The 72,089-nt window shown below is 36.7% G+C and overlaps 1 protein-coding gene and 1 pseudogene across 1 annotated transcript; one reads left to right on the forward strand and one right to left on the reverse strand.

The window, feature by feature from the left end:
• Positions 1–14,353: 14,353 nt before the first annotated feature.
• On the reverse strand, positions 14,354–17,306 carry LOC122747273 (salivary acidic proline-rich phosphoprotein 1/2-like). Its single transcript, XM_043993394.1, has 3 exons — positions 17,228–17,306; positions 15,906–15,938; positions 14,354–14,766 (listed from the first exon to the last, which is right to left on the reverse strand). The coding sequence occupies exons 1-3, from the start codon at positions 17,304–17,306 to the stop codon at positions 14,354–14,356; spliced, it is 525 nt and encodes a 174-aa protein (XP_043849329.1).
• A 6,526-nt stretch (positions 17,307–23,832) lies between these two features.
• On the forward strand, positions 23,833–39,259 carry LOC122747274 (annotated as a pseudogene).
• The last annotated feature ends 32,830 nt before the right edge of the window (positions 39,260–72,089 follow it).

Here is a 72,089-nt window from a genome sequence, read left to right on the forward strand (position 1 = left end):
TCTGAACAATGCAATGAACAACCGTAGTTCCAAAGAACCTAAGAAGTATGTTACCACTTCTTCACAGAGAGATGAAAGATACAGGGTGTAGAGAGGGACATTTTAAAACAAGGCTCCAATATAAATTCAGTTTGCTTTGCTATGCTTGTTTATTTTTTCTGTTTCTTTTTCTTTGTTTTTCTTTGGGGGTGGGGCAGAATTGGAAGGGAGGGTACAGTGATACCTACTAAAAGATAGCCATTGTAACATTGTTTTAATTGCATAAAAGAGACTATAAGGAAATTCAGAAGGAAGCAAAGACAAGCTGGGCAGTTTTTTTTGTTTGTTTGTTTTGTTTTGTTTTGTTTTTAGGCAATGGGGGTTAAGTGGCTTGCCCAGGGTCACACAGCTAGTAAATGTCAAGTGTCTGAGGCCGGATTTGAACTCAGGTACTCCTGAATCCAGGGCCACTGCTTTAACCACTGCGCCATCTAGCTGCCCCATGGGCAGTTTTGAAAATAAGAATTGTAGCATTTCTTGTACATTATTTGAAAAAAAAGGGGGGGGGCCTGAAATTGAGATTGGTTCATACATAATCCTCTTTTGTGTTCTGCTCTGTGTGTGGAATTTTTTTTTTTTGGTTTAAGTTTAGAATAGAAAAATAAAAGCAATTAAATGGTGAAGGGAAGGACCACCAATTCATATGAGAATTATCTAATGGAACTGGGCATGTTTAACATTGTGATGATAAAAAAAATAAAGGGACATATATTCTGAGTAATTCAATCATTTTCTTAATAAGGCCAGAAGGTTATTTACCCATCCCTCTTAGGCCAAACAAAGTTATGGCATCAGACTTACAGTTTATATACTCTTCAAAACACTAAGTGGTCCATCAAACAGCAAAGAAATAAAATTGGTTAATGTGATAGGAAATGGGCTATATTCAAATGAAGTACTGAGCATCTCTTAGATAAGGAAAGTATCTCTATACCACACTACCCCTAGCTTTAGGCTGTCAATTCAAACAATATGTACCCTTTTCAATGGGGGAGGGTGTTACAGTGATCCAGGACAGAAAAAAATTCTCTCTACTCAGACCATGCCCATCATTCTAGCTACCTAGACAAAAGGATACTCTATACTCAAGCTTGAGTAGAACAATGTGCTTCCCTACCTTGAATTCCTTGAAAGTTTGAGTGGGGTTTAATTATTTTATCTTATTATCAGTAATGTCCAACAAGAAAACTAAACTTCATGCCAGGACTTTAGAAGAAGTAGAATAAGCTCTGAATCTTCCTAAGGTATTGGTTATTAAAATCATTTCTCACAACATGGAAAAGGAAAGGTTCATGGGGAATATGATAACTGTCCTACAAGTGTTTGAAAGATGGTAATGTGTAAGAGGGATTTGTAGATGTCCTATTGGGACTCAGGGGACAAAAATCAGAGAAATGGGTAAGAATTTCAGATGCGAAAAATTAGACAATGTAGACAACACAAAACAAAATGCTTCTTAATAACTAGCTATAAATAGAAGAGGATACCTCAAAATGTGGTGATTGCTACCTTTCTGAAAGCCCAACCAGTTGATGGGTATATTGTAGAAGATATTCTTTATACTAGATGGCTTTTGAGGTTCCTTCTAACTCTGAAGTCCTGGGATTTGGTGATTTAATATTTACCCCTTCCACCAAATTCTGAATATCCTCACAGGAGTATCTTCTTTATAGACAGTGCTTCATTACCCCCCTTTTGATCTATTATGTACTTTTTGAAACAAATATGCAAAGAAAAAATACAGACATAGCTCATGCTGCTAAACCTCAAATTTGACTCTTTTGGTGAGAAGAAGTGGCGTTTGTCATATTTATTAACTGTACTTTTTATACAAAGTAGAAAAGGAATCAAATTCCTTTCCTCAGATCATAAATAAATGGAGTAAATATTTTTTTTTATTTTTTTTTTATTTTTTTTTTTGCGGGGCAATGGGGGTTAAGTGACTTGCCCAGGGTCACACAGCTAGTAAGTGTTAAGTGTCTGAGGCCGGATTTGAACTCAGGTACTCCTGAATCCAAGGCCGGTGCTTTAACCACTGCGCCATCTACCTGCCCCCAAGATTGTAAGCTTCTTTTTTTTTTTTTTTTTGGTGGGGCAATGGGGGTTAAGTGACTTGCCCAGGATCACACAGTCAGTAAGTGTCAAGTGTCTGAGGCTGAATTTGAACTCAGGAACTCCTGAATCCAGGGCTGTTGCTTTATCCACTGTGCCACCTAGCCGGCCCTTTAAATATTTTTTTTTAATTAAGTAATGGAGTGCTGGCAAGTTAAATTCTCTGTCTCTCTGCCTCTTTGTCTCTGTATGTGTGTGTGTGTGTGTGTGTGTGTGTGTCCTCGTCTGTGTGTAATATGTTTTATCTCACTCAGATCTAACTCAAAACTTCAGTGCTGACTCTGCCTGTCCCCAAGCTGGGTCATAGAAGATCTTGCTCTTTCTTTCCTTTCCTTTTCCCTCCTGGCTTGCTTCTCAGCAACAGTGATATAGTGGTATAGATTTTAGCTCTGTTAAGTTCAATTATAGTCTTCCCTGAAAATATGCATACACCATCACTCCACCTTGATAAGAAGCTTTGACAGGCTGAGTCAGATAATGTCACTTTTTCTTAGTTGCACTGAAATTGGTCCTGGTGCTCCAGGCATTGCTCCACGAGAAGTTCAGGTGTTTAGGCTCCTTCCTTCGGATAGGCCTCTACTAAAAGAACTCTATTGACATCATCCTGGCATCTTAGATGAGATAAAGGAATTCAGCAAAGTTTTGCTTCATTTGTGAATTTTTTGGTTTTTGGTTTTTGGTTTTTTTGGTGGGGCAAAGAGGATTAAGTGACTTGCCCAGGGTCACACAGCTAGTGTCAAGTGTATGAGGCTACATTTGAACTCAGGTCCTCCTAAATCCAAGGCTGGTGCTTTATCAACTGTGCCACCTAGCTGCCCCCTTCATGTACAGCTAATCATTTTTCCTTACCCATCTCCATTGTTCCTGTGGTATTTCATGGTTGAGGTGGGTTTCATTGGTACCTTTAATAGTATCATCTTTATTGGTAGCCTGGAATGTAATTCTTTACTTGAATATTAGGTCACAGAGTATCTCAGTCCTGAGACTTTGTTGTAGTTGTTAATGTTATATGTCATTTGTTCTCAAGGAGGACCATGACATCAGGGTGCTGTCATGACTTACACTGAAATGGATTTAGTTGAGGAGGGTTGTACAAGGTCACTGACCTCACTCTCTCCTCTAGAGTCATCTGGGTCCAGTGGCAAGATATATATCAATATGACTAGAGATGACCCTGGATATTTAAGGCAATTGGGGTTAAGTGACTTGTCCAGGGTCACAGAGCTTGTAAGCGCCTAAGGTGAGATTTAAACTCAGATCCTCTTGACTCCCGGGTGAGTGCTCTATCCACTGTACCACCAAGTTGCAGAGCAAGCTTATATTTTACAGAACAGAAACCCAGGGGAGAATTTAGCTGTATGCAATTCAGGTAAGGTGTTAAGGGGCAAAATTTAATTTGATTTTCACTGATCTCTCCATTCTGGTATGTGTTGTATGAAGTGAGTGCTAACAGACAGGCCACAAGCCAAAAACCCATAAAAGTTCATATTCTCAGTCCACTTCCCTCTCAGTCTCTCTTCTCAGCCTATTCCCACAAACTACTGCAGTGGTTCAAATCCTTGTCTCCACACTCACATTCTTAAACTCCATCTGTTTCCATGGTGAATTCACTACTAACTCAAGTTACTGAGACCCACACCTACACAGGAGAAGCAAGGACAAACAACAGAGTTGTTATAATTCAGCAGAAGGCTAGCAGATGGGAGAAGAAAGTAGCAGAGGACCCAAAGAAAGCAATTCAGAAACAATCAGATAACAATGACAAAAGAGAATCAGCCAATGGCATGACAATAACCAACATGAGTATCTTGTGGCAGAGCATCCCAAACCTGAGATAAAGAATGGTTCCAGGTGGATATAGCCCTAGTAGGAATCTGAGTTGCACTGACTACACAAGTAACCTATGTGTATACCTTTGCCTCTGTTTGCCATACCTCCCAGAGTCTCAATGATATATATGAAGCTCAGTTCCAACTCCTTATTTGAAGATCAATTGTTATTCTTACTTGTTAGCTCTGTTTCATGGCTTTCTATGTGGCTGTGAATTTTATTCCTGGCTTTTCTTTTTTCTTTTGTTTTCTATGACTATCTGGGTGCCTCTACTGCTACAGTGTTTCAAATAATCAACCAGCATTTATTAAGTGCCTATTAGGCACTTAATTGCTTTCTTTGGGTCCTCTGCTACTTTCTTCTGCGTTGCTACACTGAAGAAAGGACTTGGTTTTAGATACTGATTCTGCTACTTCATAACCGAGTGACATTGAGCTAGTCATCTTACCTCTCTGAACTTCATTTTCCTTATTGGTAAAATGAGAACGTTGGGCCTAAAGTCTCCTTCCATTCTAAATCTATGATATCTAAGATCCCTGTTATCTTTAGTTTGATTTATGTACAGCCTTTCTCTCTCCACTTTCTTTTTCACTTTAATGTTTTTTTGTTTTTTCTTTTATTTTCAAAACTTCCTGAAAATACATTCTCAGAAGTTCTAGTCCATTTCCTGAGAGGAGACAATCATTATTATATTTTAAGCAATGGTGCAAAAACCAAAGTCCTATTCTCAGACATATTTTTTTTTGGTTACCTATTCTTTATTAGCACAGGGCCTGGCATATAGTGGCATTTAATAAATGCTTTCCTTCCTCTCTCCTTTCTTGTTTTCAGCCTTTCCTCCCTCCTCTACTTCTCTATATCCTTCCTTTGCTCTCTTTTTTTCTTTTTTCCTTCACTCACCCCTTCATCTCTCCCTCCTTCCTTCCTTTTCATTCATCCCTCCATCCTTCTCTACTTCCTTCCTTCATGCTTAAATGAATATATTGTGAGATTTAAAATTGGATACAAGAGCATTAAACTCCCCTTTAACCTTTCCCTTATTTATCTCCCAGACCAGTAAGTGAAAGAAGCCTCTGATCTTTAGTTAGAGCTTTTATTGTTTGGGAATTACAAGGTAATGTTGATTAGAGAGATAGGAAAGTAGAAACACAAACAAATAGTCTTAGATCTAAGCTTAGTCTATATTCCGTATAGAACTCACCAAAAACCCAAAGCCACCTCTGAGGTTGAGAACCGCGTCAAGCACGTGTTGTTACAGAGAACCAGGCCAATCACCAAGGACCATGCTAATGAACTTGAGTCAGTGTGTGTGTGTACCGAGTGAGCCAGTGAGTGAGAGCAAGAGCAAAAGACCAAAAGCGCCAAAGAAGACCTCACTTCCATTCTCTCCTTGCCTTTTAAGCTAGCACCCCAGATGTGGAGTGCTTAGCAGATGGAGGTGGAGTGCTTAGCAGATGCACGGGCGGCTCGTCAGGTCTCCTCCCCAAAATGGTGGTCCTTCAAAAACTGGCGTCCTTACAGACTGTTAAAAGCTCTCACTTTTTACCACAATATGAATATCCTTTTTCTATATGTTACCAAAAAAACCACCCATCAGAATCACATAGAAAGAGAAATTCCATTTGAAATAACTGTAAACAATATAAAATGCTTGGGAGTCTACCTGCCAAGAGAAACTCAGGAATTACATGAACAGAACTACAAAACGCTTCTCACCAATAAATTCAGATCTAAACAATTGGAAAAATATGAATTGGTCATGGGTGGGCTCAGCCAATATAATAAAAATGACAATCCTACCTAAATTAATCTATTTATTTAGTTGTCATACCAATCAAAAACATTTTATAGAGCTAGAAAAAAATACAAAATTCATCTGGAAAACGAAAGCTCAAAGATACCAAGGGAATAAATGGAAAAAAAAATGGGAAAGAAGGTGATCTAGCCATACCAGATTTCAAACTGTATTATAAAGCAATACTGGTACTGGCTAAGAAATGGATCAGTGGAACAGAAGAGGTACAAATTACACTATTGGAAAAGACTATAGTAATGTATTATATATGAAAAGCCCAAAGATCCAAACTTTTGGGGTGATATCTCATTATTTGACAAAAACTGCAAAGAAAACTGGAAAACACTATGGCAGAAACTAGGTATAGACTAACATGTCATATCCTATACTAAAATAAGGTCAAAATGGGTACTTGATTTGCACACAAATTGTGATACCATAAGTAAATTAAAAGTATGTGGAATCATTTATCTGTCAGATTTATGGACAGGGAAAGAATTTAGGACCAGAAAAGATATAGAGACCATAACAAAATGTAAAATAGATAATTTTGATCATATAAAATTTAAAAGCTTTTGCACAAGCAAAATCAATGCAACCACAATTATAAGGAAAGCAAAAATCTGAAAGAGAATTTTTGCAAAAAGTATCTTTGATACAGGCCCCATTTCTTACATATATAGAGAACCAAGTCAAATTTATGAGAATACAAGTCATTTCCCAATTAATAAATGGTCTAAGGATATCAAGAGGAAGTTTTCAGATAAAGAAATCAAAACTATAGTCATGAAAAAGTGCTCTAAATCACTATTGATCAGAGAAATGCAAATTAAAGCAACTCTGAGGTACCACCTTACACTTATCAGAGTGGCAAACATAACAAAAATGGAAAATGTTGGATGCTGGAGGGAATGTGAGAAAACTGGAATGCTAATCCACTGTTGGTGTAATTGTGAAAAGATCCAACCATCCTGGAGAGCAATTTGGAACTATGCCCAAAGGGCTATCAAACTGTACATACCCTTTGATCCAGCAATCTCACTGCTAGGTTTATATCCCAAAGACATCCCAAAAAAAAGAGAAAAAGATCTATTTGTACAAAAATATTTATAGCAGCTCTTTTTGTGGTAGCCAAGAATTAGAAATCAAAGGAATGCCCATCAATTATGGCATGGCTAAACAAGCTGTGGTATATGACTATAATGGAATATTATTGTGCTATAAGAAATGACAAGCAGGATGATTTCAGAAAGCCCAGAAATACTTATATGAATTGATGTAAAGTGAAGTGAGCAGGATGGGGAGATTGATATACACAGTGACAGCAATATTTTTTGATGAACTGTGAATGACGTAACCATTTTCAGTAATACTATGATAAAAGACAACCCTAGAGGACTAATAATGAAGTATCCTGTATACCTCCAAAGAAACAACTGATATTAATTGAACACAGACAGAAGCATGCTATTTTTCAAATTCTTTCATTTTTTCTTTTTATTCTGGTTTTCTTATACAAAATGACTAATAGGGTAATGTTTTACATACTTGCACATATTTAACTTATGTCTGATTGCTTACCACATCAGGGAGGTGGGGAAGGAAATAGAATTTAGAACTTTAAACTTTAAATAAAAATGCTTATTAAAATGAATATGCTTCACTAAATAATGTTTTTAATTCTCGATTCAACCCTCTTCTAAATCTCCTGACATCAACTTCCTCTTTACAACTAAAAATTGCTGATAATTCTAATATGTGTAGCTTAAATAAATAGCTGGCAACCCACTTTTCATTTTCTTAACATCAAAGATTTTTTGTTACATTTCAAGGAAACATAATAAGATGTTGCTAAAAAGTCACTTTAAAGATAGTTATGTTATCTGAACAGGAAGCTCCATTTTTTTATCATGGGAACTATCTAATCAAGAACAACTCCTCTTGTTTTGTCTAAATCAACAGCGAATTGTATTCGATTTGTCAAGAAAATTCGATGTATCTTAAATGCTAGTTCATACAGGTCCAATAGGCATTTTGATTTTCTCTGAATCTTGAAGAATCTTGCAACTCTGAACCAATGAGTGATCTGCATCAGGTGCATGTGTAATAGAGACTGAAAGAAAGACAGAGACAGACTAAGACACTATTACTACTATTACAGTGGTGGTGGTGGTGGTGGTGGTGGTGGGGGTGGTAGTGGTAGTTATAGTAGTAGTAGTAGTAGTAGTAGTAGTAGTAGTAGTAGTAGTAGTAGTAATAGTGCGTTATAGTTTTCAAAGTTCTTTGCAGGTATTATCTCACTTGATCTTCAGAACAACCAAAGGAGGTATTATTATCCCCATTTTACCTAAGAGAAATTGAGTGTGGAAGAGGTTAAATGACTTTCCCTGGGTCATGTAGATACTATCTGAAGCAAGGCTCAAAGTCAGGTTTTCTTGAATCCAACCTCAGCACTCTAACCAACATTCCACCTAGCTGTCTGCTGAGAGCATGACAATAATATTATGCATGTATCCCAATGCACCTTCCCCAGCCTCCTCAAATAAATATCTTGGAAAAGATTATGAACACATGATAGAGAGTGTGCTTCATACTTTGTAGATCACTTCATGGTTTCAAAAGTACTTATGTACATGATTTCACTGGATCCTCACAATAATCATGTGAGGTAGGAAGAAGAATTAATATTCCCATTCTGCAGATGAAGAAATCCATTGTACTAGATGAATTGACTTGCCCAATGTGACATGGTGAGAGTGGCAGGATTTAGAATCAAATCTCCCAGCTTTAAATCCAGTGCTCTTTTTGGTACCATAACTGTCCATAAGATACTCAAAATGGAATTTTTAAAAAAGAAGTCAACCTCAACATGCAATGACAAAGACAAAAACCAAGAGAAATTAATTAAAGAACAGAAAGGACTAGAAAGATGTGTAGAATATTTCCCCCATTCTGATGCAGAATTGTGAGAGGCACTACTTTTCTTCCTCCCATAACCATCTGGAAGCACATTAGAAAAAGATCTCATAAGACTGGGGCTGGAACAGGGGTGAGGGAGGCAGAAAGAGGCTTCAATATCTAAAGAGGAAAATTTAAGGGATTTTTGAACTGAGAAATATTGGACTTTAAAATATCTTTGAAATGGAGGAGGGCTTGGTCTTTGGAAGTTTTCTGGGATAGGGATGAATTGTTTTGGGAATATTCTTTCTTTGTCACAGACGTATAAAAATTATTTTATAGAGCTAGAAGGAATAATAACAAAATTGATCTGGAAAAACAAAAAATCAAGAATATCCAGGGAAATAATGATAAAAAATTCACAGGAAGATGGGTTAGCGGTACCAAACCTGGAGCTCTACTATAAAGCGGCAGTCATCAAAACTATCTGGTACTGGCTAAAAAGTAGAGTGGTAGATCAATGGAATAGGCTAGGCTCAGGAAATACAGTAGTAAATGACACTAGTAATGTAATGTCTGATAAACCCAAAGACTCCAGTTTCTGGGATAGGAACTCAGTATTTGACAAAAACTGCAGGGAAAATTGGAAGATAGTATGGCAGAAATAAGGCACAGACCAACATCTTATACTAAAATAAGGTCAAAATGGATACATGATTTAGACATAAGAGGTGATACCATAGGTAAATTAGGAGAGAAAGGAATAGTCTACCTATCAGATCTTTGGAAAGGAAAACAGTTTTTGACCAAACAAGAGATAGAGTATATTATAAAATGCAAAGTGGATGATTTTGATTACATTAAATTAAAAATTTTTTGTACAAACAGAAGCAATGCATCCAAAATTAGAAGGGAGGCAGAAAGCTGGGAAACAATTTTTGAGGCCAGTACTTCTGATAAAGGCCTCATCTCTAAAATATATAGGGAACTAAATCAAATTTATAAGAACCCAAGTCATTCCCCAATTGAGAAATGGTCAAAGGATATGAACAGGCAGTTTTCTGATGAAGAAACCAAAGCTATCTATTCCCATATGAAAAAATGCTCTAAATCTCTAATGATTAGAGAGATGCAAATAAAAACAACTCTGAGGTACCACCTGACACCTATCAGATTAGCTAAAATGACAAAAAAGGAAAATAATAAATGTTGGAGAAGCTGTGGGAAAATTGGAACACTAATCCATTGTTGGTGGAGCTGTGAGCTGATCCAACCATTCTGGAGAGCAACTTGGAATTATCCCCAAAGGGTGATAAAGCTGTGCATACCCTTTGACCCAGCAATACCACTTTTGGGTCTTTTTCCCAAAGAGATCATGGAAGGGGGAAAGGGACCCACATGTACAAAAATATTTATAGCTGCTCTTTACGTGGTGGCAAAAAATTGGAAGTTGAGGGGATGCCCATCAATTGGGGAATGGCTGGACAAGTTGTGGTATATGAATACAATGGAATACTATTGTGCTATAAGAAACTATGAGCAGGAGGAGTTCAGAGAAACCTGGAGGGTCTTGCGTGGGCTGATGATGAGTGAGATGAGCAGAACCAGAAGAACATTGTACATAGTAACATCAACATTGAGTGTTGATCTACTGTGATGGACTATATTCTTCTCACCAATGCAATGGCACAGAAGAGTTCCAGGGACCTCGTGATGGAAGAGGATCTCCAAATCCAGGGGAAAAAAAAAAAAAAGAACTGCGGAGTATAGATGCTAAATGAACCATACTATTTCTTTTGCTTTTGATGCTGTTGTTTTTTTTTCTATTTTGAGGTTTTCCATCATTGCTCTGATTTTTTTTTCTTTTATAACATGACTAATGCAGAAATAGGATTAATGTTATTATGTATGTGTATGTGAGATTTAAAATTGGATATTAGATCATAAATCTCCCCTACTTAACTTTTCCCTTAATTTATCTCCCAGACTAGTAAATGGAAGAAGCTTCTGGTTTTCTAGATAGAGCCTTTATTGTATATAGTCACAAGGTGATGTTGATTAGAAGGATAGGAAAATAGAAATACAATACAAATCGTCTTAAGTCTAGGCTTAGTCTATATTCCTTATAAAAACTCATCAAACCAAAAAGGCCACCTTTGGAGAGAGGGAGATCGTCTGTGCCGTGCCGCCAGGAGTCCCGCCAAGCAGGCAAAAAAGGCTTACTTCGTTCTCTCCACCCCGGAAGTCAAAAACCCGGCAGGCAGTCTGACATGCGCAGCAGGCGGACTGTACCCGGCAGGCAGACTCACATGCGCAGCAGGCGGACTGTTCATCTCCTCCCCAAAAGGGTGGTCCTTGAAAAACTGGCGTCTTTCAGTTATCCTAACCGACTGTTAAAAACTTTCATATTTTACCACATGTATATATATATATATATATAAAACCTATATCAGATTCCCTGCTGTTACTCAATAAGGTTAAACTGTTTACATCCCTACATGGGAAAATAATACTTAAAACTCTTGAGAACTGTATATGTATTTGGGCAGACAGAAGGATTATACACAGATGGTATAAATATAAATTGTCTTTGATGTGATGATATAAAGAAAACTAAGGGGTTAAAAGGGAGTTTATGGGGATAAAAGGAAAGGGGAGGTGGAATGGGGTGAATTACATCATGTGAAGAGGTACAAAAAAACTCATTACAATAGAGAGAAAGAAGGGAGGGGTGAACGTTGTTTCAACCTAACTCTCACTAGATTTGATTCAAAGAGGGAATAACGTATATGTTCATTTAGATAAAGAAACTTAGCTTATTCTTTAGGGAAGTAAAAGGGTAAGGGGAAATGGGGGAACTGATAGAAGAGAGGGCAGATTTGGGGAGGCAGGGGTAAGAAGCAAAATGTTGGTGCGGAAGAATAGGGTGAAGGAAGGGGGGAAGTACAAAGGGGGTAAATAGAATGGAGGGGAATATAGAGTTAGTAATAATAACTGTGAATGTGAATGGGACGAACTCTGCCATAAAATGGAAGCAAATAGCAGAGTGGATTAAAAACCAGAATTGTACAATATCTAAATAATTGGAAAATATCAATTGCTCAGGGATAGGCCAAGCTAATATAATAAAAATGACAATTCTACCTAAATTAATTTACTTATTCAGTGCCATACTAATCAGACTACCTAAAATTTATTTTATAGAGCTGGAAAAAATAATACCAACTTTCATCTGGAAAAACAAAAGGTCAAGGATATGAAGAGAACTAATGAAAAAAATGCACAGGAAGGTGGGTTAGCTGTACCAAATCTGAAACTCTACTATAAAGCAGCAGTCATCATAACTATTTGGTACTGGCTAAGAAATAGAGTAGTGGGTCAATGGAATAGGTTATGCACAGGAGACACAGTAGGAAATTACTTTAGTAATGTATTGTTTGAGAAACCCAAAGACTCCAGCTTCTGGGATGGGAACTCAATATTTGACAAAAACTGCTGGGAAAACTGGAAGAGAGTATGGCAGAAACTTGGCATAGACCAACATCTTACACCTTATACTAAAATAAGGTCAAAATGGGTACATGATTTAGGCATAAAAGGTGATACCATAGGTAAATTAGGAGAGGAAGGAATGGTTTACCTCTCAAATTTATGGAAGGGAGAAGAGTTTATCACCAAACAAGAGAGGATATTATGAAATGCAAAATGGATGGTTTTGATTACATTAAATTAAAAAGGGTTTTATACAAACAGAAGCAATGCATCCAAAATTAGAAGGGAGACAGAAAGCTGGGAAACAATTTTTATAGTCAGTATTTCTGATAAAGGCCTCATTTCTAAAATGTATCAAGAATTAAATCAAATTTATAAGAATTCAAGTTATTCCCCAATTGAGAAATGGTCAAAGGATATGAACAGGCAGTTTTCTGATGAAGAAACCAATGCTTTCTATTGCCATATGAAAAAAATGCTCTAAATCACTATTGATTAGAGAAATGCAAATTAAAGTAACTCTGAGGTACCACCTGACACCTAATAGATTTGCTAATATGACCAAAAAGGAAAATAATAAATGTTGGAGAAGCTGTGGAAAAATTGGAATACTCATGCATTGTTGGTGAAGCTCTGAAACTGATTCAACCTTTCTGGAGAGCAAGGACTATGAAGCTGTGCATACCCTTTGACCCAGAAATACCACTATTGGGTCTTTTCCCCAAACAGATCATAAAAAAGGGAAAAGGACCCCCATGTACAAAAATATTTATAGCTGCTCTTTTAGTGGTGGCAAGGAATTGGAAATTGAGGGGCTGCCCATCAATTGGGGAATGGCTGAACAAGTTGTGGTTTATTAATGTAATGGAGTTCTACTATGCTATAAGAAATGATGAGCAGGCAGATTTCAGAGAAACCTGGAAGGACTTGCATGAACTGATGATAAGTGAGATGAGCAGAACCAGGAGAACATTGTACACATTATCAACAACATTGTGTGTTCATCAACTGTGATAGACTTGATTCTTCTCAATAAAACAATGGTACAAGATAGTTCCAAATCACTCAAGATGGAAAAGACTCTCCAAATCCAGAAAAAAAAGAACTGTGGAATATGGATGCAGATTGGACCATACCATTTCTTTTGATTTTGGTGCTGTTCTTTTTCTTTTTTGAGGTTTTTCCTTTTTGCTCTGATTCTTCTCTTATAATATGGCTAATGCAGAAATATGTTTAATGTTATTGTACATATATAACCTATATCATATTACTTGCTGTCTTGGGAGGCGGGGAGGGAGGGGATGAAGGGAGAAAATTTTGAAACTAGAAATTTTATAAAAACAAATGTTGAAAACTATCTCTACATGTAACTGGAAAATAACAAAATACTTTTATAATTAAAAAAATAAGTATGGTCCCTATCCAACCTTAAGCAAAGAGACTCAAGCCTATTCTACTAAGTCCAGTTCAGGGCTGTGCATCCACAGAATAATCTGGAATCAGCCAAGCACCAAGTAACTTGGGACCATACTTCTGTCCCTATATCTAGAACCAGTATGGTAAAAGGTGAGTGACATAAAATGCAATAAAGAGAAGCAAGAGTCAATGTTTGATTACTAGTATATTTATTGATATTGTAAAGAAATAGATGGAGAAGATGAAGAGGTATGTACTGGCCCACTATTCTGGTCCACATAAGGACTTCAATGGCACCTCCCTAATGCCCATCTTCCATTTCATGCACTGAAAAAAGAAAAGAAGAGGCTTAGAGGAGATGAACTGTGCTTGATTTGTTTTCTTGGCAAAAAGGCAATGGAAATAAAAGTCATACGCTACTGAAATTTTAAAAAGAAAACAAAACAAAATCTGGAGAGAGACCCTGGGAAGGGATAGAGATGACTAGCATTAAGGAAAAGTGGAAAATCATAGGTGAAGTTTTGATATCTCTGTCTCTCTCTCTGTTTCTCTCTGTGTGTCTCTCTGTCTGTGTGTGTGTCCCTTTCTCTGATTGTCTCTGTCTGCCTGTCACTGTTGCTGGCTCTCTTTCTCTGTCCCCTTCTCTGTTCCTGTGTGTAACAGGGAGAATGGTGCAGGGAGAGAAGCAAAGGTAAGCAAATGCTATGGAGAAGAGTCAAACTAAAGGCAAAATAGAAAGAGCTACAAATAAATTTTTGGACTGATATGATGTTAATTGGTGGCCAATATATATTCAAACATGGACATTGGTTCACTGAGAAGAAAAATGAAGTACCTTGGGGGTGGGGCACGTGAACGACGTCCTTGAGGACCACCTCGCCGACCTCCCTGAGGGCCACCTTGCCGACCTCCCTGAGGGCCACCTCGCCGACCTCCCTGAGGGCCACCTCGCCGACCTCCCCGAGGGCCACCAGGTCTCTGCCTACCTGGTCGACCACCTGGGCCTCGACCTCCTGATACATCATCTTGAGGAGGACCTGGGGGCCCATATTTTCTACCACGTTTTTTGTGACCACCTTGATAATCGAAGGTTTTTCTGTCTTGATCTTCCTCACCTTCCTGTTCTTCCATGTTAAAGTCATATGGTGGTGGTATGTCTGAATCTTCTGAATCTTCTTCATCCTCTGACAGAAAACAGCACAAGTTTAGAAAAGTCAGATGCACGAAGAGTTCTGATACGCAGTGCATGCAGAAAGAATGGTTTGCATCACAAGCTAACTGTCCAAAGGATGGAGCCCTTAATACCTTCCCAATAGTGTTGAATTAGGGTGATTCAGGCTTATCTGTTGAATGTCTGACAAGGATCTAAGGCATCCAGGCTTTCCCAGTCTGAAGGTAAGCCTGACAGCAGTAGAAGAAATCGGCAGCTTGCTGTATCAAAACCATGAGTTTTCCTCTCTATGCTTGTTCTGGTCCCACGGGTTTCTTACATGACCATCCCCTCATTTGGGAATGCCCACACATACTGTATATATGTACCTCCTAGAGATTTCCTATAAAGTTCCACTCTTCAACTTAGTACAGTTGTAAGAAAATACATTCTTGAGTTTTATGGGACTGTTAAAGTATTTCATTTATATCATATGTTTTGCTTGTTGGTTTTGTTTCCTTTTTGCTACATCGTATGTTTTAACCTTTGTTATGAACTGTGTACATCAGCCAATATTTATTAAGTGTTTAAAATGTACCAGTTCCCATTACTGACTGGACCAAAGTAAAACACCTCGGTAGGGCCTCTTGGGCTATGATTAAAAGACCATGAAGTTTCTAGAAGTAGGGACAATTAAATGGTGCTCTAGAGTGAGAGGGGTCTTACTATCTAGGGTAGGAAATAATGAAGTGGGGGAAGAGAGAATGAGAAAAACAGAAGGAAAGACTGGATTTAAATATTGTTATGGTCATGAATTGAATTAATAATGCCATCTTACATTCTAACTATTTAATAAGGTGAAAGTAAACAAAGTAAGTTTCCTAGAATTATTTGAGGACAGGAGAAATGTTGGGGGGGTTTTCTTCTGAAAAGTGGGGCAGTTTTTCATTGCCTCATCCCTTGGCATGAAATAAATCCAAAGCAGCTGCTGGTCTGAGTGACAGAATCATTCAAAGTGAGGAGAGGCTCAAGCCCAACCCTTTACCTGTCCAATTTATGATATGAAAACCCTTGGAAAGTCCTACTGTGTGATGCATAATGAGACCATTTGAATGGAAATAGTAAAGTGAAATCCAGGTGCATGTCAGAATGTTTCCTAAGCTGCAGTCTTACCTATATCCTGTACAGAGTCTTCTTCCTGGTTCTCTATGGAGGAAAACACACACACAAAAACAATGAATGATGAACTTTTCTGCTTCTTCAGTTTAGTCCACAATTTTTTGTTTTGTTTTCCCCAACCTGGGCCAATATAACCTTAAACCTAGAAAGGACATTCTTGGGTCTTACCATTCAAGTTCCAAAGGGAGGGAAATCATCTGCTCTCCATACTCTGTTAGGCTTTTAAGAGAGCTGACTATCGTCATGTAAAGAAGACATTTTGCCTATTATAATAGACAATGAACAAGGCAAATTACTTTATTGCCTCAGAACTCCAAGAAACTCTCGCAGACACTCAGTTGTTAAGCAAATGCAGATGCCTTGAGTGAAGGACTTTCAAATTTATTCCCCACTGAACTGTAGGTCCATCCCTTTATTACAGCTATATCTGAGACAGATACAACAGTAATATAACAGGAGTCCTGGGACCCAATATGTTGGACTTTATTGTGTTTCCATACTTAGGCTAAATCTGCATGATACCAACATATCTGATAAAATAATAATAATAATAATAAAATTTCAATCCAACACCCTATGTTTTCTTCTACAAAATGACTACTATTACTATGTTTCCGGAATGTTTAGATGTTTTGAATTTTAGGATACCTTTTTAATTAAAAAAAATCATTGTTTCATCATCTTGTTTAGAGTGGTAAGAAGTTATTTTGTGCTTATTATGCACCACTCCCTTTGTTAGTTGCTGGATATACCAAGAAAAAAGAAACAGTTCCTGATGTTGAAGATTTTAAATTCTATTTAGGAAAACAACATACATATAGAAAATAAAATGCAAATTAAGTAAAACATCATAATAAATGCTCAGGGGAAGAGAACATCTGAATGGCTTGTAGGGCAGGTAATCAAGATAGATTTCCTATAGGAGATGACATAAATAGTACTTTAACAGAAGCTAAGGATTCTAAGAGGTAGAGATAAGTGGCAAATGTGTTTCATGTAGCAGGAACAGCCAGATAAAAGTATGGAAAAATGGAATACTGGGCACAAGGAACAGCAAGGAGTGTAGATGACTGGAGAAAAGAATAGAGTTTAAATAATAGGTTGGATTTGGGTTCAAACTCAGGGCTGAAAAGAGATTTGCGGAGTCATTAGAATACAGAAAATAAGAATACCACCTCCTATTTATCTAACTCTAGGAGAATAAAACTGAATTATACTGAAGATGGCAAACTCTAAACATCACTTGAATTATACCCTGATATTCTTCTCTACAGCAAACTCCTAACATGATCATACTTTTTCTGTCTCCCACTTACCCTCTTCTATGAATTGAGCTGAGCTCAGGCCCAACAGGGCCACTGAGAATAGGAGCAGTAGCAACTTGGTAGCAGCCATGGTAGCGATGTTACCTGTGCTGAGTGGACTGAGGGCAACGGCCCTTATAAGGACCTCAGAGAACAATGTCCCTTTTGAAACCACACACAGTCCCTTATATGAAGGCATTGTCCATTTCCAGATCACACTTACCCCTAATTTTTGGTTAAATTGAGTTTGAGGGCTGGCAAAATAGCTCCTGCCCAAAAAGCCACAAGCAAATATAAATCAGCCCAAGCCTTTGAAGCTGCCTTGCCAGGAAACTATACAGATAATGCTGTGATTACAATAATGTGTAGACTTCCATCTTGTGATTTCCCTCCCATACAGAAATCTCTACTCTTTAAGTGTATTTTGATATCTTGTGTTACACAAGTCATTTAAATGTCATTGACTCAGGTCCTTTTACCTGCTTTCTTTCAGAGCCTGTTATGAGCCTGCAAGGTCAATGTACAATTGAAGGATAAAATAACAGAAATGAAATCACTAGATACAATAATTGTGTAGGCAAGCTCCTGCCCCATCCCCTCCTGTTAGAAGTTGCATAAACATCAGCAGCTATATTCTTTGGTCATCTGAAGTTACCAGCTTTGATAGGGCCAGGTTACCATACCTGTCTCCATCATTCCTTCTTCACAAGTGTCTTAAATGATATTTCCCAACAATTTGTTTCTCTAAACAAATGTTGCTTCATTTTTACTATTCCTAAAAAGTAACCTTGTGGTAGTTTAGTTTTTATGTCACTAAAATTATAAATTAATATAAATGGTAAAGTCATATTATCATTTTGACATGGCCTGACCTAAAACAATGAATATATTTTTAATTATTTTTCCTCATTTTTGTGTATAAAGAGTATTTCTTTTAGTAGCTATATAAGACCTAAGTGTGTGTTGTTAGAATAACTTCAAAATATGTCATTTGTTTTATAGATTTATTGAATGTACTTTGTTTTCCTATAATTTCCTATTTTGTTATTTCTATGTAAAATTATTACTTTTATGTACTGACATTACATCCATTCTTTGCTAAAACAATAAAAATTCTCAGTGTCTCTGCTGATTGCCTGGAGTTACTTAGGAAACCATCATATCTTATGCAAATAGTGATGTTTTTTGTTCTTCGTAATTAAAAATTATTTTTTACAATAAGACAAAATATTTCTTTGTGTAAGGTAAAGCAGAAAAAGAGGGTTATATGTGAAAGCATTAATATATTAGGTATACCTTGCTTTAAACACATTTGGATATATAATAAATTCATCATATAACTTTCAAAGGGGTCCTCCTGTTTGTTTTCTTCTCTACTATTGTTCAATTTTTAAAATATATTTTACTGAAGTGTTTTGCTTTTTAACTCACCAAAATTGTTTCTCATGGTTATCAACCTTCCATGGGAGCCTTTCCATATAATAAATAATATTTTTAAAGAAGAATAACTGAAAGGAGAGGGGGAAAACATCAATACATTGAAAAAGGCTGCACATATAGAGAATGTACCTCATTCATGGACTTTTCACCTCTGCAAAGGTGCGGGGTTGGGATGTTTTCTCATATCTCTTCTTTGGGCCATACTTGTTCTTTTAAAATTTTAGAATTTTCTTTTTATTGTTTTGTTTGTTGTTTCTATTTATGTTGTGACTTAGTCATTGCTCATATTTTCTTCTTCATTCTATTTCATTCTGTATCTGATCAGGTAAGTCTTTTTATTCTTTTCTTTATGTACCATAATCATTTTCTGCAGCACCATGAAATTATATTACATTGACATGTTATAATTTATGTAGCTATTCCCCAACTTATGGACATCTACTTTGTTTCTAATTCTTTGCTACCATGAACATGTTGCTATGAATATGTTGACATTGATAAGGACTTTCCTCTTTTAAAAAGCCTACCATGAGTTATACAAGCCAATAGTAGACTCTCTGGGTCAAAAGATAGTGCTATTTTAGTCACTTTATGCAATTCCAAATTGGTCTCCAAAATGTTTGTACTTCCTCACAGTTCCACCAGTATTGCCCTACTTTGTCTATCATCCCACAACCCCTCAAATATTAACTATTCACATCTTCTGTCATTGAATTTGTTAGGTATCAAGTGAAACTTCATTCAGGGTGGTTGTGATTTGTATTTCGACTATTATTTGTGTTTTGGAGCATAATGTCATCTTGATATTAGTTTGTATTTTGAGACCATTCATTTACTATAATTTATTCAACCATTCCTCAATTGATGGGTGCTTCTCTTATTTCCAAATGTCAGTCTGAACCTAATTTCTTTTTTTTCCTTTTCTTTTTTTTTCTTTTTTGGGCAGGGCAATGAGGGCTAAGTGACTTGTCCAGGGTTACACAGCTAGTAAGTGTCAAGTGTCTGAGGCCAGATTTGAACTCAGGTCCTCCTGAATCCAGGGCCAGTGCTTTATCCACTGTGCCACCTAGCTGCCCCCAACATGATAGTCTGAACCTAATTTCAATTTTTTTTGTGTGAGGCAATTGGGGTTAAGTGACTTGCCCAGGGTCACACAGCTAATAAGTGTTAAGTGTCTGAGGTCAGATTTGAACTCCGGTCCTCCTAACTCTGGGGCTGTTGCTCTATCCACTGTGCCACCTAGCTGCCCCCCTGAACCTAATTTCAATTAGAATTCTTAAGCCAAAGAGTGAATCTTTAATTTAAAATACTATGCCACCAGTTTGTTGTTTGTTTCCAATTGTCTTCAAGATTCCTTTTATGTCTGTTTTAGGACCAAGACCTCATTTTTAATTAGTATCATTTTTTCTGCCTCTAGACGGGTAAATTTATTACTAATTTACCAACTTATGAATTTATCAACTGCCTTTCTTTTGGAAGAAGAAGAGAATGCCAACAAGTGTCAAAATATTTGAATGTCCCCATCAATACAACATCATGTTTTGATATCGGGTTTCTGATGTTTCTCAAATTCTTTCTGTCTACTATTTCTAAGGTCAAGGTGTTCTTTAGCATCCACTGTCATGCTGTTTCTGTTCTTTCCTCCATTAATTTTCATTAAAATATCATCCATTTGTTACTGACACAAAGCTGAGAATTGTAGCTAACAACCTAGGTGAGAGAGTCAAGGTTTAAAAACATTTCCACTGGATAAAACATTGGGCTATACTTACTAAGACTAAATTTTGTGGAAATGAATATGATATCTTATACTTGGGTTTAAGAAATCAGTTTCCTAGGCATAAGATTGGGAAAGCATTTCTAGATGTTTCATCTGAAAATGATAATATGTTTTAGGGGAAATGTCTAGACAAAGATAATAAAGAGTTACTTCCACTATGTGTGTGTATGATACAAGCTAGTATCAGAATGAAGGCATTAAAATTAGGAAGCATTGGTAAAGACTTTTTTGCAGAATGGAAAGGCCTAGTTAGAGAAATATATCTAGTTGTGACCTTCTTACTCCATCAAAATTCTGAAGTTCACAAAATTAGGCAAGAGATAATAATTAACAATGTCCCTAAATGAAAGAATTAGAGGATAAATAGCTTAGAAAAGAATAGACAAAACAGAAATAATTGACACTCTAAAAGACCTTGAAATCTTAGACAAATTCAAAAGATTAATAAAATAGAAGAAAATATAGAATATCTAATACCAAAACAACTGATCTCATAAAGATGTCAAAAAGAGACAATTTATGAAGCACTGGACTCCCTAAAGACCATGATAGCATAAAGGTCTGGATAATATATCTTAAAAAATAATAAATGAAAACTTGTAGTATGAACCACAGGGCAAACTGTAAAACCAGAGTGCAAAGTACAGTTTGGAAAAAAAAGTGCAATTTGCCAATAATCTCATGAAAGCAATCCCAGAAGGGAAAGTAATGGGAATCCAGTAGACAAAATCCAAATCCCCTTACCAAAGAAAAATTACTTCAAGAATCCAAGAAGGAAGCAGATCAAGTAGTCAGGAACTAAACACAAGATCACATAAGACCTAGAATCTTCTACAGGAAACTAAAAGAGATCTTGAAAAACAACATTCCAAAAAGCAAAAGGAATAGCCTTATAACTAAGAGTAACTTCACCAAGAATGCTGACTATACTCCTACATGAAACAAAAATTGACCTTTCATGGAATAGAGCACTTTCAAATATTTCTGATGAACTATGTGACCCTGGGCAAGTCACTTAACCCTCATTGCCCTGAAAAAAAAAGAAAAAGAAATTATCAAGGAAAACTGCCCTGATATTTTAGAACCAGAGGGTAAAATAGAAATTGAAAGATTCCACTGATCACCTCCTGAAAGATATCCAACAATCAAAATCCCCAGGAATATTTTCAATCTTAACAGTATTTTTTCCAATTACATGTAGAGATAGTTTTCAATATTCATTTCTATAAGATTTTGAATCCAACATTTTTCTTCCTCTCTCCCTTCCCTCCCCCCTCCACAAGACAGACAGCAAGCAATCTGATATAGGTTATATATGTACAATCACATTAAATGTATTTCCACATTAGTCATGTTGTGAAAGAAGAATCAGAACAAAAGGGAAAAACCTCAAGAAAGAAAAAGAAAACAAAAATAAAGTAAAAACAGCATCATTCAATCTGAATTCAGATTCCATAGTTCTTTTCCTAGATATGGAGAGCATTTTCCATCATGGGAAGAGCTAAATCTACTACAGCTGAACATCACACAATATTATTTGTACTATTTACAATGTTCTACTTCTGCTTACTTCACTCAGCATGAGTCCACTTAATTCTTTACAGGTTTTTCTGAAATCTGCCTGCTGTTAATTTTTTTTTTTCAGGGCAATGAGGGTTAAGTGACTTTCCCAGAGTCACGCAGGTAGTAAGTGTAAAGTGTCTAAGACCTGATTTGAACTCACATCTTCCTGAATCCAGGACCAGTGTTTTAGCCACTGTGCCAGCTAACTGCCCTTGTTCATTTCTTACAGCACAATAGTATTCCATTACATTCATATACCACAACTAGTTTGTCCAGTCCCCAATTAATGGGCATTCCCTCATTTCCAATTCTTAACCACCAGAAAGAGAGCTGCTAAAAATATTTTTTTGTACATTTGGGTCCTTTTCCCTTGTTTATGATCTCTTTGGAATACAGATGTAGTAGCAGTATTACTGAGTCAAAGGGAATGCACAGCCCCATAGCCCTTTGGGTATAATTCCAAATTGTTTTCCAGAATGGTTGGATCAGTTCACAATGCCAGCAACCATGCATTAGTGTTCCAATTTTTTCCACATCTTCTCCAACATTTATTATTTTCCATTTTTTTGCCATATTAAAAAATTTGATAGGTTATGAGGTAGTACCTCAGAGTTGTTTTAATTAGCAATTCCCCAATGAATAGAGATTTAGAACATTTTTTTATATGGCAATAGATAGCATTGATTTCTTCATCTTAAAACTCCTTGTTCATATCATTTGGCTGTTTCTCTATTGGGGAATGACTTGTATTCTTATAAATTTGGTTCAGCTCTCTCTATATTTTAGAAATGAGGCCTTTATCAGAAACACTGGCTACAAAAATTGTTTCCCAGCTTTCTGCTTTCCTTCTAATCTTCGCTGTATTTCTTCTGTTTGTACAAAACCTTTTTAATTTAATGTAATCAAAATTATCCATTTTGCATTTCATGTTATTTTTCATCTCTTGTTTGCTCATAAATTCTTCTTTCTTTCTCTAAAATGGGGCTATTCAAATCTTTTATTCCTCTTCTGAAAATCTGGACAATTGATATTTTTGTAAATATTCATCCATTTCCTTTAGATTATCAAATTTATTGGCATACAATTAGGGAAAGTAGCTCCTAATTATTTCTTTAATTTCCTTTTCATTGGTGGAAAATTTACTCCTTTTATTTTTGATACAGGTATTTTGGTTTTCTTCATTCTTTTTTTAATCAAACATTTATTTATTTTTTTTATTTTTTCATAAAACCAGCTTAGTTTTATTAATTCTATAGTTTTCTTACTTTGAATTGTATTAATCTTTCCTATGATTTTCAGAATTTCTGATTTAGTATTTAATTGGAAATTTTCAATTTGTTCTTTTTTATCTTTTTTAGTTGCATGCCCAACTCACTGATTTCCTCTTTCTCTGTTTTATTCATGTAAGCTTACATAGATATAAAATTTCTGCTAAGAACTGCTTTGGCTATATCACAAAAGTTTTGGTATACTGTCTCATTCTTTTCATTCCTCTGCATGAAGTTATTGATTGTTTCTATGATTATTGTTTAACCCGCTCATTCTTTTTTCATGGTATTTATTTTATTTTGATAATAAACATTTTTATTTATAATTTTGGGTTCCAATTTTTATCCTCTTTCCCTCCCTCCCCTACCCCCTACCTGAGGTGGAAAACAATCATATAGACCCATTCATTCTTTAGGATGAGATTATTTAGTTTCCATTTCATTTTTGGTCTATCTTTGCATGGCCATTTATTACCCACAGTTTTTTATTGCATCACATTCTGAAAAGGATGCATTTATTATTTCTGCCTTTCTACTTTGATGGTGAGGTTTTTGTGCCCTAATACATGGTTGATTTTTGTGTCTATGCCATGTACCACTTAGAAAAAGGTATATTCCTTTCTATCCCCATTCAATTTTGTCCAGAAGTGTATCAATTTAACTTTTTAAAAATTCTATTTACCTCCTTAACTTCTTTATTATTTATTTTGTGGTTAGACTTATCCAGTTCTGAGAGAGGAAGGTTGAGATTTCCCACTAGTATAGTTCTGCAGTCTATTTCCTCTTGTAACTCATTTAACTTCTCCTCTAAGAGTTTGGATGCTATACTACTTGGGGCATATATGTTTAGTATTAATATTACTTCATTATCCATGTTACATTTTAGCAAGGTGTAGTTTCCTTCTTTATTTCTTTTAATTAGATGTATTTTTTGCTTTTGCTTTGTCTGAGATCTGGATTACTACCCCTGTTTTGTTTTTTTTTACTTCAGCTGAAGCATAATATATTCTGCTAACACCTTTTACCTTTACTCCATGTGCATCTCTCTGATTCAATTGTCTTTATTGTAAAAACATATTGTAGCATTCTGGTCTTTAATCCACTCTGCTTCACTTCCATTTTATGGGGAAGTTTATCCCATTCACATTCACAGTCATTATTACTAAAAGTGTATTTCCCTCCAGCTTATTTTCCCATTTGTATATTCTTTTGCCTCTACTTTCACCCTGTTCCTTTTACCAGTGTTTTGCTTCTTACCACTTTCTCCCTCAATGTGCCCTCCCTTTTATCAGCATCACTCCCTTTTCTTTCCCCTTTTCTCTCCTACTACTTTCTTCTATCAGTGCCCTCCTTTTTCCCTTACCCTTCTACTTTCCTATAGGGTAAGATACATTTTGTATCCATATAAGTATGTATGTTATTCCCTCTTTGAGCCAAATCTTATGTGAGTAAGGTTAAAATAATGCTTACCCCTCCCTTCTTTCCCTCTGTTGTTTTTTGTGCCTCTTTATATGATGTAATTTACTCCATTCTACTTACCCTTTCCTATTCTCCCCATATAAACTTTTTTTCATCCCTTAATTTTTATATCATTACATCAAAGTCAATTTATACCTATACCCTCTATGTATATTCCTATCTGCCCAAATAGAGATATAGTTCTCAAGAGTTACAAGTAGGGATCTAAATACCTTATTGAATAACATGTCCTTTTTCTGTTTGCCTTTTTATACTTCTCTTGAGTCTTTTATTTGAAGATCAAACTTTCTGTTCAGTTCTGGTCTTTTCATCAGGAAACCTTGAAAGTCTCCTATTTCATTGAATGTCCATCTTTTCCACTGAAAGATAATGATTAGTTTTGCTGGATACTTGATTCTTGGTTGTAATCCAAGCTCCTTTGCCTTCCAGAATATCAAATTCCATGCCTTGCAATTCTTTAATGTTGAAGCTGTCAGGTACTGTGTAATCCTGACTGTGGCTCCATGAAATTTAAATTATTTCTTTCTGGCTGCTTGCAGTATTTTCTCCTTCACCTGATAATTCTGAGATTTGGCTAAAATATTCCTTGGAGTTTTTATTTTGGTATCCCTTTCAGGAGGTGATTGGTGGATTCTTTCAATGATTATTTTATCCTCTGCTTCTAGGATATCAGGGAAGTTCTCCTTGATGATTTCCTGCAATATGGTGTCTAGATTCTTTTTTTTTTCATGATGGCTTTCAAGTGATCTAATAATTCTTAAATTATCTCTCCTGGTTCTATTTTCCAGGTCACTTGTTCTTCCAACAAGTTATTTCACATTTTCTTCTATTTTTTCATTCTTTTGGTTCAGTTTGATTGATTCCTAGTATCTTATAGAGTCATTTGCTTCCACCTGCCCAATTCTAATTTTTAAGGCATTATTTTCTTCAGTAAGCTTTTGCACCTCCTTTTCCATTTGGTCAATCTACATTTTTAGGAGTTGTTTTCTTCAATGGATTTTTCCCCATTTCTCCAATTGTATTCTTTAAGGAATTGTTTTCTTTGGTCTATTTTTGTTATTCCTTTTTCGAGCTGTTGACACTTTCTTTCATAATTGTCTTGCATAACTCTCATTTCTCTCATTTCTTTTCCCATTTTTTTCCTTCTACCGCTCTGATTTTTTAAATCTTTTCTGACCTCTCCCAAGAAGGCTTTTAGACCTTGAGACCAATTCATCTTCTCCTCTGAGGCTTTACATGTAGACATTTTGACAGTATTTTCCTCATTTGAGTTAGTGTTTTGGTCTTCCCTATCACCATTAATGCTCTCTATGGTAAGGTTTCTTTTTCAGTTCTTACACATATTTTTGCCTATTTTGTGACTTTTAAAGTTGAGCTCTGCTCCTGGGACACAAAGCCCACTGTTGAAAGCTTCTTGTGCTGGGGGACAGGGGCGTGATCACTGGCTTTCTGCTCTGGGGCCTCTGGGGCTCAGGTATTCCTCACTGCTCTGGACTTGCTCTTTGTGCTGGGATGGCTTGGCCTCATTGCTTCTTTCCTGTGGCTGGTTCTGTAGCTGGCTGTTTGCCCTCTCATCTGAGGCGGGGGAGAGGGGTGGGTGAGAATCTCACAACTGGCCTGATTCATCACCAGCCTGCTGAGCCAAGACCAAGGGACCTCAGCTGCTGATCTGTGCTGTGGCCAAGAGTTTCTCACTCACTTCCCAAGAAACCCTCCATGTTTCATTGTGCTCCCCTTTTGCCCAAGTGAGATAGACCTTTCCTGAAGTATTTTTAAATTATCTCAAGGTAGAATATTGTTTCTCTCTGTCTTTGTGTAGATTCTTTTGCTCCAGAACCCATTTAGAGGCTTGATTTAATGTTGTTTCTGAGGGAAATTGGGGAGAGCTTGGGCAATTTCCTGGCTTCTCTCCACCATCTGGGCTCTACTCCTAACTCCGAGGAATATTGTAGCTAAATTCCAGTGCTCCCAGGTCAAGGATAAAATAGTGCAAGCAGTCAGAAAGAAATAATTCAAGTATTGTACCACTTAAGTTAGGGTCACATAAGATTTAGCAGCTTCTAATGAATGGATTTGAGGGCTTGGAATATGATGCTCTGGAGGGTAAAGAAACTGAGATTATAACCCACAATCATCTATCCATGAAAACTTAGTATAATCCTTCAGGGGGGGAAATGCACATTCAATTAAAAAGAGGACTTTATGCATTTTGATGAAAAGAACAAAGCTGAATCAAAAACTTGACTTTCAAATACAAGACTCCAGAGAAACATAAAATGGTAAACAAGAAACAGAAATCAGAAGGGGGGTTAAAAGGCTAAACTATTTACATTCCTATCTGTTAAGATAATACTTGTAACTCTTTTGTTGTTGTTGTTGTTGTTATTGTTGTTGTTTTTCCGGGATTTTTTGTTTGTTTGTTTTGTTGTTGTTTGTTGTTGTTGTTGTTTTGCGGGACAATGAGGGTTAAGTGACTTGCCCAGGGTCACACAGCTAATAAGTGTCAAGTGTCTGAGGCCAGATTTGAACTCAGGTACTCCTGAATCCAGGGCCAGGCTTTATCCACTGCACCACCTAGCTGCCCCCAATACTTGTAACTCTTAAGAACTTTCTTATTATTAGGGCAGTTAGAAGGCATATATATAGAACAAAGGCACAGGTGTGAGTTCAATATGAAGGGATGATATTTAAGAAATAAAATTAAGGGGTGAGATAGGAATTCAATAGAAGAAAGGAAAAGTAAGATGGGTAAATTGTCTCACATAACAGAAATAAGAAAAAGTTTGGGTGGAGATGGGGAAGTTGAGGGGGAGTGAATGAACCTTACTTTTATCACAATTGGCTCAAAGAGGGAATAACATATACACTCAGTTGATTATAGAATTCCATCTTACCTTTCAGGAAGGTAGGAGGGAGAGGGGATGAGAGGAGTTGGAATAGGTGAAAAAAAAGGGTAAATTGGGGGAGAGGGTAGTCAGAAGCAAAACACTTTTGAGGGGCTAGAGGGTGAAATGAGAGAGAAAATAGAATAAATGGGGGGAATAGGATGGAAGGAAATGCAGTTACTACAAAAAAAAAATTTTGAAGTAAGTTTGTCTGATAAAAGTCCCATTTCTTAAACATATAGAGAACTGAGTAAAATTTATAAAAATAAAAGCCATTCCCCAAATGATAAATGATAAAAAGATATTAAGTTCTCAGATGAAGTATTTAACATGATCTATGCTCTCACTATTAATTGAAGAGATGCAAATCAAAGCAATTCTGGGGTACTAGCACATACCTATTATATTGGTTAATAGGCCAAAAGAGAAAAATGACAAATATTATCGGGGTTGTGGGAAACATGAAACATAAATGCACTGGTGAAGTTGTGAAGTGATTTATTCATTCTGTAGAGCAATTTAGAACTATGCCCAAGGAATTATAAAATCATGCATTCTCTTTGACCTAGCAATACCACCACTAGGTCTGTATCCAAAAAGAGATTTAAAAATAAAAACAAAAAGGAGGAGGACCTATAGGTACAAAAATATGTATAGCAGCTCTTTTCTGGTGGCAAAGAATTTGAAATTGATGTAATGCCCACCAATTGGGGAATGGATGAATAAATTGTGGTATGTAATTATGATGGAATACTATTGTGCTATAAGAAATGATGAAAAACCTATAAATATTTGCATGAGCTGATAGAAAGTGAAATGTACTGTGTACAAAACAACAGCAATATTGTAAGATGATTAGCTATGAATGATTTAGGTATTCTCAGTAATACAATGATCCAAGACAACTTTGAAGGACTTAGGATGAAAAATGCTACCTATTCCTATAAAAAGAACTCATGGTGTCTGAATACAGATTGAAGCTTTTTTTTACTTTCTATATTTTTCTTGTGGTCTTTTGTTTTCTTTCACAACATGATCAATATAGAAATGTTTTGCACACTACATGTGTATAACCTATATCAAATTGCTTGCCTTCTCAAAGGGGGAGGAGGGAGGAAGGGAGAAAATTTGAAACTCAAAGTCTTAAAAAGAATGTTAAAATTGTTTTTACATGTAATTGGGGAAAAATAAAATGCTAAATAAATAGAAAAAAGATTTCAAAGTACATAAAATATAGTTGAATACATTCATAAAAATATATTTTTAAAAAACAGATTCACCCATATTAAGAACCCCTGCCCTTTTGTTTTCCATTGTTTGGATTTTTCCACCTTTTCCCCTAGGATATAGTTCTCCATAGCCATAGTTTCTAAGTTCCTACAGGTGTTCTTTTTGTTCCCTGCCCCAATCATTGTGAGCATGTTATTCTCATCAGGATTACTAGTTTTTAGGGGGATCTCAATCATGCCTTGTATCTATACTGCAAGAAGGCTTCATTATTATTTATAAAATTTCTAGAAACAAACACCTTGGAATACCTCCACAGAAAGCCACAAACCATCATTATTCCTCTCTTATCCTTCTGACATTTGGAGATGACCTCTCATTGGTTGGCACCTTTGAACTACACCATTCCTTTTATTTTTTTTAATTTATGAAATAAAACAAGCATTTCTATATAGTAGAATAATGAAAAAATGATTGCGCATGAAACTACAAATTTATTCCTGTTCCTTTTAAATAGATAATAAATTTATGATGTAAATTTCTTTTTTTTCTTCCCTCACCTCTGCCCTAGAGATGGCTACCATTAGACACTAATATATATATATATATATATATATATATATATATATATATATATATATATATATATATATATATATATATATATATATATATATATACACACACACACACACACACACACACATATACATATATATGTAAAATCACTCTATATTTTTGTATTATATTTTTGTAGTTCTTTCTCTGGATACAGGTAGCATGTTTCTTCAAATTTCCTTTGTAATTTGGGAATTTATAATAGTCAAAATTACTTGGTCACTCAAAATTGTTGTTAAAATAATATTGCTGTTATTGTTTGCAACGTTCTCTTGTTTCTAATCATTTCACACTGTCTATCCATACTTTTCTAAGATCATCGAGCTCATCATTTCTTATAGCACCGTAGTATTCCATCACAACCATATACCACAACTTGTACAGCCATTCCCCAAATGATGAGCATCCCCACAATTTCCAGTTCTTTGATTCCACAAGGAGAGCTGCTAAAATATTTTAGAACATTTAGTTTCTTTTACTTTTCCCTAATCATCTTTGGAAATAGACCTAGTAATGGTATTGATGGGTCAAAGGGCATAGACAGTTTAATAACTCTTGGGGCATAATTCCAGATTGCTCTCCAAAATTTAGTTCACAGTGCCACCAATGCACATCATTACTTAGAAAACAGGAAATTGCCATCTCCAAAGATTTTTCACTTCTCCTCTCTCAGATGAAGAGTCAGGTACTTCACAGTGTATCAAGGACTGGTTTTATATTAAGAAGCCCTGGGTTCAGATCTCTTCTCAGAGATCACCATTTCTAGAAGGGTGCTCATAGACAAGTAAACCACTCAAGGCCTCAATTTTCTCATTTTTGAAAAGATAACTCTAGCACTAATAATCTGATGGGACTATTCTGAGAAAAGTACACTGTCAACATGAAAGTACTATTATATAAGCATGAATTACTAATGATTACTAATACATTATGATACAATAACAGCTATAGAGGTATTTAAGAAATGTAAGGTTCCCTACTTGAAAAGTCAACATATCAAGTCATCAAGCATTTATTAAGCACCCACCGTATACTGAGCATTGTACTAAGTGCTGGAGAGACCAAATAACAGCTTTATAGAAATGAAACACCTTTGAGCTAGGTTAGTAGAAAGATCAAGTACTCCTAAGAGAAGGATCAAGTAAATTCCAAGATCAATCAGTTATTCGGCATGACCTTTAGCAAAGACCAGTTTCTTCATCTGGAAAATGGATATAATTATTCTTTATCTGCCTCATATGATTGTTATAGAGATCAGATTAGGTGCTTTGAAAGAGCCTTGCTAAATGTGGTATGACCTTTAACAATTCTTCCAGTCTCTCTGGGATTGTTTCCTCTTCTTTTTAAAACAGTTTACAATAACAATATATCACAGAACCTCAGAGAGGTTCTGCAAGAGAAATCAAAGACCATTTAAACAAACACAAACCTGAACAGAAATCCCCTTTATGATGTCACCAACAAGTATAGAACTCAAATGAGAGGGGATTTGTTTTATCCCGAGGTAGACCATTTCACTTTTGCATCACTTTAAATGTTAGGAATATTTTTGTTTTACATAAAACTGCTTTCTGCTTCTCTGCTTTTCTGCATTGTCATTGCCAGCCCATTATTCTAAGTTCTATCCACTAGCATAAGTAAAACAATTTTCCCCTTCTTCTACCATACAGGGGTTCATAAATGCTTAAAGATAGCTACCAGACCACCTCAAGTCTTCTCTTCTCCCAGCTAAGCATCTTTGGTTATTTCAATGACTTCTCATTTGTCATGGTCTCTAGTTCTTTCATTGGGCTGATTACACTCCTTTGGATATATTTCAGTTTGTTAGCATCCTACCTAAACTGCAGGGCCCAGAACTGAAACTAAGTATTCCAGATGGATTTTCCCCAAGAAAAATCTAATAGGATTATCATTCACCATGTTGTAGATATTGTGCCTCTACTAATGAAGTTAGAGATCACAATAGCTTTATTGTCAGCCATAACACAGTGTTGGCTCATATTAATTTTGTAGTCTATTAAAATTCCCAGGTACTTTCCACAAAAACTCTTCCTTAGGTACTTCTCCAGCATCTTGTCTTCATAAAATTGATTTTTTAATCCAAATTTAAGTCTTACATTATACCTTTTAAACTATGTATTATATAGAATTACTCCTACCTGGAGAAGTTACCAAAGGAGAGGAATCTCCCTCTTTAAAGAGAGATTTAACATAAGTTTAAGTAACATTTTAGATTTCTTTCCTGGACAATCAGTCCAGTTATATTCCCTTCCTCTGAAATCACAATACATTGACTATAAAACTCACTTGTGCTGCCCAATTGCTAGGAGTTCAATATATACTTTTTGAATGAATTAATACAGAGACACTTGTGTGAAACAATCAATACAAGGTAGTGACAAGTAACTAGCCTTAGTGACCTTGGGCAAGTCACTCAGCTTCTCCTTTGGGCCTTCATTTCCTATTCTGTAGAAAGAAAGGATAGAACTAACTAAACTCTACGTTCCTTCCAGCTCTAAATTCTAAGATCCACTAGCTACAGTGGATTTCAAAAAAGATATATGATCTCTGAGGTTCCTTTACAGCTCTTAAATTTTGTAATTTTATTATTACAATTCATTTTCAGAGAAGCTCTTTCTTGTCTCACTTATCACATAGCATGACCTCTCTTATGCAAATTGTCTAAATGTCAAATGTCTTGGATTATTTCCATCATATTTCCCCAAAGACAAGGACTAGGATTTAGAATCAATCGACAATGAAAGATTAAGATAACACAAGTTATGCCACAAGACAAAACACAAACAAAGAGAGGAGATGAAAATGCCAACTTTCTGAGGTGCTGTGGTCACGTAGAGACAACCTTTCCAAGTCACCACTACCCAGAAATTAGAGTTTATGGATCAGGATTCAACATCTGGGCTTCAGAGTCATCTCTATTGCATGACTCTCTTACAAAACCAGCTAGGTGGTACAGTGGACAGCATGCTGGGCCTGTAGTCAAGAAGACCTGAGTGTGGATTGTTGGTTTTTTTTTGGGGGGGGGTGGGCAATGAGGGTTAAGTGATTTGCCCAGGGCCACACAGCTAGTGTCAAGTGTCTGAGGCTGGATTTGAACTCAGGTCCTCCTGAATCCAGGGCCAGTGCTTTATTCACTGCACCACCTAGCTGCCCCCTAGGAAGACCTGAGTTTGAATGTAGCCTCAGATGAAGAAGCTATTTGACTGAACAAGTTACTTACATCTCCATTTTCCTCAGTTTCTTCAATTTTAAAATTGAGATATTAACAGATTTTACCTCACAGGGATGTTGGGAAGATCAAATGAGATATTTATAAAGCACTTGGTAGGCCCGTCTTATAGTAGGCACCATATAAGTGTTTATTCCTTTCCCTTCTAGCATGTATCATTCATCTAGAGCTAGAAGGTTCTTGATAGGTCATCTAGTCCAGTTATTTTACAAATAAGGAAACTGAGGCTCAGAAAAATGAAGTGACTTTTCTGTGGCCACAAAAGTACTAGGTGGGAGAGAAAGAATTGAAACTCAGGTCTTCTAATGCCAAAGACAATGTTCTTCCCCCTGAACCACAGTATCACCTGAAGAAAGAGAGACAGTCCAATCTTTCCCCACATTCTCAGGATAACAACACCTCTAGAACTAAGAGGCTCAGAAAAAAAGGACTAAGTAAAAGATGTTAATTAGTTGTCCTGGATATTTTCAGACAATGTTTAAAAGGGACAAAATCTAATGAATATCAATATCAGAAAAGAAACCCAATATTACCTCCCTCTGGATGGAACTGAGAAAGAAGAAAAAAGTTTGAAATTGATATTTGGGTTGTCACATTCTCAGACATAGAGATATTCTGCAAGTTTGGGGAATGGAGAAAGCATGAAAGAAAGACAAAGGGGAAGAAATGCTCTGGGTCCTGACAAATACAGTATTGAAATGAAACAAAGTAGAAATAGAAAAATGGTAGGTAGGTGGCATAATGGAAAAAGTGCCTGACTTAGAGCCAGGAAGACTCGTTGTCCTGAGTTCAAATGTAGCCTCAGATACTTATTAGCTGTGAGACCCTGGGCTTCAGTTTCCTTGTCTGGAAAATGAGCTGGAGAAGGAAATAGCAAACTATTCTCTTTGCCAAGAAAACCCCAAATGGTGTTATGAAGGACATGACTTAAAAACGACAGAAATAAAAGATGCTTCAGAAGTGCACCAACATGAATGGTTACTATGCTAGAAATCATACTTTACTTTAGAAGGAACTGTAAATGAAGTGGAATTAGTTTTATTAATAGTATTAATGAATCAAAAAGGCAAGAGGGCCAAAGGATCCTTGAGGGAGAAAATTAAAGGTATCATATTCTAAAACTCATGCACAGAATTGTTGAGGTAGAAAGAAAGGGACAGATGAGGCAGCCATTAACAGCTCCATGCATCTTTGCCCACATCCAGCAGGGGTAAATAATGACAGTTTCTCCAAGGGTACAGTGAAAATACTCTGAGCCTGACATTGGAGGACCTGAGTTCAAATCTTGTGCTTTACTCTCCTACTTGTGCGATCTTGGGCTCTGAGCTTCCCTATCAGGAGCTATTATGTTTGTATGGTTCTCAGTTAGTCAACAAGGTGGACTGTGCACTAGATTTACAAAAATATGGTCCCTGCCCTTGAGAGGACACAGTCTAATAAGAGAGACAACATACAAGCAACTCTGTATACATAAGACATACAGGATAAATAGGATGTAGTCTTAGAGGGAAGGCACTAGCTTATATACCATTGTTGCATTGAGTTAGAACAGATTTACCTTCACAGTTCATAAGAAAGAAGTGAAGAAACCTAAATCCTATTTTTATAGTATAATTTATGCTTATTTTTGCATGTGAATCAAAATAACTTTACTCAATCTCTTAGCCTCACTAGACCTCAGTTTTCTCATCTGAAAAATAAGGAGTTTGGACTATATGGCGTCTGAGGTCACTTCCAGGTCTTGAGTTATGATACCTTAATCTTATGGCCTCTGGCATCAAAAGCACAGGCATTCTAAATATATACTATGGAAAACTTGGATGGGCAATTAGAACACTAAGGTGAGTCATCTTTGAAGATAATGATTGTTCAAATAGAATCTAGCATTGGTTTTATTGGCATCTTCTAAGAATGTTGAGATGCTTTGTGCACATATTGGACTTTCCCGAGTCTCTAGAATCAGAAGGGCAAAGAAAAATGTTTTATTGTTTTGATCCTCTAACATACACGATTTTATTCCCTTTGAAATTTCATCCACACACTATGCTCTTTTCTACCTTGTCCCCTTTTTCCCACCTCCTCTAGGTTCCTAGACATTTAGAATGAGTTAGGGAAAATGGTTTTAACCACTCAGTTGCTCAAGGCGCTTATTTTGGGGCCTGATAGGAAAGTATGGCACCAAGAAAAGATAGTCTCGTAACTTAAGTGCCCAGTTAATATGAATTCAACCTGAGTCAGGAAACCAATCACAAGAACTATATAGAAGATCTAATTCTACAGCCAGAAGATTTTATATTTGATCCTGGAGGCAATTGGGACCCTGGATTTGGGTTTAAATCCTTGGTAACATTTTAATTCCCTTTTAGTTGTTTGGAGAAGGGGGGAAGGGGAATATTGCCTCATTCTTTGTCTACTAAATTCTACCTAGGGGGAAAAAAACCTCCAAAATCTCTCTAGTACAGCCAAATGTGATGAAGGGGTCTGATGTTTTAATTACTTTTTGAAAATTATTTTTTGCCATTTACCAGATTTGGTTTTTCACATGTAATATGAATTCATTTCATATATGTGTGTATACTGTATATATATGTATATATGTGTGTGTACTGCATATATGTGTATATACATATTTATTTATTTATATACATATTGTATGTGATAATATGGTATTGTAAATTAAAAACAAAAAAGGAGTTATTAAATATTCATGACTTTTGGTCCACCCTGTATATTCTATAAATATAGGATCACTTAAAAAAGCAAATGAAAAGGTGTCAGTCAGTCATTCAGCAGGCATTGTGTTTTTCCCCAGGTTCAGAAAGACTCAGTTATAGTCTCATTTCTGCATGAATGAGGGAATTCTATTACAATAACACACAACAATTAGAATGAGGGAAATTTGTTTCAGTCCTGTGGATTTAATACATGAAGAAAATTTGATCAGTTCTTCAACACATTCCTACAATTGGCATCAAAGTTCTCACCAAATCAGTGATTTTACAATTAGTATCTATGCCAGGGAATGAAAAAAAGAGAAAAGACCCATGTACAAGATTTATATATGATTTATCAAACGAAATTCTTTACAATTGGATGAAGATGGAAGGATGCTATAGTCCTCTTGGTCTTCATTGGAATAATAGTATAACAGCTATGAACTAAGATTACTCCCCAGTATTTATCTGTTGTATAGGAAAAGTCCTATTTTTGGTGTTTCTTAAAGATGTTCTCATACTCTTATGGGTTCCAGGATTGTGACTGATTAAAATAAAAAAATTTAAAAAACAATATGGTCTTTCTCTTGCTTTTCCAGATCATTGTTTCTCATTTAAAAAAAAAAAAGAATTTTAATTAGCCAAAAAAATAAAGAAGGGAGAAAGGGAAGGAGAAGAGAATCTGACATCCCATGGGTCATTTAAGGCCTATTTTAATTGAGGTTTTTTATGACTTCAGATGAAATCTGGGAAACTCTACCTTGCTTTAACTACTCATGAGCTCATGAAAAAGAACAAAGGTGCCAAAATTTGTTCATGAACTGAATTTCTGATTTAACTTAGTTCTCCTCAAATAATGCCCAGGCTCTAAGACATGCTATTTTTTATGTTTTTGTTGTGTTTTGTTTTGTTTTGTTTTGTTGAGGCAACTGGGGATAAGTGACTTGCCTAGGGTCACACAACTAGTAAGTGTCAAGTGTCTGAAGCTGGATTTGAACTCAGGTCCTCCTGACTCCAGGACAGGTGCTTTATCCACTGAGCAACCTAGCTGCCCCAAGGCATGCTATTTACACAGTGAAAAGCTTAATAGTCACACAGGGCCATTGATTCATAAATTCATATGCTAATATATCTTATATTTAAGAGATGATTAGCAGAGCCCTATCTAGTGCAGAGCTAGTAACTTGACTATTCCCTAAAGTAGAAAAGAGGCAATGGGAATTCAGTGGCCCTAGCTGAGCTGAGACTAAAGTATGGGCATGTCATAGACTTATCATACAGTGTATGTATGTCAGAGAGTTCTGTTTTAGGGGTTTCATGGCTTAAAATCCTAAGGGGCAAGTTGACCCAACCTCTCAATAAGGAAATGCATTAGCAAATACAAACTCACCTGCTGAAAGGAGGGAAGAGGTATAGATAGAGAGAAGAGATGCTGCCTATTTAGATTGCTATATAATTATATAACATCTAGAAGAGATGTTAAACTCTGTCTAGTCCATTCTTTTCATGTTACAGATGAAGAAACTGAAAGTCAAAAAGATTAAATGATTTGCCCTTGGTTACACAGCTAATAAGTGTCAGGCAGGGCCATTGCCAGTCATCTTGACCCATGTCTTACCAGTGGACTCTGATAACTCTGGAGGAGTGAAGGTGATGACTTTGCACATCACTGCCTCACTTAAATCCAATTTTCTTGCAAGTCAAGATATCACCCTCCTGATATCATTAGTCCTCTTTGAGAATGGAGGATGAACAATAAGAACAGGGTCAGAAGAATGATTTGAATCCAGATATTCTGTGTGTGTGTGTGTGTGTGTGTGTGTGTGTGTGTGTGTGTGTGTGTGGCAATTGGGGTTAAGTGACTTGCCCAGGGTCACACAGGTAGTAAGTGTTAAGTGTCTGAGGCCGGATTTGAACTCAGGTCCTCCTGAATCCAGGGCCAGTGCTCTATCCACTGTGCCACCTAGCTGCCCCTCAGATATTCTTTTAATACTATTTTATTTTATTTTCCAATTACATTTAAAATATTTTTCAACATTCATTTTTGTAAGATTTTGAGTTCCAAATTTGTCTCCCTTCCTTTCTTCCCTCCATGCTCCTGAAGCCAGCAAGCAATCTGATAAAGGTTTTATATGTACAATCACATTAAACATATTTCTACATTAGTAATGTGAAAGAATAATCAGAACAAATGAAAAAAAACAAGAAAGAAGAAACAACAATAACAAAAAAACAACAATAAAAGCAAAAAGAGCTTCAATCTGCATTCATACTCCATAGTTCTTTTTCTGGATGTGGAGAGCATTTTCCATCATGAGTGTTTTGGTATTGTCTTTGAACTCAGATATTCTTGAACTCTATCCACAATGTCTTTGACAAAATGCCACTCTGCTTGTTAAAACACCTGAAAAGCAGAAGCATGAAAGAAGGATTCTTCCTTAATATGCTTAAAAAATTTATAACCAAGGATGACTATTATTGGGATAGCTACCTAAAAGTGCTCCAAAGGAGGTGATGGATTCCTCAAATAATAGCAGTTTCCACATAAAGCCTGGATGACCTTTTGTCAGGGAACGTGTAACCAGGATTCTTTTCAGACACATATTGGATTTGATGGACTCTGATGTTCCTGCCAACTCAGAAATTTTGTGATTTGCCCTTTCCCCTGTCTTTGGTAACTGTAGATACCACTTGTAAAAGAGATAGCCAAATACCCTCTGATCCAGCAATACCTCTGCTAGGTTTCCATCCCAAAGACCTAACAAAAAAGAGAAAAAGACCTATTTGTACAAAAATATTTATAGCAGGTCTTTTGGTGGTGGCTAAGAATTGGAAATCAAAGAATGCCCATCATTTGAGGAATGGCTAAACAAGCTGTGGTATATGATAGTGATGGAATATTATTGTGCTGTAAGAAATAACAAGCAGAATGATTTCAGAAGGGCCTGGAAAGATTTGTATGAACTGATGTACAGTGAAGTGAGCAGAACCAGAAGAACGTTGTGCACAGTGACAGCAATATTGTTTGATGAAGAACTGAATGACTAACTATTCTTAGCAATATAATGGTCCAAGACAATCCCAAAGGACTAATGATAAAGTATACTATCTACCTCCAGGCCATGATCAGAAGACTGGTTAAGTAAGGGACCTGGACTGTTATCATCGACTTGCCATTGGCAAAGTGCTGGCCGCAGAGCTGGGGCCTTCCTATGCCTTTGCCCCTGCCAATGTGATTTCTGAAGCAGACATACAGGGCTCCCTGACCTTGGCCAGGCAGAAGTTCGGCCAGCTGGACCTTGCCGCTAATTGTGCTGGCATAGCTCTGGCCTCTAAGACTTACAACTTCAAGAAGGATCAGATGCACTCCCTGGAGGCCTTCCAGAAAGTAATCCAGGTAAACCTAATTGGCACCTTCAACATGATCTGCCTTGCTGCTGTGGAGATGGGGAAGAATGAGCCAGATGAGGGTGGACACCAGGGCGTTATCAACACAGCCAGTGTGGCTGCCTTTGAGGGCCAGGTTGGACAAATTGCATATTCTGCATCCAAGGGGAGCATTGTGGCCATGACTCTGCCTGCAGCCCGAGACCTGGCCCCCTTGGGCATTTGTTGGTCACCATTGCTCCAGGTCTGTTCAAGACACCCCCCCTGTTGAGACTCCCTGAAAAGGTCTGCTCCTTCCTCGCCCCAAGTGCCCTTCCCCAGCCACCTGGGAGATCCAGCAGAATATGCCCACCTTATGCAGGCTGAGGTGGAAAACTCCCTGCTCAGTGGTGAGGTGATCTGTCTAGATGGAGGTATCGGCATGCAGCCCTGATGCTGGAGGCCTAGTCTTTGGGCACCTGCCCTGGCCTCCCTCCAGTAACAGGGTGCACCAGGGTCTCTACCTTCTATGCCTTAACCTCTGGTGCCTAATAAAGGTGGTTTCTTTAGGCTCTGTGGAACAGCAGGGCTGAGGAGGAGCACGTGCTAGTGGGGGGGGGGAAAAAGCTCATTGGTTGATTGATTACTACTCTGGTTCATATCTTTGTTATTTCCTCCTTGAATATACATAATAAATTATTAATTGATCTGCTCATTCACCATCTTTTTTTTTTTTATCCAGTCCTTCACTCTCACAACTGCCAAACGATATTTCCTATACATTGCTCCCTTCCTTAAAAACGATCAGGAGTTACCTATTGTATAGGACAAAATGAAATGTCCTTCCTTTTTCTGATATTTAAGGTTCTTATAATTGGATTCCACCCTATCTGTTCACCCTTAAATCATATTGCTAATGTTCATTTAATGTACATTCCAAACAAACCTAACTAATAGCTATTTCTATATTTTGTCAGTTTAAATTTAAAAGTATTGTTTACTGCATGCAAGAAAATATGCTAGGTATTAGAAACAAGGAAGAAAATGTTTCTATCCTCAAGGACTTTATATTCTGCTGAACTTGTGACATATGTCCTTAATTCTTCCTCCTCCTTACATTTACATAGGCCATGCTTGATGCCTAGAATGCATTTTTTTTCAACTTCTGTATCTTTTGGAATCTTTTTCTTTCTTCAAGAGGCGAAACAATGTAGTGGAAAGTATACTGGACCTCACATTAGGATAAACTTAACTTTGAATACTGGCTCTGGGACTTACTAGTTGTATGATCCTAAACAAGACCCTTAACCTCTCTGAGCCTCCACTATTACATTTATACTACTTACATAATAGGATTATTGTAAATAAAACATTTTATTGATTTTAAAAGAAGGTAGAAATGTGTGAGGTGTTAATCAAGGCTCAGTTCAAATGTTACCTTTTCAATGAAGATTTATGTTAACCCGCCCAACAAAAACTGAAATCTCCCTCCTTGATTCTGATATATTTTTCTCCATTATCTCTCCATTTGCCTTATTGTGTCCTGACAATAATAGAGAGAGAAATACACTGCCAATATTTACGTAATGATTTGTGATTTTCATAGTGATTTATATAAATTGGCTCATTTGAGCTTCACAACCCTCTGGGATAAAAAGTACTCTACTATTTATCATTACCATTGTGAAGATGAGGAAACTGAATTCTAGAAAGGTCAAATGAGGTGCCCACAGTCACATAGTAAGTACCAGAGCCAGAATTGTCTCCCTCCGCTCCCCCTATCAAATCTCTCCCCCTTCTACTCTAACCTCTGAACAGGCACCAAATTGACTTTCCTTAAGGGTTAATATGATGGGAAGCTAGGTAGTGCAGTGGATAAAGCACCGGTCCTGGAGTCAGGAGGACATGAGTTCAAATCCAGTCTCAGACACTTGACACTTACTAGCTGTGTGACCCTGGGCAAGTCACTTAGCCATCATTGCCCCACAAAAAAAAAAGAGTAGATATGACCATATCATTCCCCTACTCAGTAAACTTCACTGGCTCCCTGTTGATTTTAGGGTAAAATATAAATCTCTCTGTTTAGCTTTTGAAGCCTTTCACAACCTTATCTCAATCTACTTTTCTAATTTTATTATGAATTACTCTTTTGCACACATTCTGAGATCTAGCCAAACAGACTTTCTCTCTGTTTCTCATACATGGCACTCCATCTCCAGTGTCTGTACTTTGGTATTCACTTTCTTCATGCTTGGAACGCATTCCCTCCTCACCTCCATGTCTCTTCCTTCAGTATGCAGTTTAATCACTATCTTCTACATGAAACTTTTGTTGACTCATCCCAGCTGCTAGTAATATTACTCAATAGCTGTAAATGTAACTGTTTATTCGTTTTATCTTTTATATTTTTCTGCCTATAGTTATATAAATGTATTTGGTTCCCTGTTGGAATGTAAATTCCTTGTGAGTAGGAAATCATTTCATTCTTTATGTTTCCCCCACATCTAGCACTTTGCCTGCCACATAGTAGGCACTAAATAAATGCTTTTTGGATGATCACTATGGCCTCCCAGAGCCTAGGCTCCATTGACATAACTTATAAGAAATCAAGGTCACCTTCCCACTACAAGGAGGCATTGTAAAACTTTAGTGAAGAATAATCACCTTATCATGTGGAAAATCACAGTGAATTATACAAGTACCAAGAGCTCCAAAGTACCTCTCTTTGACTAGTTCCAGTTAATAGACGTAATTATGATTTGGACTCTGAAGTTGTTTTAATACAATAGCTTTCAAAGGGAAGAAAATATTATAGGTAGTGTCTTTCATACTTTTCATGGTCTGGCATGTCATCTGTTTTTTTCTAATAAAAGGTATTCATTATCTTTAAGTGTATGCTGCTAAAGAAGTGGAAGAACAGTTTGGTTGGGGGTTTTTTCTGTGATATTTTTGGATGATAATTTGTTTGTTCATGGAGAATATTAGGTTTCACTTGCTCTCCAAACTAAACTTGTTGTTGGCTTCAGCAAGCTTTAGATTATAACTCAGGAGTGAGAAATTGACCCCTTCATACATGGAGCAAAGTAAGAAAGACCATTCTATCTGTCTGACCAAGTACATTAGCCAAGGTGCAGTTAGAGATACCTGGGGTAAATTTTCCCCTAAAGCTTGGCTTCTTAACCAAGGTATCTTTAGGTGAGAAAACATAATCATGAGTAGAAAGAGGGTAACAGACTAGATTTTCCACACTTCCCAACTCCTCCTATAACCCCCTCATTCCAGAATCCTAGCCCCCATGCCAATAATAGAATGATCCAGAGGAGACCACCATCTAACCCAATATCCTCAATTCACCGTTAATGAAACTGAGACCCTGACAAATGCCTCAGAATTGATCTAGGGGCAGGGCAGCAGCTCACCAGCATGGCAAGAAAGGTCATTCTCACTAGGGTGAGAGCAAGGTCCAAGAGCAGGATCAGCCTGTGTCAAATCAGGAAGGCTACAGAAAGGCCGCAAGCCTGGGATAGTCCACCAGCAAGGTCCACCCTCCTGCAAACCATCAGACCCCTAGGCAAGTGAGCATGTCTGTGCAGCAAGATACCACCCCCAGAGACCTTAAACCAATCACACGCCACCAGCAAGGCCTTGACCCCATTGTTGACCAGTAGTGAAGCTGCATCCCAGGGCTGGACAACAGCAAGACTCTACCCCTGGGGTCTAACAGCAAAGAAGCCATATTTCTATAGAAACCTAGCAGCAAGGTGCCACCCCTAGAACAGGCTAGCAGCTAACCCCCACACCCAGGGGAAGCCAACACAGAGGCCCCACCCTCTCCAGTATAATCCAGAAGGAAAGTGTACCCAACAAAGAAAGAAAGCAGCTAATCCCAGGAACCTGGTGAAAGCCAGTAGTAAGACCCAGAATCCTAGCATAAAAAGCTTGGGACAGTGCAGGACCAGAGCTCAACTCTCACATAAAAACACCAAGTCACCAAATAAGCAACCACAACCCCCTGCCAAAAAAAAAAATCTTGACTATAGAAAGTTACTATGGTTACTATGGAGGATCAAAGAGGATATTAGAAGAGGACAACAGAGTCAAAATGACTATATGGGAAGCTGCAAAGAAAAGATGTAATTCAGTCTCAGGCCCAAAAAGAATTTCTGGAAGAGCTTAAAAAGAATTTTAAAAATACAAATTAGAGAAGTAAAAGAAAAATTAGGAAAAGAAATGAGAGTAATGCAAGAGAATCATGGTAAAAAAGGTCAATAGCATGGAAAATGATATACAAAAATTTAGTGGGGAAAATAACTCCCTAAAAAATAGAATAAAGCAAATAGGGGGGAAAGTACAAAAGCTCACTGAAGAAAATAATTCCTTAAAAATTAGAATTGAACAAGTGAAAATTGATGATTCTGTGAGACATCAAGATACAATAAAACAAAATCAAAAAAGTAAAAAGAAAAGAAAAGAAAAAGTGAAATTTCTTATTGGAAAAATGATTAACCTAGAAGATAATCCAGGAGTGATAACATAAAAATTATTGCACTACCTAAGAGCCATTATTTTTTTTAAAAGCCTGCACAACATATTTCAAGAAATGATCAATGAAAATTGGCCTGATACATTAGAACCAGAGGGCAAATAGCATCTAAAATTTTAAAGGAATAGTTGAATGAGTTACAGGAAGGAACATAATAAATCTATATTAATGGGGGACCTCAACTTTCTCCTCTGAGAACCAGAGGGCAAATAGAAATTCATAGAATCCACCAATCATCACCTGAAAGATATCTCAAATTAAAAACTCTCAGAAGTATCATAGCCAAATTGCAGAGCTCACAGATCAAGAAGAAAGCGTTGCAAGCAGCCAAAAAGAAACAATTCAAATATTGTGGAGCTAGAGTCAAGATTACACAGGATTTAACAGCTTCCACATTACAGAACTGGAGGACTTGGAATATGATATACCAAAACAGGATTAGGAATACAACCAAGAATCACCTACCCAGAAAAACTGAATATAATCTTTCAGGGGAGGGTGGGGTGGCACTTAACAAAATAGAAGACTGTGAGTGAAATTTTCCCCAACCCTTAGAGTAAAATGATTTAACTATGGTTATAATCAGTATTTAACCTACAAGTCAGTTCTTTGACTAAAAGATTTAAAGTGTGATTTAAAGTGCTTTACCAATTTCTTTAGTAGCTGAAATTAATAGTAATGGTAATTAATAGTAATGTAACAAATAGGAATAGATATTATGTAATATGTTCTTATGTATTGTGAACTTGTCCTATGGCCAACTCAACATGTCCATTTGTAATATTATTAAATGATCAATGAGGTACTAAAAATAGTATCTCTAGACTGAAGGAACCAATCAGCATTGAAGGTTGCTTAATTTTAGGAATTTGTCCCTAATCGCCCCTGATCTTATACATTTGGCTGACTGCCAGCCATGATGGGGTACCGTTAACCTCATGTTCATGATTTTCTAGATGATGACCATTTGTAAATGTACATTTTCTGTACCATTTGAAATAGGCTCAGAAGATAATATGGCTGGAGTTGTGTCTAAAATTAGTAGGGTATATAAGCATTTAAGCCTTACTGAGGTATTAAAAACCACTGGATCCCTAGGCTCAGGGTCTTTCGGGCAGGTTTACCCCTGCTGGAGGCCGGCTTTATTGTGAGATAGGCCTTCTCTCAATAAACCTATTTTCTACAGTTTGGAGACTTCATTTTTCTTTCATTTGTCAGACTTAGAATTTTTCGCGACAACTTTCAAGCATTTATGATTAAAAGACTAGAGCTGAATAAAAAACTTTTAAAACTCAAAGGAAACATAAAAAGGTTTAAAAAAGGAAAAGGAAAATAATAAATCCAATAATACTAAGCTGTTTATATTTCCATATGGCAAGGTAATATTTGTAACTCAACAACTTTATTACTATAAGATCAATTAGGAGTATATGTAGACAGAGGATGTAGATATAAGATGACTTTGATGGGATGATACCCCCCCAAAAAAATAAATAAAGGGTGAGAAAGAAAATTGGACTAGAACAACAAATAGGGAGGAGATTGAATGGGGTAAATTATTCCACATAAAAGAGGCATGAAAGAAATATTATATTGGAGGGAAAGATGGGGGGTGGGGTGGGCAGCAAAACTTAAACTTTACTCTTATCAAAATTGTCTCAAAAATTAAATAACATACACACTCAGTTGGATATAGTGGTCTATCTTACCCTATAAGGAAGTAAAAAGGGATGGAGTTCATAGAAGCAGGGAAGACTAATAAAAGGGAGATTATATTGAGGAAGGCAGTGATCAGAAGTAAATATATATATATATATATATATATATATATATATATATATATATATATATATATAAAACTTGTGAGGAGGGAAAGGGTGGGAAGTGAGTAGGAATAAACAAGTGAAAAATAGCATGGAGGGAAATGCAATTAATTACCATGCCTATAAATGTGAATGGAATGAACTCACCCATAAAAAAGAAGTGGATAGTAGAATGGATTAAGAAATAGAATCCTACAATATGTTGTTTTCTAGAAACACATTTGAATCAGGGAGATACACAGAGTAAAGGTAAGGGGCTGGAGCAAAATCTATTATGCTTCAATTGAAGCAAAGAAAGCAGGGGTAGCAATCATGAACTTGTAAAAAGCAAAAGCAAAAATATATCTAATTCAAAGAGATAAAAAATGGAACTATATATTTCTGAAAGTTACCATAGACAATGAAGTCATAGCAATAATAAACATATGTGCACCAAATGGTATAGCATCTAAATTTTTAAAGGAGAAGTTGAATGAGTTACAGGAGGAAACATAATAAAACTGTATTAATGGGGGATCTCACCTTTCTGCTCTGAGAACTAGGTAAATCTACCCAAAAAATAAACAAGAAAGAAGTTCAGGGGGTGAATAAAATTGTGGAAAAGTTAGATGTTATATATCTCTAGAGAAAATGTAATGGGCATAGAAAGGAATATACCTTTTTTCTCAGCATTACATGGCACCTACACAAAAAAATGGCCATGTATTAGGACATAAAAACCTCACAACCAAACGCAGAAAAGTAGAAATAGTAAATGCATCCTTTTCCAATCATAATGCAATAAAAATTACATTTAATAATAGGTAATGGAAATAGTGATAAAAATTAATTGAAAATTAAATAATCTAATTCAAAAAATGAGTGGACCAAAGAACAAATCATAGAAACAATTGATAATTTCATTTAAGAAAATGACAGTGAAACAACCAATATACCAAAATTTATGGAATTCAGCCAAAGTGGTACTAAGTGGAAAATTAATATGTCTAATTGCTTACATCAATAAAATAGAGAAAAAGCAGATTAATGAATTGAGCATGCAAATTAAAAAAAACTTAGGAAAAGAATAAATTTTTGAAGCCCCAATTAAATACCAAATTGGAACTCCTAAAAATCAAAGGAGAGATTAATAAAATTGAAAGTCAGAAAACTATTGAACTAATAAATAAAACTAGAAGCTGGTTTTTTTTGGCAGAGCAATGAGGGTTAAGTGACTTGCCCAGGGTTACCCAGCTAGTAAGTGTCAAGTGTCTGAGGCCGGATTTGAATTCAGATCTTCCTGAATCCAAGGCCGGTGCTTTATCCACTGTTCCACCTAGCTGCCTCAGTTAATTTGATTTTTAAAAGGAAAGAAAAAAATGAAATTACTACTATCAAAAATGAAGAGTGGGGCAGCTAGGTGGTACATTGGATAAAGCACCAGCCCTGGATTCTGGAGGACCTGAATTCAAATCCTGCCTCAAACACCTGACACTTACTAGCTGTGTGACCCTGGGCAAATCACTTAACCCTCATTGCCCTGCAAAAAAAAGGGGGGGGGATGACTTCACCAACAATGAAGATATTAAGACAATTGTTAGAAGCTATTTTTCCCAATTATATGCCAATAAATTTGACAATCTAAATGAAGTGAATGCATATCTACAAAAACATAAATTACCCAGATTAGCAGAAGAAGAAATAAATATTTAAATAACCCAATTTTGGAAAAAGAAATTGAACAAACTAATGAACTTCCCTAAGAAAAAATCTCCAGGACCAGATGTCTTCACAATCAAATTCTACTAAACATTTAAAGAACAATTAGTCTGATACTATATAAACTATTTGGGGAAATTAGCAGAAAAAAAAAAAAAGGAGTGGTACCAAATTCCTTCTATGACATAAATATGGTGCTTAGACCCAAACCAAGAAGAGACAAAACAGAGAAAGAAAATTATAGATCAATTTCCCTAATGAATATTGATGCAAAAATTTTAAATAAAATACTAGCAAAGATATTACAGTAATATATCACAAGAATCATACACTATGACCAGGTGGGATTTATACTAGTAATGGAAAGATGGTTCAATATTAGGAAATCTATCAGCATAGTTGACTGTATTAATAGCAACACCAACAGAAATCATATGGTTATCTCAATAGATGCATAAAAAGCCTTTGACAAAATATAGGACCCATTCCTGTTAAAAACAGGAGAGAACATAGAAATAAATGGAGCTTAACTTAAAATAAGTTACATCTATCTAAAATCATCAGCAAGCATTATCTGTAATGGAGATAAGCTGAAGCCTTTACAATACAATCAGGTGTGAAACAAGGATGCCTTTTATCACCTCTATTATTTAACATTGTATTGAAAATGTTAGCTAAAGCAATAAGAAAAGAAAAAGAAATTAAAGGAATTAGAATAGGCAATGAGGAAATAAAACTATAACTCTTTACAGACGATATGATGGTATACTTAGAAAATTCTAGAGAATCAACTAAAAATTACTTGAAATTATTAACAACTTTCTCAACATGACTGATGTAGAAATATACTTAACATAATTGTGCATATATAACCTATATCAGATTGGTTGCTGTCTTGTTGAGGAGGTAGGGAAGGGAAGGAAGGAGAAAATTTTGGAATTCAAAATCGTTTACAAATAATGAAAATTATCTTTACATGTAAGGAAAAAATAAAATACTATTAAGATTGAAAAAAAGAAATTATTAACAACTTTAGCAAAGTTGCAGTATACAAAATAAACCCACATAAATCATCATCTTTTCTATATATTACCAACAGAGCCCAGCAGTAACACAAAGAAAGAGAAATTCCATTTAAAATAATGGTAGAGAATATAAAATACTTGGGAGTCTACCTGCCAATACAAACCCAGGAACTATATGAACACATCTATAAAACACTTTTCACACAACTAAAGTCAGATCTAAAAATTTGGGAAAAGATTAATTGTTCATGAGTAGGCTGAGCCAATATAATAAAAATGACAATTGTACCTAAATTATCTATTTATTTAGTGCCAAACCAATAACCCCGCCCCCCCCAAAAAAGGTTTTACAGACCTAAATAATAATAACAAGATGCATCTGGAAAAACAAAAGCTCAAGGATGTCAAAGGAATCAATGAAAAAAATGTGAAAGAAGTTGGTCTATCCATACCAGCTCTCAAACTGTATTATAAAGCAGCAATTATCAAAGGAATCTGGTACTGGCTAAAAAATAGAGTTATAGATCAGTGGAATACATTAGGTACCAATTACATTATAGTAAGTGATCATAGTAATCTAGTATATGATAAACTCAAAGATCTAGGCTGTTGGGGGTGGGGAACTTATTATTTGACAAAAACTGCTGGGAAAACTGGAAAACAGTAAGACAGAAACTAGGTATATACCAATATTTCATAGTGTATAATAAGATAAGGTAAAAATGGATATATGATTTTCACATAAATTATGATAACAGAAGGAAATTAAGAGAGCATGGTATGGTTTATCTGTCAGATTTATCAATAAGGGAAGAATTTAGGACCAAAGAAGATATAGAGAACATTACAATATTTAAATAGATAATTTTGGTTATATAAAGTTAAAAAGGTTTTGCACAAACAAAACCAATACAACAAAAATTATAAGTAAAACAAAAAACTTGGGGGCAAATTTTGCACCAAGTATCTCTGATAAAAGTCTCATTTCTCAAATATGTAGAGAACTGAGTCAAAATTATAAAAATATGTTATTTCCCAGTTGATAAACGTTCAAAGGATATGAACAGGCAATTTTTAGACAAAGAAATAAAAAATATCTATAGTCATATGAAAAAGTGCACTAAATCACTATTGATCAGAGAAATTTGAATTAAAACAATTCTGAGGCACTACCTCACATTTATCAGAGTAGCAAATACAACAAAAAAGGAAAATGTTGGATGTTAGGGGGATGTAGGAAAACTAGAGTGCTAATCCACTATTCATGGAGTTGGGATCCAACTATTCTGGATTTCAATTTTGAACTCTGTCCAAAGAGCTATAAAACTGTGCATACCCTTTGATCTGGCAATATCACTGCTAGGTCTATATTCCAAAAACTATATTCCCAAAGTCTATATTCCCCCAAAAAAGGGGAAAGGACCTATTTGTACAAAAATATTTACAGCATCTCTTTTTGGTGGTGGTTAAGAATTGGAAATCAAAGGGATTCCCATTAATTGGGGAATGGCTAAATATGCTGTTGTAAATGATTATAATAGGATATTATTGTACTATAAGAAATGGCAAGTAGGATGATTTTTTAAAAACCTACATGAATTGATTTGAAATGAAGTGAACAGAACCAAGAGAAAGTTGTATGCAGTAAGAACAATATTGTTTGATGAAGAACTGTGAATGACTTAGCTATTCTCAGCAATACAATGATCTAAGACAATCCCAAAGGACTAATCAAGTATACTGCCCATTTCCAAAGAAAAAACTGATATTCATTGAATATAGACTGAAGCACGCTATTTTTTCACTTTCATTTTTTTCCTTTTATTCAAGTCTTCTTGTACAAAATTATTATTATGGAAATGTTTTACATAATTGCATATGTATAACCTATATCTGATTGTGTACTATCTCAGGGATGGAGGAGGGAAGGGAGTGAGGGGGATAGAATTTGGAATACAAAACTTTAAATAAAAATGTTTTTAAAATTGAAAAAATAAAGTAAAGGTAATATTAATTTCCAATTCTACTGTCATGTAGGAAATTATTAGAATACACTATAATTTTTAAAAATAATACTCTGTAAATCCACATATTCTAATTATAATACAAGTGTCTAGCTTTTTATCAGGATCTCATAGACATATTACATGTATATACATATATATGTATGTATGTATGTGTAAATTATATATGTATGTGTACATATATACTTTCCCTTCATCTTATTGAATTGTATTTATGTATAAAAATATTTTTCTTTCAAAGATTTTGGGTTGATTGTTCTTTGAATAATCATGGATCTTATTAAGAAAAACCTTATAATTAGTTCTGATAGAATTAGCATAATAACATCACAAAAGAAGCATCTAGAAGACCTCAAAATCCATTTAAACATTTTAGAAGACATCCTCAATGGCAGAGACCAATGCCTTTGGTGACCATGAATCTCCATATTCTGTGGCTTACTGATATTAATATAATATCAAACCAAATGACCAAATTTGGTCATTAACCAAAATTTTCTCTGGTGTTTCATTTAGCAATAAAGGAATGTTATATGATGTTAACTTATGCATGTAAAGAAATACTTCTTAATAGAAAAGAGCCTTTAAATCTGCATTTTTCTCTACCAAGTCAAGTGGTTTTGCCTTTTAATTGAAGTTTTTACATTACATTAATTTCCAAATATGCCTCCCCTCTCCTAACAAATAAAATTTCCCAAGTAACAGATTTTTTAAGCTGAACTCTTCAGCAAAACTGACAAATACATTGCCTATCTGAAAATATATTCAGTGTTACATAATCATGGTTAAACTGTTCAAATAAATGGAAGAGTACTTTCTCATATAATTGTGAATTTTGGAAAGAGACAATATCTGAAGAATCGAAGTTGTAGGCAACCCAAAGAGTAATGAAAAGATGCATGGTTAGTGCAAGTAGGCGGCAATATTTTTCCAGTCTTGACCTGCATATAAGAAATGGCATATAAAGGATACCATCAAGGAAGTACATGGTCAGAAAAGGAAGTGTACTATCCATTGTGGTTTTTTTGTTTGTTTGTTTTGTTGGGGTTTTTTTGTGGGGAGGGGGACAATGGGGGTTAAGTGACTTGACCAGGGTCACACAGCTAGTGTCAAGTGTCTGAGGCCGGATTTGAACTCAGTTCCTCCTGAATCCAAGGCAGGTGCTTTACCCACTGCTCCACCTAGCTGCCCCTACTATCCATTATTAAAAATGAGAGCTGGGACAGCTAGGTGGTGCAGTGGATAAAGCACTGGCCCTGGATTCAGGAGTACCTGAGTTCAAATCCGGCCTCAGACACTTAACACTTACTAGCTGTGTGACTCTGGGCAAGTCACTTAACCCTAATTGCCTCACTAAAAAAAAAAAAAATTTTTTTTAAATGAGAGCTGACAGGGGACAGCTAGGTGGCACAGTGAATAAAGCACCTGCCTTGGATTCAGGAGAACCTGAGTTCAAATCTGGCCTCAGACACTTGACACTTACTAGCTATGTGACCCTGAGCAAGTCACTTAACCTTCATTGCCCCACCAAAAAAAAAATGAGAGCTGACAGATGGACTACCAAGAGTACTCAACCCATACTGGTGAAATGTAAAATGACCTACTAGAAGGTACACAAAACACTGGATAGGCCCTCTATGCAGGAGTCATAGAAAAGGAAGACAAGAATGACAAAGGATGGGCATAGATGAGATACATAAGGACCAAATTTAATATGGGGGGATTAATTGGGCAGCTTGCCATAATATTGGGGTACAAAAGGAGATTAGCAGCCTCTTTCAGAAAACAAAACCGGGTTTATTAATGAGAACAAATTTAAAATGACAGTAAGGTTAATAAAACTAGGAACAATGAATAAAAAGGGAATAGGAGAAGCAAAAAATACAATCCACCTCTCACCACTACCACCCAGAAAAAGCAGTTTCAAAGAGACCCAACTGGGCAGCATCCTGCTCCCCTTCTCATGCACATGCTGAAATGTTTTCTCCCTTCTCTCTCCCAGAAATCACCCTCCTACAGGATAACGGGCCTTACACACACATAGCCCCAAGTTAATTGGCTGGCAGCCCTGATTGACAGAATCAACAGGCAGCTCTACAAATGCCAGCTGCCTAGCTTCTGGATGCCAGGGATCACCTGACTGTCCTCACCAGGCTTCTAGTCATTATAATTTGACCAGGCCCATGCAGGCATATGGGTGTCTGGCGGGAGGCCAATGTGCACAGGCATGCACCGGGACCTCCAATCCCAGCCAAAGATGGGGTCATAGAAACCCCAAATCACAACCAATTCCTTACAGATATAATCTGCACTGAGGGAATACTCACACTGATAAAGAACATGTGCATTGTAAATATAGATGAACATACAGATGCACATGTAATATATTTATTTCACTTTTCCCCCACTTACTTTTGTTTTCTTTGTTGTTAAAAAATACCCTTTGACTATCTTTTGTCATATGAAAAAATGCTCTAAATCACTATTCATTAGAGAAATGCAAATTAAAACAACTCTGAGGTACCACCTCACACCTATCAGATTGGCTAATATGACAAAAAAGGAAAATAATAAATGTTGGAGAAGCTGTAAAAAAAAAATTGGAATCCTGATGCATTGTTGGTGGAGTTATGAAAAAGGAAAGACACAGTAGATAGAAAGCAAGAAAAGGAGCAGGTGGGAAAAGGTACAGCATTTTCTCTAGGGTCATAGCATTTTAGAACTTGATGTAGTAAAGTCATATTTGATTAAATGTTTGTAGTCAAAGGAATGACTTTGTTGCTGACATGAACAAAAAAAAAGTCACTAGTCCTACCCAACCTCTACAGTCATTCTAACCTAAACTCCTGACAGTAGTAATTTGTACAGGCCATGATAGGTGCTATGGGAGTAGAAGGAATTTGAAAGTGACAGCTCAGATAGAATCATAGAGATTCAAAAGACAAACTTAAAATGCCCAAATGTTGATCTAGTTAGTAACTGGGCTAACTGCCTAGGTCTGCCCAAAAGGAAAAAAATAAAATAAAATAAAGATAGTCCCTGGGGCTATAAACTAAAGGGTTGAAAGACCCATCCCTTTATTAGGAATAAACTTCATTGTGGCTAAAGACCAGCAGATGGAAACATAAAGCAGCAACTTCTCTGTATAGGCACACAGCAAAAAAGCAAAAGAGACACTCAGGATGGCCAGCAGAGAGCAATACAATGACATCACCAGAAGACAGAAGGAGCTCAGATTCATGAGTTGTCTGGGCCATGCATAGTCCCTGATCAGATGTATTCTCTACAAGTGAGCTTTGCCATAAATGTTCTATGGTAATATGTACTCCATTCCATTTCTGTTCCTTGGTCATATTTGTTTCCTATGTGTATCCCCTCTACCACTGGTGATGGGGTAACCAGTGCAAAAGTATTTACATGGAGCAGCTAGGTGGCACAGTGGATAGAGCACCAGCCCTGGAGTCAGGAAGACGTGAGTTCAAATCTGGCCTCAGACATTTGACACTTACTAGCTGTGTGACCCTGAGCAAGTCACTTAACCCCAATTGCCTCACCCAAAAACCAAAAAAAAGTAAGTATTTACATAACATGCCTGTCCAAGACCACTTCCTTGCCTTCTTGAGTATCCATTCCATCTCATTCCAGGCATCCTTTCTGGCCTCCTACAACTCTACAATAGTTGGCTTCCCTCTGGTTGAGTGCCTTTTTCTCCCTAGGTCAATCTCTTTCCAGCTATACACAGCTGTCTGGAGTCTTGGGATAACTCTATCTGAGAATGAACCTCAACTGATTCCTTAATGATTAGTATGTTTCCACCTGGTTATTACTTCCTTCACCCAGTGATTCTGAACCTTTTGGGGGGCCATAGTTCAAACACCATTCTCTGTCTTCCACTCCTTGCTATTTCTCAAACAAGACACTCAATCTCCTGACTAGAGGCAATTTTGTTACTGCACCCCCCCCATACCTGGAATGTTCTCTTTCATCTCCAAATCCTGGTTTCCCTAGCTTCAAATCCCAGAAAAAAATCTCACCTTCTACAGGGAGCTTTTCCTGATCTCCCTTAATTTGAACACCTTCCTTCTGTTGACTATTCACATTTATCCAGCTTGTTTGTACACAATTGTTTGCATGTTTGCCTCCATTAGACTATGAGAACTTTAAGAACAGGGACTTTCTTTCACCTTTCTTTTTATGCCCTGCATTTGACATTTAGTTTCAGGTATCTAGTAGATACTTAATAGACTAACAACCCAACCCCACCAATGTCCCACTCTGAAGCTATTCACCTCTTCCACTGTCTCTATGGAATAACTACTCCTTGAGTAACTGACTTTAACCTTTAAATTTTTCTTTTCCTACTCCCTCATCTTCTTTCACTCATTGAGACCTGGCTCCCTGCTAATGACTCATATGTCCTGGTCACTTTCACTCAGCCCTACCCCCCTCTAATTAGTGGTATTGGTGGGGGGAGTTGGGTCATTCCTTGCTCCCCATGGCCACCTCCAGGCTTTTCCTCTATCACCATGACTCAATAACATACCCTGCTTTGACATTCACTCAATCCTTATTTAACACCTAATCTAGATTCTGTCAGCTATTGTCTCCAGGGCACTCTTTTTCTTTCCTCCATGAGTTTAGTACCTGACTCACAGTCTCTTTTTGCCAACTCCCACCATTATACTAAGGGACTTTGACTTACACATTGTTACTCCCTTAAAGATCCCTAACCTCCCATTCTTCAATTTATTAATTTTCCTTTGCTCACTTTTCCACCATATTAGCTATACATAGTGATGGCCATACCCTTGATCTGACCATCATCACCCACAAGTATCCCATTATAAACTCTGAGATACCTTTATCTGATCACAATCTGCTATCATCTCACCTCTCCCCCAAACCCTGTTCTTCCCCACCAAAACCTCTAATCCTTCAGTTCTTTCCCAGGCTATCAACACTACACTCCTACATTTTCCTCTCTTCTCCATTTTGACCTCTTAGTGAACCTGTTCAAATCTACATTGTACCATAAGCAAAAGCACCTTGCTATGTAACACCCTCTCCCATTAGATAAACTCCAGTGACTCCTCATTTTCTCTAAGATCAAATATAAAATCCTCCGTTTGTCTTGTAATGCCCTTCATAACCTGCCTCCTTTCCTTTTCAATCTTCTTACGCTTTCTTTCCCCTCTCCCTCTCACAATATGCTCTGATCCAGTGCACTGTCTTCCTTATCATTCCTGGTACATAATGCTCCAGCTCATGACTGCAAGCATTTGGGGGGGTGGGGGAGGGCAATGAGGGTTAAGTGACTTGCCCAGGGTCACACAGCTAGTAAGTGTCAAGTGTCTGAGGTCAGATTTGAACTCAGGTCCTCCTGAATCCAGAACCAGTGCTTTATCCACTGTTCCACTTAGATGCCCCAGACTACAAGCATTTTCAAACATTGTCCTGCCCTCATCCCCACTGCTACTGCCTGAAACTCTCTCTCTCTTTTCATATCTGTTTTCCTGTTTTCCAACTTCCCTGGCTTCCTTTATAACTCAGATAAAGTCCCAGCTTCTACAAGAAGACTTTTCTAGTCCATCTTGACCTTAGTGCCTTCCCTCTGAATCTATCTCCAATTTATCCTGTAAATATCTTGTTCAAACATAGTTATCTGCATGTTGTTTCCCCCATTAGACTGAGTTCCTTGAGAGCAGCCATTTTCCCCCTTTCTTTGCAGCTAATATACTTAGCTGGTATATAGTAGGTGTTTCATACATGCTGGTTAACTTGACATTGTAGCAGAATCTTTCTTGACACTTATTTTGTTGTGTTTTATAGTGAAATGTATTTTGCTTTGAACTAGTATGTCCTCTCATTGATTTAGTAAAGGAAATGCTTGTCTCACGAGTGATAGTTTTGAGTAGATAACAGACCATAAACCTGAATTAATATTCTGGGGGCCCCTATGGGAAGGAGACCTAGGTGCTCATGCTAATTAATAAGATAAATTTCCATTTGTTCTAAGCTTTGATTTATTGGACTCATATTTCATTTTAAGGGTTCTCTTTTCTTAAATGAGGAAACTAATTTTCCCCATTAGACTAACCTTTATTTCCAAGAAAACAACTATAATGGATTCAGCTATATTTTTCCCACAAGTCTCCCTGATTACCTGCTCCTTGCAGTTTCACAATATAGCCCATCCTAAATTTCAAGCTCTAGAATCAAATCTCTTTGTTCCATTTTTATTCCTCAAAATACTTCCATTCCATCCCATCCCAAATTAAGTCAACAAGCATTTATCAAGCATTTTCTAGGAGCCGGGCACTCTGCCATTCATTGGGAATACAAAGATAAGTGACAAAGAAAGATAATCCCAGCCCTTGGGGAGGGTTTTGGGGGTTTTTTGGTAGGGAAAAATTCATGAAAGAAGCTGAGAAACAGAGAAAAAGAAGAGAGAAGGAAAAGCAGGGAGTGTGTGATGGAGAACCAGGATCACAACAGGTCTTGAAACTATGCCATAAAAGGATTGTTTGAAAAAATCTGGGCACCTTTAGTCTAAAGAAAAGGTCTCTGACTTCATGGTACTCTTTGTCTTCACTATCCCACTTTGCACTGCTTCCCAACCTTATTCAGTCACTTGTGAACTTGTGTCAATGTTAACTTCTCAACAACCTTTTCATCCTTCTTTCTCCACTCACAAAGCCACTACTCTATTTCAGGGCAGTGATATTTTATATCACCTTTCGCATGGTCTATTGAAATAGCTTGCTAATTGATGTCCTTTGCAATCTCTGCACTCTATGATAAGCATCCTAAAACATAGTTCTCACTATGCCACTGCATTGCTCAAAAATTTTCAGTGGCTTCCTAGTGCTTCCAGGATAACATAGTTTCTATAACATGATTTTTGGAGCCCTCCAAAATCTGTTCCAACCTACTTTTCCATTGTATTTCATATTATTCCCCTGCATGTACTCCTATCTCCCAAACAGCCTAGTTTACTAGAGGAATTTTGCATTCCATTGGCTTCTGTCCCCATTTCTTCAAATAGGCTTACCCCACCCCCCATGTCTGGAATGTGCTCCCTCCTCATGTCAGACTCTTTTTTTGTTTTTTGGAGGTTTGGGGGTTTTTCTGGCGGGGCAATGGGGGTTAAGTGATTTGCCCAGGGTCACACAGCTAGTAAGTGTCAAGTGTCTGAGGCTGAATTTGAATGCAGGTCTTCCTGAATCCAGGGCCGGTTCTTTATCCACTGCACCACCTAGCTGCCCCTCATGTCAGAATCTTTAAAGCCTTCTTTTGCTTTAAGGTTCAACTCATATACCACCTTCCATGGAAAATCTTCTCTTCTCTGTTACAATTCTGTCTTTCCTCAAATTGCCTTATATTGACATATATGTGTGTGTGTGTGTGTGTGTGTCAATATAAGGCAATTATATATATATATATATATATATATATATATATATATATATATATATATATATATATATATATATATATATATATATATATATATATATATATATATATATATATATATATATATATATATATATATATATATATGTTGTATCCTCCTTAGTGCAATATAGGGACAGTTAAGTGGTGCAGTAGATACAGCATTGGCCCTGGAGTCAAGAGGACCTGAGTTCAAAACTCAACTCAGACACTTACTAACTGTGTGACCCTGAGCAAGTCACTTAACCCCAACTGCCTTAAGACATCCAAGGCCATCTACAGTTATCCTGATAATATATCTTGCCACTGGACCCAGATGGCTCTGCCAGAGAGAGTAAGGTTGGTGACTTTACACAGCCCTCCCTCCCTCCCTTAAAAATCCAATTCAGTGCAAAGTCATAATATCACTCTGATGTCATGGTCTTCTTTGAGAATGAAGGAAAAACAACAACACCAAGTGCAACATAAGCTCTGGACAACGAGAGCTTTTAATTTTTGTTCCTACCACCGTGTTTTGTACATAGTAGATCTTGAACACATGTGGAGGAAGAGTAATCAGGAGAAGCCCTGATTATACAGCATAAGCATCTACCATGGAGATAGATAGTTCCTTCTAGAGGATAAGAGCCAATAACTAGGAAGCTCCATCAAGGATTACTGGTAACTGAGAGTCTGGGGATAAAGATTCCTGTTGAGGACACCTGTCCCACAGTTTACAAAATGGGCTATAGAAAATATTTCTCCCTCATCACAGTTTTCTCTCGCTTGGAATTCTAAAAGTGCCAAGGGAAAGATTAAAAATGGAGAGGGGAGTTTTCTTTCCTATCTCCCTGCCTCAGTGGAAATGGTGGCTTGCAGCTAAAGCACATGAAAGTTTGAGATATACAGTGAGTTGCTAGCTCCTTTCTTCTCCCTTTCTGTTTCTTTCCTTAAACACAAGTCAGAAGTTTGCAAATAAAAGAGAAAGGGGGAATGAATAGTGAGGGAGAGGGAGAGGGAGGTCAATTCATCAATTCTCTGAAAATATTTCATTCAGTTCAACAAACATGTATACCCTGTAGCTCAAGGAAGTCTACCAGGGGATGCAGTAAAAACCTGGATTCATCTGGGCTGGGGAGCTGACCCAAAAAGGAAGGAGTCAGCTTAGTTCTTTTTAGCTCTCCCATTATACCCTGTAGTAACTCCAGGGAAATGTCTAAAACAAAGCTTAGGCATGGCTCACAACTAGAATCTCCTCAAACTGTGTCAAAACTGTCAGCCTGAAATAAATACTCCCATAGAGAGGGTACTTAGTGTACAATATGAATAGCAAGTATAAGACAAGTTGTTTATTTCCTCCACAGAAATTGTATAAGATGCAAAAGAACTTAAAGGCATTGATAAAGAAACCAGAAAATATAAAACATCTCTAATAACTCATACTCATTATATTTTCTGTAAAAAGTAAAGAAAATTTTTTGAGCCTGCTGAACAGATATTTTGCATTAATCTCTGGCTCGTACTGTTCAGACTAGGTCCATATTTTCTGTTTAGTGAGAGCGTGGATTATTGTTTTTCATTCAGCTACAAGATGCTACTCATAGGGATCATATCAGAAAAATAAAAGAGTTAATTTGGAAATCTCCTTCCTCTGGTGAACTGATGCTCAAATCTAGAACTCAGGAACTCTTAACCTATGAGGTTGCCACCAATTTTGGAAATGCCTGTTTCTCAGGATTGTTAGCTAGAGGTTAGGGAAGGAAAAAGAAGACCAGAAGAAACCAATAGCTAAAAATTGACAGGTTGAGGATTCCTATAATATAGGATATGTGCAGAATATTTCATTTTAAGAAGACAATAAACATAACTTAATAGCTCTATGGCAAGGAAAATAGGGAGTAATATTAATTTGATTTAGTTGCTACTTTTATTTCATATTAATGTGAAATATAAGTATGACATTTAAATTTGATTTAAAAATTGTATATTCCCTTACTAGGATAAGAACCCAAATTCAAAGACTGAGTTCTTTGTAGGCAGCAAATGTTATATAAGCCTTGAAAGTGAGGGTTCCTATTTCCTTGAGATTCCCTTAACAATTTAGTAATCCTTGGAACACCAAAGGTTAAAAATATCAGTTATTCTGGAACTGTATATATCTCACTGAAAATGCCAGGAACTCAACTAGACCTTCCTATTTAGGCTCCATATCTCCATTTATCTTCATTGGGACAAAAGATAGTATCTGTTCCAATACTGCAATTATAAGTGTGCATCTGTATTTGCATACAGATGTATATATGTATGCGTCAATTTAGGCATTCATATATAATTCAATGCTTTAATGGATATCTGTTATATCAGTTTGGGTATTCTGTCCATCAATGCAAATTTCAACTTTTCTGTGGCTGCTTTTGATGCTGTGATTAAACATACATATATTGCGTACATACATACACACAAAGTCCTATTTTATACACATACATACACAATGTGTGTTTGTATATGAGCAGTCAAATATACATATGTGTATATGTATATAGGTCTGTATATGTCTATATATGTCTATATGATCATCATCATTCTTACTTTATTTTTTCTTTTTGTGTCCTATTTTATTCTGAGACTAACATTTTCTCTACTAAGTTAAATTTTATTGCTCTTTCTTGACATTCCCTTTCTTCATTGCCTAGAAGATTTAAATCTTCCAGAAGACTTAAAATTATGTTATTTGATGAAATAAACAAAGTTTTCATTGCTGAACATTTCTACTTCCAACCCACATAATCTTCTCCATTTTTTTCAGAGGCAGGTGCACATTTAGGGTAGGAGGGAGAGGTTGGTTTAATGTTTTAGTGTGTAAATGCTTATTATAGTAAGTTTGTAGTTAACACTGGTTTTGGTGAGATTGGGATACGCCAGTACTCTATAAACACAGAGGGAAAGTTGTTGGCAAGGTAGATTGCAACATGCAACATTTCTTCCCTTCCTAGCAATTTATTTTTGTCAAGAGGTAGACCTGCAAAATTAATTGGCAATCCTGTCAGCCTGAAATAAAGAACTAAAGCATCTATTCCCCACCCCCAGAACACCAGAATGAAACACTAAACAGACTAGTCCACTGATTGGTCACATGAACATTGCTTTCCTTTGCCAAGAGGCTGAATAGTCAGTTTTGTGAGATGGGATCCTATGTCCCTCCACATGAACATTCCTCTTATTATAAGTGCCTTCATGATTGCCTGTAACCCAGTGCTTCCTTACTACTATTTTCTAAACATCTGAAAGTTGGAAAAATAAAGCTTTAATAACACCTAGATTTCACAGTCTTAAATTTTTATTATTATTAACAATAACAATAGTAATAATAATAATAAACAAAAAGGAAATCTGAAATGAAAAATTGCTGTCTGGTGGCTAATCTAGCCTACAGGCAGAGAACTAAGTCAAATCAGTAGGAAAAAGCATAAATAAAACAATCTTCCATATGTAACCATATCCTAACAGTGAAATCACATCTTACTGGAAAGGAAATTGTATAAGCAGAGGCTTCTTCTATGCCTTTTCCAGTAGAGTTTGGCTAAAGCAACATTTCTGGTGTTTCATGCCTTTTGTTCCAGATATTCATTTTCCTAATAAGGTTTGGTGTGCCCTCTAGTGGTTTCTCTGGGGCCTAGTAGATAATTCAAATTCACCTCTGCATAAAAGGAGACGATTGGGATAGGAGACCAAAAGAGAAGTATCCTTAGAGGATGAGACCCCAAATAGATGATGTCAAGTAATAAGCAAGATAGCTGACTCCTTCCTGCCTTGAGATGGATAACATGCCTGTCTTTTCAGATCTCTGGGACTACCCCTCATTGGAGTTTAATTTGTCATAGAGGATGTAGCAGAAATGCAAAGAGCAAATCCACTTTGGATCTTTGTTGATACCAAGTCTCAGAATGAATGTGAAGTGATGAGTATTTCACTGAAGTTTCCCAGGAGAATAAGCTAGGTCATTTTTTTGTTGTCTGATCATTTTTAGTTGTGTCTGACTCTGCGAATCCATTTGGAATTTTCTTGGCAAAGATACTGGAGTGGTTTGCCATTTCCTTCTCTTGCTGATTTTATAGATGAGAAAAGTGAGGCTAACAGTGGTAAGTGACTTGCCCAGGGTCACACAGCTACTAAGTGTTTGAAGACAAATTTGAACTCAGGAAAAAAAATGAGTGCTCCTGACTCTAGGCCCCACACTCCATCCAGTAAGCCACATAGCTGCCTAAGGTTGGTAACTAGATATTGTCTGCTAACATATACTGTTACCTATGTCATATGAATGCCTCTTATCATGTTGAATCAGCTTTGGATTTGACTATGTCTTCAACAAATCTTTGATATGGACTTTAAGATAAAAGTGAGACAATGATAGATTTACTTGTTGGAACCATATTAGTTGGGAGTCATTAGTGCTTTGGACTTAGGGTCATTTAGCCCAAAGGCTCCCAAAGCAAAAAGAGATTCTCAGAGCTGGAAGGGGTCTTATAGACTATTTAATACAGAACAGTTGTTTTGTATACAATACTCTTGACAAATGGACATCTAACTCTCATTTGAAGATGTCTTGTGGCAGAGATTCTGAGGGGGAAAAATAAACTGGATACACAGAAGGGAATTTTTCCCTTCTTTTTTCTTCTTTTTCTTTCTTTCTCATGAACCATACCCAAAATATCTGGGAAAATCACCCTACCAAGTATAGTGATCCTTAACTCCACTCATAGGAAGCAGTAATGAGGAATAAACTAGGTTTCACTAAAAGGACAAGGAAAGCAAGAGAGAATCCTTGGAAAACAAATAATAGCACTCTAATGAGCAACTCTCTCCCAATGGCCTGTTCAAATCACAGACACCTATTTTTAAATTTTTATTTATTTTACATGCATTTATAATATAATATATCTCTTCCGTTGCCCACTTCCATTAAATAAATAAGCAAAATTCTGAAAAATAAAACTCCTATCATAAACATACAAACCCCAGCAAAACAAATTCCCACATTGGCCATGCCTGAAAGTGTATGTCTTTCTGCATTTGACATTCATCCCCTTTTTAGCAACCAGCCTCTGTTTCTATGATACTTCTTGGGTTCCTGTTTTTCAGTAATTCCCCGGACAGTTTTCACTATTGCTTCCTGTCCTCTGCTGGTGGTATACTGTCTCTGGTTGTATAATACACTACCAGATTTCCTCATGTACTTAAGTCACCAAACAATTCAAACCACCTGAAAGTACCCTGAAGGTGGGGTTCTCATTGTGGTTTTTTTTTTCACTCAACTGTATAGTTTTCTTTTGGACAAACACCTTCCCCATTGAAGCAAAAACATTATGTGACATTGGATGTAGCCTTCGACATGAATAAGAAGATGTTTCATCTGGCAAGAGAAACAGATCTCCTGCAACGCATTATAAGCCCAGTCTAGTTTTGCATTGCTACATTGGACCCCACTCTTGCTGATCCTATTTCCTTTAAATATTATCATATTTTGTGAAATTCATACAAGCTCTGAGACATCATTCTCCAACTCCGACTCTTACAAATAAGACACCATTGCTTTACTAGTTAGTGTTAACTTTTTTTTTCCTTTGTTATGAGAAAAGGATCACTAAGGATTTGATTTGAGTATTTGGGGGGGTGGCAGGAAGGGGAAGAGGAGAGCTGCAGTTAGGGGACAAGAAGGACATGATAGATATATCCTCAAATGACTCTGTTGTAAAAATAAAAGCTACCAATTGCCAATTAAAAAAAATATAAGTTGGGTCCCCAGAGATTGACTAGCTTCATCTCTGAATGTATTCCTCCTGCCTGCCCTACTTAGTAAGCCAACCCTTAAAAAATGTATAACAAAAAAGAAAAAAAGCTTCAGTAAAACTAACAGATTGACTGTTTTTAGCATGATATATAATAATCACATCTATAGTACCTTGTCTCTATAATAAAGGGAAATAAGTACATTTTCTCAACTCTTCTCTGGAGCCAAGACCAATCATTATAATGATACAACAGTTAATTTCATTTTATTCTTCTTTTTATTTCCACTGCATGCATATATATGTAAATGTACCTGTATGTGCATATATGTATATATATGTGTGTGTGTGTATGTATATGTGTGTACGTATACACACACACACATATACATACAGATACAGTGGGAGGGGGAGTGTTTTCCTGCTTTGGCTTACTTCACACTCTTCATAAATCTTCTGTGCTTCTCATGAATCTTTGAATTCATGAATTTTTATGGCACAATAATATTTCATTATATTCATGTGCCATTGCCCAATTGATAGGAACCTACTTTGTTTCTGGTTCCTTGCTTCTATAACAAGTACTGCTATAAATATTTTGAGGTATTGACCCACTTTGGGAATATGTCTTGCAATGATCTCTGACTCAAAGGGTATAGACATTTTAATCACTTTTCAAGTATAATTTTCAATTGCTTTCCAGAATGGTTGGATCAATTCTTAGCGTATGTGCATACGTATGCCAAGGTACCTGTCTTTTTACAGACTCTCTAACATTGACTATTTCCATCTTTTGCCACATTTGCCAATTTGTTTGTATGTCACAAAACCATAGCTTTGTTTTATTTTCATTTCTCCCATTATGAGTGATTTGGACTTATATTTCATATAGTTGTTACTAGTTGGGTCTCGTTCTCCTTAGAGCTGTTTGCATCCTTTGATTGCTTATCCACTGGAGAATGAGTCTTTCTTGTTTTACCATTGCTGCTGTTAAGCTTTGGCCAGATTAAAAACTCTAGTAGGAGCAAAGCCTTTGTGATTATGGAGAACCCCCCATCTCTAAGTCCACATTCAAATGCAACAACTGCCAATCTTGCCATTCTGGGAGGTTATCTTCTACCCAGGTAAATAATCAACAAGTCCCTCCTGCAATTCTACCCTAACTGGTCTAATAAATGCCTGAGTGAGATTATCCAAATCACACAAAGGTGTCAACAATTTTTGCTAGTTACTAGATCCAGTCTAAGAGGATGAAATGTGGGGAGGTGAGGAAGGAGGTATTCTTGACCTTCTCTAAGCCTATAAAAATGCATTCCCTTGGGGAACATAATGTATTTGAAAAAAAAGGAAAAGATGAAAAACTTCCAACACCCACTCCACCTCCAGTGATGGAGAACTCACTGTCTCCTAAAGCAGCCCATCCTATTTTTAGACCACTTTTTAATTGTTAGGAAGTGTTTTTCTTGTGTAACGGTTGTCTTGCTTAACTTAGGAAACATTTAATCTTTTGGTTACTTTTTTTTTGAAGGGGTATGTGGGAATTGTCTCAGTTCCCTGTCCAATGCCTACTCTACTAAAAGGACAATAGGACAAGCAATAAACATGAATAAAATAGAAAAACATTTGTTTGATCTAGTACAAGAGAGTAAATAATAGTAAAAAAAATAATAACTCATTGGAATCATTGTAAGCCCTCATATACAATTGAGCACTGTCCAGGGGTAGACAGATAATTTTTTTCTTTCTGTTTTTGTTTTTTGCGGGACAATGAGGGTTAATTGACTTGCCCAGGGTCACAAAGCTAGTAAGTGTCAAGTGTCTGAGGCCAGATTTGAACTCAGGTCCTCCTGAATCCAGGGCTGGTGCTTTATGCACTGTGCCACCTAGCTGCCCTTCATGATTGTTTTTAATCTAATTCACAGATTTCCTTATCTAGTACAAAATTTTTTAGAAGTCTGCTTCAGCAGCTATAGACTTATTTTCCTTTCCTCTCTTTTTTAATGTTATTTTATTTTTTCCAATTACATGTAAAGACATTTTTTAACATTCATTTTTAAAATTTTGAGTTCCAAATTATCTCCCTCTCTCCTTCACAATCCCCTTCCTAAAACAGTTAGCAATTTGATATAGGTTATGTATGTGCAATCATGCAAAACATATTTCCATATTAGTCATATTGTGAAGGAAGAAACAGACCAAAAAAAAGAGAACCATGAAAAAAAATAACTTGAAAATAGTATGCTTCAATCTGCATTCAGACTCCATCACTTCTTTCTCTGGATGTGGATAGCATTTTCCATCATGAGTCCTTTGAAATTGTCTTGGAGGGGCAGCTAGGTGGCGTAGTGGATAAAGCACCGGCCCTGGATTCAGGAGTACTTGAGTTCAAATCCAGCCTCAGATGCTTGACACTTACTAGCTGTGTGACCCTGGGCAAGTCACTTAACCCTCATTGCCCCACCACAAAAAAAAAAAAAGAAGAAGAAGAATTGTCTTGGATCATCATATTGCTGAGATAATCTTCACAATTAATCATCGCACAATGTTGCTGATCCTGTGTACAATGTTCTCCTGGTTCTGCCCTTCCCTTGATGAATGATCCCCAGCACTTATTCCTAAATGAGTTAGACTAAGCAAAAGCCTTTCAACTTTTTGTTAGCTCAGGATGCAGGCAATGTATCCACACAGAGGGAGACTGCTTCTTTCAATGAATCTTTCTTAGTCTAGGGATAAATCCTCACACATATTTCTATGTGCTTTTCTTTTATTTTTTTTGTCATGCCAGAGTAGCTAGTGCCAGCTAGGCAAATGGACACAGCTTCTCTAATCTCAAGAAGAAACCAGAGGCAGCTAGTGGATAGAGCACCAGATCTGGATTCAGGAGGACTTGAGTTCAAATCTGACCTCAGACACTTGACACTAGCTATGTGATCCTGGACAAGTCCTTTAACCCTCATTGCCAAGAAGAACAAGAACAAGAACAAGAACAAGAAACCACCAGCACCAGCACTAGAGGAAGGGCAAATGATAGCAGCCTCTGTCATATCAAAAATCATTTTCCTCTTAGTTTTATATTGATCCAAAATTCATCTCTCTGCAGCTTCCATTCATTTGTTCCTACTTCAGAGCTCTGGGGTAAAGCAGAGTAAATCTAATCTGTCTTCCATATGATAGTGTTTTAATACTTGATGCCCAGCCATCAAATCTTTCTAAATCTCCTTTTCAAGCTAAACGTCCCCAATCCTTTCCACTCATTCTCATATGGCATGATTTCCAGACCACTCTTGCGTTGGTTCATATTTTTCCTAAAATGTGAATACAGTACTCCAAATATGGTCTGTTTGGTCAGTAAGACTATACCCTCCCTATTATGGACAAAGGGCTATAATTAATGCAGCCTAAGATCATACTATCTTTTTTTAAACTGCCGTGTCACATTGTTGACTCATTTTGAGCCTGTAATACACTAAAATGTATGTCTTTTTAAAAAAAAGTATTGTGTAATTTTGCCTCCTTTATCCTGAAGTTGACTTTTTGAAGTATTCCCAACCAATTTCATTTCCTTAGATTTGTTCCAAACTTATAGTCTGTTGAGATCTTTTTGGATCCTGATCTTGTCAAACAGCATGTAATGCATCCCAATTTTACATAATTCACAAACTTGGTAAATATGACTTCTCTGATTTCTCCAATTTATTCATAAAATTGTTGAAAAAGACAGGAGTAGGGCCAGATCCCTACAGAGTACTTCACTGGAGACCTCCCTCCATATTGACATTGATCCATTAACTGCTATTCTTTAGGTCCAGTCATTCAACTAGCTCACAGTCCACCTAATTGTATGACTACTCAGTGCCACATCTTCCCCAGCTTGTCTACATGGATATTATAAGGAACTCTGTCAAATGGACTGTATCCATGGTATTCAGTTGATCTACAGTCTAATGATTCTGTCAAAAAAAGGAAATTAAGTCAGCCTAGTTGAATTATTTTTCACTAAACACATACTGACTCATAGTCATCATTGCTTTCTTTCCTAAGTGTTCACAATTCATTTCTATACAACTGTACCATATTAATCTTCCTAGAGTACAAGCTGGATTGTGTCACTCCTTTGATTAAGAAAAAAAATCCTTAATGGCTCCCCTTTGCATACCATATTATAAAATAGAGAGGGAAAGTATCACAACTGAGACTTAGGCTGCATTTGATGTTTCTTCATTCTTTCAGTTTGAAAGGTGACGGAACTGTACCTGCTTTTTCACTCAAATCCTACATAGCAAAAGAGAAATTTTTAAATTCTCCTCTCAATGAAATGAAAATATTTATAATGTCATGGAAGGCAGCATTATAAGATAGTGTATATTTATCATTTTCATAAGAACCTTCTTCCTATCTTAAAATTAAACATTCTCTGAAAGATACTAGGCCAAGTCCTAAAATGAACCAAGATGACTTTTCTTTTGATGGGGCAATGAGGGTTAAGTGACTTGCCCAGGGTTACACAGCTAGTAAGTGTCAAGTGTCTGAGGCCGACTTTGAACTCAGGTCCTCCTGAATCCAGGGCCGGTGTTTTATCCACTGCTCCACCTAGCTGCCCCGAACCAAGATGATTTTTAAAGCATGTTATGGGATAAAATGGGTTGGGTCATGTGACTAAATGTAGGGTCACCAAGTATATTATTTTGGTAATACCTACCTAACTGGAATCATACACACACATACAAATGTATATGTATGTATGTGCCTCTGTGTTTGTGTGTATATATATTATATATATATATATATATAATATATATACACATAAATAAAATATTGTATATGCATGTATGTTTATATGTAGTAACATACACATGTATGTATATGGATATATGTATATGTATAATTAATAGTCCATCATATTGAATACTGGAAATTTTTTCATGAACTTACTGTAATTAACACCTTCACCACTTAATGGAGTTCTGTGACAAATAGAATTTTTGCATGCTCCAGCCTAGTAGGGCTTGTTCATCAGAACAATGAATTATTCCCCACTCAATCTGCTGTATTTTAATTTAATATTTTGTGTTGGTCTGTTAGGAGTTGATATTTCTCCCCAGCATGGAGTAGAAAACAGAAAATTATATAAGTGAGATAGAATTTACATGGAGAAATAGGTTTTACTTCCTGGTCATTGCCAAATCATGTCATGCCAGGGTCATTCAGGTCCCCTTATTTAACTCATCTGGAATTGGGACTCTCTGTCTCTCTGTCTCTCTCTCTCTCCCTGTCTCTCTCTCTTTGTCTCTGTCTCTGTCTCTCCTTGTCTCTCTCTCTCGTTATGTCTCTCTCTGTCTCTCTGTCACTCTCTGTGTCTCTGTCTCTCTCTCTCATCTATCTATCTATCTATCTATCTCTCCACCTATCTATCACATATCTGAAAAGGGATATATAGGCTTCACCAGTCCCAAAATGGGTCCATGCCCCCCCAAAAAGGTTAAGAACCCTTTATTGTCATTCAATAGTGTCCAATTCTTTGTAACCCCATTTGGGGTTTTCTTGGCAAAGACCCTGGAGTGGTTTGCCATTTCCTTCTCCAGTTCTTTTTAAAAATGAGGAACTGAGCCAAACAGGGTTAAGTGACTCGCACAGGGTCACATAACTAATAAGTGTCTGAAGCTAGATTTGAACTCAGGAATATGAGTCTACCTCGCTCCAGGCCCAGTGTTCTTTCCACTGCATCAACTAACTGCCTCCTAGGCAAAGAGAGGTTAGGTGACTTGTGCACAATCATACAGCTATTAGATGTCTGAGGACAGATTTGAACTCAGGTCTTCCCTACTCCAGGCCCAGTGTTCTGTCCACTGAGTCATCTATTTACCTGGCAAATTATAGGAGCTTAACAAATACTTGACTGATTGATTGTTTCTTATATAGTATATTATCATAGAAATATCCATTTATATTTGGAGAAAGAGAAATGTTACAATAATAAGATCAGTCTTAACAATCTCTCTTCTCCATCACCATCCTGACCTTTTCCTAGCATAATATTGTCCTCCATCCTTTCCTTTCCCTGCATCCCCATCCCTAAAACCTTCAACCCAGAGGTTTCTAGTTATCATTATAATTGCTTGAGCTAAGGAATATTTTCTGCTGTATTTTTTAAAGATGTCTAGTACCGCTATCAAGACCACCGATCAAATACATTATGAGATCAGAAATGAGTGTAGGATGAAGCAAGATGCATGCTCTGCCATCTGTCCTTTCATTCCCTATCAGTAAGCTTATAAAACTCAGTGGCACAATGTTGTGTTTGGAAATATTCCACTAAAGACTCATGCTGTGGAACCAGACATGGGAGATAAGTCACGGCTCAGTAACATCCATGCACGATGGGGCAGCAGCACTTTGCTCTCTTCTTGCCCTTTTTTTTTCAAGCCTTGCCCTCTTTAACACACACACCCTTTTGCACTTACAATATTTACTTTGATTTCAGCTATTTGAGCAGATGCTGTGTGCTGCTGCTCTCCCCTCCCCAACCCTCCCCTAACTTGAAATCTCTCCCAACATCCAGCATAAAGTTGGGGACATAATGAGAACTCAATAAATGCATGTGGAATGGAATTAATTGGTGGTGGGATAGTAGAATTATCCTGAAACAAAATTTTGAAATAGGTGATGCTTGTCTTTAGTTCCCTTGGTGGAAACCAGGAAGGCCTGAGTTCAAATTATGCTTCAGGAAATGGTTCTGGGCAAATCACTGAACCTCTCCTAGCCTGTTTCCTCATCTGTAAAATGGAGATGATAATAGCTAGCATTTATACAGCACTTTTAGGTTTGCTTCATTGGATCTTCATGATTCCATGAAGCAAGTGCTCTTATTTTCCCCATTTTACAGATGAAGTACTAAGGCTCAGGGAGGTGAAATGACTCATCCAGGGTCACCCAACTAGTAAGGGTCTAAGATAAAATTTGAATTCATATCTTCCTGACTCCAAGCCCAATGAGCCATCCAATATGCCACCCCCCCACCTGATAATAATAATAATAATAATAATGACCAACCTCACTGGATTGTTGGGAGGATCAGCTGAGATAATAAATGTAAAGTACCTTGAAAATTTAAAGTGTTATATAAACCTTAGCCAATATATTCATGTTTTCCCCCTCTCTCTCTTGATTCTTTCCAGTCCCCCATTACCCCTTACAGATACCTCATGCACCTAACTACCCAGGGATTTTTATTTTGGAATCCCCTCAGAACTAGGTAGTGTCCTAGGGGAGCTAAGTGTCATAGTGGATAGAGCAATGTCCCTGAAGTTGGGAAGACCTGAGTTAAAAATCTCACCTCAGATACTTACTAGCTGTGTGATCTTGGATAAGTCATTTCACCTCAACCCCATTTGCCTTAAACTTCCAGGACCATCTCCAGTTGTACTGATACATATATCATGCCACTAAACCCAGATGGCTCTGAAGGGGAGAGTGAGGCTAGTGACCTTACACAGCCCTCCTTCACTTAAATCCAATTCATTGCAGTTCATGACATCTCTTTGAGAATTAAGGACAAACAACAAGGCAGTGTCTTCGGTTTCCGGATCTCTCCTTTGCACCAATCTTGATGATGGTGGATGATAATGGATGAGGATAATGATTATGATGATGACGATGATAGAAACAACAACAATAATAATAAGTTAACATTTAAATGGCATTTACTATGTGCCAGGCACAGTGCTAAATGCTTTATAGTTATCTCATTTGGTCCTCACAACAACCCTGGGAGGTAGGTGCTATTATTATCCACATTTTACACATGAGGAAACTGAGGCAAACTCAAAGTTAAATGACTTTTCCCAAGTTACACAAGCTAGTGTCTAAGGTGAGATTGAACTCAGATCTTCCTGAAGCCAGGCCCATCACTCCATCCACTATACCACCTAGCTACCTCATTCTACCTCACATCATACTTATAAACAAATCAAATCCTTCCTGTTAGACTGTAAATTCTTTGAGGAGAGGCACTATGTCATTTTTTTTCAAATGTCCACAATGCTTAGCACAGTTTCTTATACATAGAAGGTACCTAGTAAATATTTGTTGAATATTTTAATGAATCTCAGAGGACTTTAGCAGAGGAAGGCAAGTAGATAAAGCATTTGCTAATTACTTATTATGTAGTACAGTGCATAGAATGCCTGGAGTCAAGAAATCTCACCTTCCTGAGTTTAAATCCAGCCACATACATTTACTAGATGTATGACTCTGGGCAAGTCACTTATCCCTGTTTGCCTTAGTTGCCTCATCTGTAAAAATGAGCTGGAGAAGGAAATGATGAACCACTCCAGTATCTCTACCAAGAAAACCTCAAATGGGGTCACAAAGAGTTGAACATGACTGAAATGACTCAACAACAACGATGACAACAACTCTGATAAAAATTGGGGGTGCAAATACATGTTTCAGTAAAGGAGATATCCCCTCTCGTCAAGAAGTCCACATTGTGATGACTAAAAAAAAAACACATAAAAGGGCAGCCTGGTTCCTGGTTCCAGGAAAAATGAGGTGAAACTCCCTTATCTGAGCTTGCCATCCCAGGGACAGACAAGCTTCTTGAAAAAGGGAGATGAGGATGATAGCTGGAAGACATACTAAGGTATTCTAAAAAAAAAAAAAAAAAACCTGTCAATCGACATGAATTAGACCAAAAAAGACCCCATAATTCTAATCAGTGGATATATCCAAAGCACAACTGAGCCTTTAACTTTACTCTCTTCTCCACACTTGGTAGTTTTAATTACTTTTTGGATGATACCATGAATAATCATCTTCAAGAATGGGCCCAGAAGAGTGTTGTTTATTAGAGTACAAGATTCTGGAGACCATTCCAAATAGTTTGTACAGAATCCAAAACAAGTGTTAAAGAGTTGCTATGACTTTCAATATCTTAAAACAGCTCAGAGCCT

The sequence above is a fragment of the Dromiciops gliroides genome, chromosome 3, assembly GCF_019393635.1.
Source record: "Dromiciops gliroides isolate mDroGli1 chromosome 3, mDroGli1.pri, whole genome shotgun sequence".
Taxonomy (NCBI): Eukaryota; Metazoa; Chordata; class Mammalia; order Microbiotheria; family Microbiotheriidae; genus Dromiciops; species Dromiciops gliroides.

Bases quoted from the DNA above. Each gene is read 5' to 3' on its own strand.
- LOC122747273 (XM_043993394.1), bottom strand. From the start codon at position 17,306: ATGGCTGCTACCAAGTTGCTACTGCTCCTATTCTCAGTGGCCCTGTTG. The intron at 15,939-17,227 runs GTAAGTGGGAGA...TTTCCTCCATAG, and splicing joins AGCTCAATTCATAGAAGAGG to AGAACCAGGAAGAAGACTCT. The intron at 14,767-15,905 runs GTAAGACTGCAG...GTTTTCTGTCAG, and splicing joins AGACTCTGTACAGGATATAG to AGGATGAAGAAGATTCAGAA.